Source organism: Arachis ipaensis, chromosome B6 (genome assembly GCF_059453495.1).
Source record: "Arachis ipaensis isolate K30076 ecotype BB chromosome B6, ASM5945349v1, whole genome shotgun sequence".
Taxonomy (NCBI): Eukaryota; Viridiplantae; Streptophyta; class Magnoliopsida; order Fabales; family Fabaceae; genus Arachis; species Arachis ipaensis.
The window spans coordinates 110,549,777-110,621,865 of NC_142441.1; the positions used below are offsets into that span (position 1 = coordinate 110,549,777).

Below are 72,089 nucleotides of genomic sequence, written 5' to 3' on the forward strand. Positions count from 1 at the left end.
GAGGAAATACTGTATTGCAATATGATTAAAGTTCGAGAGTTATTAAAACTATAGTTCTGAAAACCGAATCGGACCGATCGGTTCAACCAGATTAACTGAGAACCGATCACCTAGCCAGTTCGGGTGAAGTCAAAAACCGCTTGACACAAAACTGGTGAAAAACTGGTCAAACCGACAATTAATCGATAAACCAGGAGAACCGTCCGATTTTTTAGCGGTTTTTTTGTTTAAAAATAATAATGATAAACGGCGTCGTTTTGTCTCTTTTAAAAAAAAAACGAAAAGAAAGGCTAAACGCTAAGCAAAACGCAGCCCCCTCTCCCTTCTCCCTCACTATTCAGTATTCAAGCAAAATCCCAAATTGAACCCACTAGAAGCCCTAGCCACCACCTTCTCCACCATTGATCTCCTCTCCTTGGCCGCCGGCGGTACTGACCGTGGCTGTCGTCTTCAAGCGCTCTCTCTCTCTATCCCTCTCTTTGTCTTTGTCAAAGCTCAAGGTCCCTCTTCGAGCTCTCTCGCCGTCGCTGCTTCTCCGCTCCTCGCCATGGGTCCTCGTTGCTCCACTCCTCGCCATGGGTCCTCGTTGCTCCACTCCTCGCCGTGGGTTGTTGCTGCTCCCTCCTCGCCGTTTTGGTTGCCGCCCCTTCTCTTCTCCTCTGATTTTAGGTAACTCTATCTCGCACTCTTCGAGCTCATTCTGTCTTCGCCATTCATCTTTTTTCCAACTAATTTTGAAGATTCTGAGCTGAGTCTCTGTTCTGAGTTTGAAATTGGATTATTTATTTGATTTGTTGAATGTTAAACCAAACATGCTAGAATTTGTTGAATGTTGATGTGATTCTGAGTATGGATTCTGAATTCAATTTGCTGAATGTTGAATTGGTTCTGAATTTAATTTTAGGTAACTCTGTCTCACACTCTTCGAGCTCTCTGAGCTGATTCCATATTCTGAATTTGAAATTGGATTATTTAATTTGTTGAATGTTGATGTGATTCTGAGTATGGATTCTGAATTCAATTTGCTGAATGTTGAATTGGTTCTGAATTTAATTTCAGGTAACTCTGTTTCACACTCTTCGAGCTCATTCAATTACTTTTGTGGTTGATGTGTTTTTAGATTAGTTTGGATTCTAAAATGAGAACATGTTGATTAAACTAACTGATTAGAATTCCAAAAAAATATGATTATATACTTTGGCGGTCTTATATTCGGCGAATTTAGAAATTTGTAATTGAATTGAATTTTGTTGTGTTACGATTATATTTGAAATTTTGTCTTATATTTTTTAATTGAAATTATTTTGTAATTGAATTTTGTAATGGAATAGAATTGAATTTTGTCTTATATTTGAAATTTGTAATTGAATTAAAATTAGTTTAAAAATATTGAATTTAAATATTTAATAATTTTAATGTATATTTAATTTAATCGGTTCGACCCCGGTCCGATCCCGGTTAGATCATTGAACCATTAAACCAGTCACATGACCGGTTCGTTGACCGATTCGGTTCTCGCAACCTTAATTAAAACGAGGTAAGTGAATGCGAATCAGAAAATCAAGCTCTACTCAATATTCGGTAATCCATAACATCGATGCACTAAGTAAGATTAAGGAGAAAAAGGTCCAACCCTAAACTATTAGGATTTATGATATATTATAATAAAAAATTACCTTTTTTTAACTATTAGGGTATATAATTTAGCAAGGAGAATAATAAATTATTTAGGGAAAAAGACAAATAGGTCCCTGACTTTTTAAGTTTTTGACAAATACATTCCTGACAAAATTTAAATACAAAAAAGTCCTTGACTTTAACAAACGGAGGACAATTTAGTCCTTCCGTCTATTTGCCTCTCACACATCAAACGGAACTGGCTGACGTAGCTGAAATGATGTCCAGGTGTTCGTTACAGTGCCACGCTGGAAGGGGAAAAAAGTTTGAAGGACAAATAGGTTCTTACTGATGAAAATGGCGTCGTTTTCAGAAGGTAACCCTAATGAGATTTAAACTGGGTTTTCTGAAGTAACATACGCAGCAGTTGTTCAGATTTGTTCATGGTGATGTTGCTTAAATTGATGGCCAGTGATGGAAGCTCATCAATCAAGAGACAACGCGGAGGTGGTGGCAGACGACAGGAAGGTTCGATTGTAAATGCAGCTCCATGTTCAGTTCAAGCTGGGGATGAGAAAGATTGCATCGCTCCAAAATGCTTCTGCAGGATGTATGCGATATTTTACATGTCAAAGACAAATACCAACCCAGACAGACTATTTTTCGGATGCCCATTCTTCAAGGTAAGCTCACAATTTTTCATGTATATGGATGAATTTGAGAGTTTTTTTTACCAACATATTTTCATACTATCTGAATTGATTTAGGTGAAACAACCATATTGTAAATTTTTTGTGTGGGTTGATGACCATATTGGAAGAATTGGATGCATGGAGCCAACAAAAGAATTGAGTGACAATCAGAGCTTAAATGTTGAAGAACATTTTGGGAAGATAGAATTGGAGAACAGAATGGCTGATCTAGAGCAAAGGATAATTTACCTAGAGAACAAGAAAAGCAGTAACTTCTGGGTCATAGTTCTAGGCTTGATTGTTGTAGTTGTTGGTCTTTATTTATTTAGGGTATGAAAAATATGAAAAAAAATATGGATTGTAATGAATTATATCTGTTAACTATTTTAGTTAATATAAATGAAAGAAAGAAGATTTGAATTATCCATATCTTGTTGGCTTGAAATAGATATAGAATGCGTGTAAATTAATGTTTATTTTCAAGCCATACATAATTCATTCAATCAACAATAATTCATTCATTCAAACTAAACCATAACATAGGAATATTGTCATACCACAACATAATAACGTTTAGGATAAGTAACTGTAGCAGGTATATCAGCCCTCGGATTCCAAAATACTAATTCATAAGCAACTAAATTGGCTAAAAGAAAGTTTGCCAATATGTATTACAACCAACTATTGCAGCAAAAAACTAATTTTTGTTTCCAAAATAAGTCAGGAACAAGCACGTCACTTTTTCTGGTTCTTGAAGCCTAGATTTGGTATAAACTTGAATAGTCCTGTTGTGGCACAACTTGTTGCTGCCAGTGTCTCCTTTGATACTCCTCCACTTGATGTTGTTGTCACACTTGTTGAAGTTGGTGGAGCAACTTTAGTCTGAGTTGTAGTTGGTGCAGGTGGTCTTTTGATTGGTTGCTTTGGCCTAAATTTAGCTGGTGTTTTGGAATGAGTATGTTTTGTTGTCTTGATTGGTGCTTGGCTGAATGATGCTACATGTGTTGGAGTGTCCTATGCTTGTTCAGCTGGAGCTGCCTATTGTGTATTCTGGCTAGCCTACAACATTTATAATGAAGACACATAAATCCTTTAACTTTTATAATGAAGACACATAAATCCTTTAAATTTTGTATTGAAGACACATAAATCCTTCATCATTCCTAACGAGGACAACTAAATCCTCACGTGCTTTGTTACCTCAGGCTCTGGAGCAGATTGGGACAATGGAAGTTCCATTAGTTCTTGACTACTTGAGTTCTGGTGCTTTGGTTTCCTGGTTTTAGGCTTCCAGTTAGGATTAGATGGTGCTCCCTTGCACGTCTTGTAGTTGTGACCCTTCTCGCCGCACTTGCTACATGTTATGCGAAATGTTTTTCTTACCTTGTCCCCTTGGATCAAATCCTCTATTGGATCCTTCTTTCTTTTATGCGCCTTTGGCCTACCAATCGGCCTCTTGATGGGTGGAGGATTTGGCTTGATATAACGTGTTTTATGCCAATATTCTTCACTGGGAACTGGTTGGATTGAGTGTGCATAAGTCAGATGGATGGACTCCATGCAAAGTCATTTGTGCACATAATCTTCTGGCTTGTCATGCTTCTTCCTAATAGCAGTAATCGCATGAACACAAGGCATTCCTATAATTCCACAATCACATAAGCAATCTAGAATACATTACTCAGCAAAACAAGTTTTTAATCAAAGAGTAAATAAGTCAACCTGTTAGTTGCCACATATTGCATGAACAAGTATGCTTCATCAAATCAACATCAACTCTTGTTATCACCTGTCCATTCTGCATTCCATCTGTTGTTGGGCCTAATCAATCGGCCAAGTCTTTTTTGATGTACGGGAGCAAGCTTTCCAGGATATGCTGATAGTAGAGTGATATGCTTTGTCATTCTCCTCATGACATAACAGCGCAACTCTTCACACATTGTAAGAATGGGCTTCGCTCTGTACTTTCCTATTTTGGCATTCCAGGATTCACACATATTATTTGTCAAAGAATCAACCTTGGGGCCATGGTTAAGGTAAGCCTTAACCCACACCCGAGGATCAAATCTTGTAAGATACTCCCATGTCTCTTCATTAATCTTCTTAAGCTTTTCCATAGTCTCTACAAACTCAGAAGGGGTTGAACAACTTGCACACTTCCAAACCACATCTCTGACTTGCAGATCCTTAAATCGGTTGATGAAGTTTTTCCACATATGCATCACACAATTACAATGTGGTGCCTCGGGCATCACCTCTTTCATTGCTTCAAGAAGACCCTGAAAGTAGCAGAATATCATTTCAAAATGAACAAAAAAGCATTAAAAGTGTAGCATAATACACAGAATGTTGAAGAATAAACACCAAAAAAGAGAAAATACACCAACTTCAACGATAGTGTAAAAGGCATATCAGCAAGTGAAAATTTTTTTACAGCAGCCCCTGCCTTGGCTAATGAGAGTAAAAGCTTGTTCATTGATTTAAAAACCTTTTAACACATTAGCAAAAGCAATTCACATACGTACAGTTCAAATATAATCAAAATTCATCCAAAGGCTTATTTCATAGAACGAACATGGCACTATCATATGAAGAGAGCTCCTCAATCCAAATTAAAGATCAGCACCAACTATTTAATTAGTTGTAGCTAAAAATCTGGTGTAAGTTTCACTAACTCAAGTTTATAAATTTTTGAAAAATTAAATCAAATGCGTAAATAAACTAATGTTAGTACACAAATCAAGATTGGGTTCAATTACAGGGAAAGTTCCTTATAAATAATTCCCTATCAAAAGTGGTTGTTTATTTATAAAACATGCTCCCAGACATCTTCATCAACATCAACGCCACCATATTTTGTGTTTCAAAAGATTTCCAGTCAAACACATTAATTTACATTTGCATTATGGATGATTTTGTGTATATGTTTCAAGAACTTAAAGAGTGGCTAATGTTAATAAACTAGTGATTTTGCAGGATGCTCCTTTTGGGATTAAATCAAATGCGTAAATAAACTAATGTTATTACACAAATGCTAACTAAGATTGACTAATGCTGACTAACCTTGGCTAATGCTAACTAATGCTAACTAATGTTAACTAATGCTAACTAATGTTAACTAATGTGATAAAACTTAAAGATTGCAATTTAGTAAAAAAAAGTAAGAAACAGAACAACCCTCAATTTCTGCATAATTTTATAAACCAAAAGCCTCATAATAGAAGCATAATGAACTAGATTTTAGAACATAAGCATAAACAAATATATTACAAACCTTTTGTTGATCTGACATAAAATTCCATCCGTGCACACTTGCATTCCCAAGATCTTCTTGTAAGAGAGTTAAAAACCATTTCCATGACTCCTTTGTTTCTGATCCGACAACAGCATAAGCAATGGTATAGAAATGATTATTAGAATCTTGGGCAATCGCTAAAAGTAACTGTCCACCAAAGTACCCTTTAAGAAAGCATCCATCCAAATATATTAGAGGTCTACACCCACTATTGAAGCCTTTTTTGCATGCATCCAAACATATATATATATCTTATCAAACACTGGTGGGGATTGTGGAATTGGTATCACTTCTAAGAGTGCAGTAGATCCAGGGTTGCTGCGTAAGAGTTCGAATAGATAATCCCTCAGCTTTCCATATTGCTCACTCTCACTTCCGATAATTCTGTCTCTTGCCTCCTTTAGTTCCATGTAAACCATCTTATCATGAGGATGTATCCCAAACTCATCTTTCAGAAAATCACTAGCCTCCTTCCTAGTCATCTGAAGATGGATAGCTAGCCTTTTTTCAATTTTGTTGCTCAGCCAGTGTTGGTCAGCAGCATTACTCTCCATGTCCCTTGCACATGTATGCTCAGATTTAAAAGTTTTAACCTGGAAGCACCTAAGAGAATTATTGTAGGATACATGTACAACCCATGGACATTCTTTTCCTTTGCAGCCCACCCGAACCCTTTCTTTATCATTTTTAATCCATTGAAGGTGCCTACCCTCAGATATGAACAAGTCCTTCACCACTTCTTTAAAATCATCAAGAGTTGCAAACTTGGTGCCTACTTCAAAGTGGCCTTCTCCAAATCCATACTTATCATTGAACTCGGGCCAGTGTTGCTTCTCAGCTTCTTCATCAGAAGAAACAGGGTATGCAAATCCTCTGAATGGTATTCATAGTCATACTCTGAATCAGTACAGCTTGAGTGTTGGTCAGGCCCATTACTAGGCCCACCAGTTTTCAAAGAAGGCCCAGCTCATTGGTCTACACTGGGCCCAACACCTGGTTGTACATTGGGTCTTTTTTCACCAATATTCGATCTATTCTTCCTTGGTGCATCCTGCCTCTTTAGTGGATCCTTCTTCTTCTTCTCTTTCATTTTTCTCTTTGGTACAGCCACTTTTTTTCCCTTGTAAGTCATACTTCTCTTCTTTTTAGTACGTTTCTCTTTTCCACTGCTATTCTCATCATCACTGTCATCATTATACCCCGGAGGTGGATGCTTGTAAGATTCATCCTCCGTGCTCTCGTAGCCGTCATCAGAGGAGGATGTCATCAGATTATCACAGATGTCATCTACATTTATGCACTCAACATTCCCAGTTCCTGCATTCCCGTCTCCTGCTTCCTCTACATACTCAGGTTCATTGACAACATGATCAAAGTAAACATGGAACTCATCTTTTTCTTCATTCCTAATCAAATTGTCACACAATTCATGAATCTCATTATCCCCTGTTAAACGATGAAACCCAGATTCTATATCATTAGCTGTACTATCAAACCAGTATATTGTCTTGTAGCCAGGATATTCTAAACCCTCATACAACTTCACCAAATCACCAAAGTTGATAAAATCTATGTCCATCTCTGGAAATTTTTCTACTTTTTCATTCACATAAAAAGTCCCCCATCACCATTCCTTACAAACTTTCCTCCATGGTGAAAAACAGAAATTACATATCTATTAGTCATATGTAATTTTCAAACAAAAATAAAATCAACCCACAATGCATAGAACCCTCAGAAACTTTCAAATGAAGACACAATAACTTTTTTCAAATAGATTGAAACAGAAAGCAACCATAGCAGAATGCATTTGCATGCAACACACCATACACTAAATGGAACCCTAATGCGAATGTGATAATGAACGTTGTGGACTTGCTTACCTTGATTGATTATTAAACTTCTTCAGCATACGATTATTCCTTTTGCGTTTGTCACTACGCCCAGCACTCGCGAGTTTGAAGCTCGTCACAGCCATCCCTTCCCAGATCCTACTCGGAATACCACAGACAAGGTTTAGACTTTCCAGATCTCAAGAATAGCCATCCATGGGTTCTAAATTATACCACGAAGACACTAATAACTCGGACTCGGTCCCCTGTATTAGATATCCAAGAGATATCCATTCAATCTAAGGTAGAACAGAAGTAGTTGTCAGGCACGCGTTCATAAGTTGAGGATGATGATAACTGTCACGATCATCACATCCATTATATTGAAGTGCGAATAAATATCTTAGAAGCGGAATAAGTTGAATTGAATAGAAAAAACAGTAGTACTTTGCATTAATCTTTGAGGAACAGCAGAGCTCCACACCTTAATCTATGGTGTGTAGAAACTCTACCGTTGAAAATACATAAGTGATGAAGGTTCAGGCATGGCCGAATGGCCAGCCCTCACAAAAGTCTAAGATAGCATAAAACTAATCAAAGATTCCCTACAAAGATAGTAAAAATTCCTATTTATACTAAACTAATTACTAGGGTTTACAGAAATGAGTAAATGATGCAGAAATCCATTTCCGGGGCCTACTTGGTGTGTGCTTGGGCTGAGCATTGAGCTTTACACGTGTAGAGGTCTTTCTTGGAGTTGAACGCCAGTTTGTAACCTGTTTCTGGCGTTTAACTCCACTTTGCAACCTGTTTCTGGCGTTTGACTCCAGAATGCAGCATGGAACTGGCGTTCAACGCCAGTTTACGTCATCTATCCTTAATCAAAGTATGGACTATTATATATTGCTGGAAAGCCCTGGATGTCTACTTTCCAACTCAATTGAGAGCGCGCCATTGGGAGTTCTGTAGCTCCAGAAAATCCACTTTGAGTGCAGAGAGGTCAGAATCCAACAGCATCTGCAGTCCTTCTTCAACCTCTGAATCTGATTTTCACTCAAGTCCCTCAATTTCAGCCAGAAAATACCTGAAATCATAGAAAAATAGACAAATTCATAGTAAAGTCCAAAAATGTGAATTTTAATTAAAAACTAATAAAAATATACTAAAAACTAATTAAATTATACTGAAAACTATGTAAAAATAATGCCAAAAAGCGTATAAATTATCCGCTCATCACAACACCAAACTTAAATTGTTGCTTGTCCCCAAGAAACTGAAAATCAAATAGGATAAAAAAAAGAGAATATACTATAAATTCTAAAATATCAATGAAACTTAGCTCCAATCAAATGAGCGGGACTTGTAACTTTTTGCCTCTTGAATAGTTTTGGCATCACGCTTTATCCATTGAGGTTCAGAATGATTGGCATCTATAGGAACTCAGAGTTCAGATAGTGTTATTGATTCTCCTAGTTCAGTATGTTGATTCTTGAACACAGCTACTTTATGAGTCTTGGCCGTGGCCCTAAGCACTTTGTTTTCCAGAATTACCACCGGATACATAAATGCCACAGACACATAACTGGGTGAACCTTTTCAGATTGTGACTCAGCTTTGCTAAAGTCCCCAATTAGAGGTGTCCAGGGTTCTTAAGCACACTCTTTTTTTGCTTTGGACCTTGACTTTAACCATTCAGTCTCAAGTTTTCACTTGACACCTTCACGCCACAAGCACATGGTTAGGGACAGCTTGGTTTAGCCGCTTAGGCCAGGATTTTATTCCTTTAGGCCCTCCTATCCACTGATGCTGAAAGCCTTGGATCCTTTTTATTACCCTTGCCTTTTGGTCTTAAGGGCTATTGGCTTTTTGCTCTTGCCTTTTGGTTTAAAGAGCTTTTGGCTTTTTCTGCTTTCTTTTTCTTTTTCTCTTCTCTCTTTTTTTTTATGCAAGCTTTTGTATTCACTGCTTTTTCTTGCTTCAAGAATCATTTTTATGATTTTTCAGATTATCAAATAACATTTCTCCTTTTTCCTTATTCTTCAAGAGCCAACATATTTAACATTCATAAACATCAACTTCAAAAGACATATGCACTGTTCAAGCATTCATTCAAAAAACAAAAAGTATTGTCACCATATCAAAATAATTAAACTAGTTTCAAGGATGAATTTGAAACCCTGTACTTCTTGTTCTTTTGTAATTAAAACATTTTTCATTCAAGAGAGGTGATGGATTCATATTTATAACTTTAAGGCATAGACACTTAGACACTAATGATCATGTAATAAGACACAAACATAAATAAAATAAATAAATAAGGAGATTAAGGAATGAGTCCACCTTAGTGAGGGTGGCGTCTTCCTCTTCTTGAAGAACCAATGGTGCTTTTGAGCTCCTCTATGTCTCTTCCTTGTTTTTGTTGTTCCTCCCTCATAGCTCTTTGATCTTCTCTAATTTCATGGAGGATGATGGAATGCTCTTGGTGCTCCATCCTTAGTTGTCCCATGTTGGAACTTAATTCTCCTAGGAAAGGGTTGATTTGCTCCCAATAATTCTGTGGAGGAAAGTGCATCCTCTGAGGCATCTCAGGGATTTCATGGTGAGGAATCTCCTCATGCTCATGTTGAGGTCCATGATCTCTTGTTTGCTCCATCCTTTTCTTAGTGATGGGCTTATCCTCTTCAATGAGGATGTCTCCCTCTATGTCAATTCCAGCTGAATTGCAGAGGTGGCAAATAAGGTGAGGAAAGGCTAACCTTGCCAAATTAGAGGACTTGTCAGCCACCTTGTAGAGTTCTTAAGGTATGATCTCATGAACTTCCACTTCCTCCCCAATCATGATACTATGGATCATGATGGCCTGGTCTACAGTAACTTCAGACCGGTTGCTAGTAGGAATGATTGAGCGTTGCATGAACTCCAACCATCCTCTAGCTACTGGTTTGAGGTCAAGCCTTCTTAGTTGAACCGGCTTGCCTTTTGAGTCAATTTTCCATTGAGCTCCTTCCACACATATGTCCATGAGGACTTGGTCCAACCTTTGATCAAAGTTGACTCGTCTAGTGTAGGGGCGTGCATTTTCTTCCATCATTGGCAAGTTGAACGCCAACCTTACATTTTCCGGACTGAAATATAAGTAATTTCCCCGAACCATGGTGAGCCAATTCTTTGGATTCGGGTTCACACTTTGATCATGGTTCCTAGTGATCCATGTATTTGCATAGAACTCTTGAACCATTAAGATCCCGACTTGTTGAATGGGGTTGGTGAAAACTTCCCAACCTCTTCTTTGAATCTCAAGTCGGATTTCTGGATACTCATTCCTTTTGAGTTTGAAAGGAACCTCAGGGATCACTTTCTTCTTGGCCACAACTTCATAGAAGTGGTCTTGATGGACCTTAGGATAAATCTCTCCATCTCCCATGACTCAGAGGTGGAAGCAATTGCCTTCCCTTTCCTCTTTCTAGAGGTTTCTCTGGCCTTAGGTGCCATGAATGGTTATGGAAAAATAAAAAGCTTTGCTTTTACCACACCAAACTTAAAATGGTTACTCGTTCCCGAGCAAAAGAAGAAAGAAAGAAGTAGAAGAAGAAGAAAAATGGAGGAGAGGGAGAGAGAGATGGTTTCGGCCAAGGGGAAGAAGAAAGGGTTTTGTTGTGTGAAAATGAAGAGGGAATGAGGGGTTTATATAGGAGTGGGGAGGGGTTTAGGGTTCGGCCATTTAGGGTTGGGTTTGGGAGGGAAAATATTTTGAATTTTGAAGGTAGGTGGGGTTTATGGGGAAGAGAGGATGGATGTGAGTGGTGAAGAGGTGATAGGGAAGAGTGATTGAGTTGATTGGTGAAGGATATTTGGGGGAGAGAGTTATGGAAAGGTGTGAAGAGGAGAGAAGAAGTAGGTGGAGATCCTGTGGGGTCCACAGATCCTGAGGTGTTTGAGGATTTCTCATCCCTGCACCTTTTAGACGTGTAAAATGCCCTATATATGTAATCCTGGCGTTTAATGCCAGACTGCAGCATGTTTCTAGCGTTAAACGCCACTTCCTTGCTTGTTTTGGGCATTCAACGCCAGTCTATAGCATGTTTCTGGCGTTGAACGCCAGTATGGTGCATGTTTCTGGCGTTTAACGCCAGCTTTCCTCTGGGTGCAATCCTGGCGTTTAAATGCCAGACTGCTGCTTGTTTCTGGTATTTAACGCCAGATTCATGCTCTATTCTGGCGTTAAAGGCCAGCCAGATGCTCCTTACTGGCGTTTAAACGCCAGTAAGCCATTCTTCCAGGGTGTGCTGTTTTTAATGCTGTTTTTCATTCTATTTCTGATTTTTCAGTAGTTTTTGTGACTCCACATGATCATCAACCTAATAAAACATGAAATAACAAAGAGAAAATAAATAAATATAATTAGATACATTGGGTTGCCTCCCAACAAGCGCTTCTTTAATGTCAATAGCTTGACAGTGAGCTCTCATGGAGCCTCACAGATGTTCAGAGCATTGTTGGAACCTCCCAACACCAAACTTAGAGTTTGAATGTGGGGATTTAACACCAAACTTAGAGTTTGGTTGTGGCCTCCCAACACCAAACTTAGAGTTTGACTGTGGGGGCTTTGGTTGACTCTGCAGTGAGAGAAGCTTTTCATGCTTCCTCTCCATGGTTACAGAAGGAGATCCTTGAGTCTTAAACGCAAGGTTGTCCTTATTCAGTTGAAGAATCAATTCTCCTCTGTCCACATCAATCACAGCTCTTGCTGTGGTTAGGAAGGGTCTTCCAAGGATGATGGATTCATTCTCATCCTTCCCAGTGTCTAGGATTATGAAATCAGCAGGGATGTAAAGGCCTTCAACCTTTACTAACACGTCTTCTACTTGTCCATAAGCCTGTTTTCTGGAGTTGTCTGCCATCTCTAATGAGATTCTGGCAGCTTGCACCTCAAAGATTCACAGTTTTTCCATTACAGAGAGGGGCATGAGGTTTATCCCTGACCCAAGGTCACATATAGCCTTCTCAAAGGTCATGGTGCCTATGGTACAAGGTATTAAGAACTTTCCAGGATCCTGTTTCTTCTGAGGCAATCTCAGTTGATCCAGATCACTCAGTTCATTGGTGAGCAAGGGAGGTTCATCTTCCCAAGTCTCATTACCAAATAATTTGGCATTCAGCTTCATGATTGCACCAAGGTACTTGGCAAATTGCTCTTCAGTAACATCCTCATTCTCTTCAGAAGAAGAATATTCATCAGAGCTCATTAATGGAATAAGGAGGTTTAATGGAATCTCTATGGTCTCCAAATGAGCCTCAAATTCCTTTGGTTCCTCAGAGGGAAATTCCTTATTGATCTCTGGACGTCCCAGGAGGTCTTCCTTACTGGGGTTCACGTCCTCTTCCTCCCTTGTAGGTTCGGCCATGGTAATCAATTCAATGGCCTTGCACTCTCCTTTTGGATTCTCTTCTGTATTGCTTGAGAGAGTACTATGAGGGGTTTCAGTGATCCTTTTACTCAACTGGCCCACTTGTGCTTCCAAATTTCTAATGGAGGACCTTGTTTGATTCATGACTCTTAGAGTCGCCTTAGATAGATCAGAGACTGTTTGCCAAGCTAGATGGGGTCTGCTCAGAACTCTCTGTCTTTTGCTGAGTGGATGGTGGAAAAGGTTTGCTATTGCTAAACCTGTTTCTTCCACCATTATTAAAGCCTTGTTGAGGCTTTTGTTGATCCTTCCATGAGAGATTTGGGTGATTTCTCTATAAGGGATTATAGGTGTTTCCATAGGGTTCACCCAGGTAATTCACCTCTGCTATTGCAGGGTTCTCAGGATCATAAGCTTCTTCCTCAGAAGATGCCTCTTGAGTACTGTTGGATGCAGCTTGCATTCCATTCAGACTCTGAAAAATCATATTGACTTGCTGAGTCAATATTTTGTTCTGAGCCAATATTGGCATTCAGAGTATCAATTTCAAGAACTCCCTTCTTCTGAGGCGTCCCATTACTTACAGGATTCCTCTCAAAAGTGTACATGAACTAGTTATTAGCAACCATGTCAATGAGTTCTTGAGCTTCTGCAGGCGTTTTCTTTAGGTGAATGGATCCACCAACAGAATGGTCCAATGACATTTTAGATAATTCAGAAAGACCATCATAAAATATATCCAGGATGGTCCATTCTGAAAGCATGTCAGAAGGACACTTTTTGGTCAGTTCCTTGTATTTCTCCCAAGCTTCATAGAGGGATTCACCTTCCTTCTGTTTGAAGGTCTGAACATCCACTCTAAGCTTACTAAGCTTTTGAGGAGGAAAGATCTTGGCTAAGAAAGCCGTAACCAGCTTATCCCAAGAGTTCAGGCTATCTTTAGGTTGAGAGTCCAACCATATTCTAGCTCTGTCTCTTACAGCAAACGGGAAAAGCATAAGCCTGTAGACCTCGGGATCAACCCCATTGGTCTTAACAGTATCACAGATCTACAAGAATTCAGTTAAAAACTAAAAGGGATCTTCTAATGGAAGTCCATGAAACTTGCAGTTCTGTTGCATCAGAGAAACTAATTGAGGTTTAAGCTCAAAATTGTTTGCTCCAATGGCAGGGATTGAGATGCTTCTTCCATGTAAATTGGAATTAGGTGCAGTGAAGTCACCAAGCATCCTCCTTGCATTGTTATTATTTTCGGCCATATCTTCTTCTTTTTCGAAAATTTCTATCAGATTTTCTCCAGAGAGTTGTGCTTTAGCTTCCCTTAGCTTCCTCTTCAAAGTCCTTTCAGGTTCAGGATCAGCTTCAACAAGAATGTTCTTATCCTTGTTCCTGCTCATATGAAAAAGAAGAAGAAAGCAGAAAAGAAAATATCGAATCCTCTATGTCACAGTATAGAGATTCTTTTATGTGAGTAGAAGAAAGTAAGAATAGAAGAAGGAAAAGATGAGAATCCAAACACATGGGTGAAGATAGAAGTCTTAATGGATGAATAAATAAACAGAAGGAGATTAGAGATGAGAGAAGAATTCGAAAATTTAACAAAATAAAATAAAAATATTTTAAATTTAAATTTAAAATTTGAAAATTAAAATTGAAATTAAATTAAATTAAAATTAAAACAATTAGTTAATTAAAACGAAATTTTGAAAAAGAGGGAAGGAATTTTCGAAAATTAAAGGTAGAGAGTTAGTTGGGCAGTTTTGAAAAAGATATGATTGAAACAAAAAGATAAGATTGATTGAAAAAGATTTGAAAATCAATTTTAAAAAGATAAGAGGTTAGGGGAGAAGTTAGAAAGAATTTTGAAATTGATTTTGAAAAAGATATGATTGAAATTGAAAAAGATATGATAAGGAATTGAAAAGATTTAATTTTAAAAACTAAAGTTGATTACTTGACTAACAAGAAACAAAAAGATATGATTTTAAAATTTAAAGATTGAACCTTTTTTATTAGGTAAGTAACAAACTTAATATTTTTGAATCAATCACATTAATGGTTAGCATTGAATTTGAAAATATGGAATAAAAATAAGAAAAAGATTTTGAAATTTAATTTGAATATTTTCGAAAACATTAAAAAAATGAAAAAGATTTTGAAAATTTTTAAAAAGGAATTCGAAAATATGAAAAGAAAATTGAAAAAGATTTGATTTTGAAAAAGATTTTGAAAGAGATAAGATTTTTAAATTGAAAATTTGATTTGACTCATAAAAACAACTAGATTTAAAAAATTTTGAAAAAGTCAACTCAAATTTTCGAATTTGATGAGTGAAAAAGGGAAATATATTTTTTTATTTTTAAATTTTTTTTATGATGAGAGAGAGAAAAACATAAAATTGACACAATTCATGAAAATTATGAATCAAAACACCTAATGCATGCAAGAACACTTTGAATGTCAAGATGAACACCAAGAACACTTTGAAGATCAAGATGAACATCAAGACTTTATTTTTGAAGAATTTTTAAGAAAAGGAAACATGCAAGACACCAAACTTAAAGATTTTTAATTTTTAGACACTAAGAATTCAAGAATGCATATGAAAAACAAGAAAAGACATAAAGCAAGAAAATATGAAGATCAAACAAGAAGACTGGCCAAGAACGACTTGAAGATCATGAAGAATACAATGCATGAAATTTTCAAAAAAAAAAGTTTTTTTGAAAATTAAAAATATGCAATTGACACCAAACTTAAAACTTGACTCTAGACTCAAACAAGAAATAGAAAAATATTTTTGATTTTATGATTTTATAAAATTTTTTTTGTATTTTTCAAAAATTAATTTGGAAAAACGAAAAAGAATTTTTTTTTTATTTTTTTTCGAAAATAAGAATAATAGAAACAAAAGGTTAAAATTAAAATAAAGTTACCTAATCTGAGCAACAAGATGAACCGTCAGTTGTCCAAACTCGAACAATCCCCGGCAACGGCGCCAAAAACTTGGTGTGCGAAATCGTGATCATTCCTTCCTTGGTAACAGCGCTAAAAACTCAATACGCATGTTCATGATGTTAATTCTATTTCACAACTTCGTACAACTAACCAGCAAGTGCACTGGGTCGTTGATGAGCGGATAATTTATACGTTTTTTGGCATTGTTTTTACATAGTTTTCAGTATGATTTAGTTAGTTTTTAGTATATTTTTATTAGTTTTTAATTAAAATTCACATTTCTAGACTTTACTATGAGTTTGTGTGTTTTTCTGTGATTTCAGGTATTTTCTGGCTGAAATTGAGGGACTTGAGCAAAAATCAGATTTAGAGGTTGAAGAAAGACTGCAGATGTTGTTGGATTCTGACCTCCCTGCACTCAAAGTGGATTTTTTGGAGCTATAGAACTCCAAATGGCGCACTTTCAATTGCGTTGGAAAGTCGACATCCAGGGCTTTCTAGAAATATATAATAGTCCATACTTTGCCCGAGTTTAGATGACACAAACTGGCATTGAACGCCAGTTCCATGTTGCAGTCTGGCGTTCAGCGCCAGAAACAAGTTGCAAAGTGGAGTTCAACGCCAAAAACATGTTACAAACTGGCGTTCAACTCCAAGAATGACCTCTCCACGTGTAAACTTCAAGCTCAGCCCAAGCACACACTAAGTAGGTCCCGAAAGTGGATTTCTGCATCATTTACTTATTTCTGTAAACCCTAGTAACTAGTTTAGTATAAATAGGACTTTTTACTATTGTATTTACATCTTTAGTTTCATCTTTAGATCACGTTTGGGGGCTGGCCACTCGGCCATGCCTGAACCTCATCACTTATGTATTTTCAACGGTAGAGTTTCTACACACCATAGATTAAGGTGTGGAGCCCTGCTGTTCCTCACGAATTAATACAAAGTACTACTGTTTTTCTATTCAATTCAACTTATTCCGCTTCTAAGATATTCATTCGCACTTCAACATGAATGTGATGATCATGATACTCATCATCATTCCCTATGAACGTGTGCCTGACAACCACTTTCGTTCTACCTTCGATTGAATGAGTATCTCTTGGATTTCTTAATCAGAATCTTCGTGGTGTAAGTTAGAACCCATGAATGGCCATTCTTGAGATCCGAAAAGTCTAAACCTTGTCTGTGGTATTCCGAGTAGGATCCGGGAAGGGATGGCTGTGACGAGCTTCAAACTCGCGAGTGCTGGGCGTAGTGACAGACGCAAAAGGATGGTGAATCCTATTCCGGTATGATCGAGAACATCCAGATGATTAGCCATGCAGTGACAGCGCATCGGACCATTTTCACAGAGAGGACGGGATGTAGCCACTGACAACGGTGATGCCCAATATACAGCTTGCCATGGAAAGGAGTAGGATTGATTGGATGAATTCAACAGGAAAGCAGAGGTTCAGAGGAACGAAAGCATCTCTATACGCTTATCTGAAATTCTCACCAATGAATTACATAAGTACCACTATCCTATTTTATATTTTATTTATCTTTTACTTATCAGTTCATAAAATCAATTTAATCCGCCTGACTGAGATTTATAAGATGACCATAGCTTGCTTCATACCAACAATCTCCGTGGGATTCGACCCTTACTCACGTAAGGTATTACTTGGACGACCCAGTGCACTTGCTGGTTAGTTGCGCGAAGATTGTGAAGTTATGTTTGGACCATGGTATTGTGCACACGTTTTTGGAGCCATTGCCAGGGAATCAATTTCGAACAACAATTTCACATCTAGATCACAATTTCGCACACCAAGTTTTTGGCGCCGTTGCCGGGGATTGTTCGAGTTTGGACAACTGACGGTTCATCTTGTTGCTCAGATTAGGTAACTTTATTTTAATTTTAACCTTTTTGATTTTATTATTCTCATTTTCGAAAAAAAATCAAAAAAATATTTTCTTCTTTTTCGTTTTTCCCAATTAATTCTTGAAAAATACAAAAAAATTTACAAAATCATAAAATCAAAAATATTTTTTGTGTCTCTTGTTTGAGTCTTAAGTCAAGTTTTAAGTTTGGTGTCAATTGCATCTTTTTAATTTTCTAAAAATTATTTTCGAAAATTTCATGCATTGCATTCTTCATGAATCTTCAAGTTGTTCTTGGCCAGTCTTCTTGTTTGATCTTCATATTTTCTTGTTTTGTGTCTTTTCTTGTTTTCATATGCATTCTTGAATTCTTAGTGTCTAAAAATTAAAATTTTTTTTAAGTTTGGTGTTTGGCATGTTTTCTTTTCTTGAAAATTTTTCAAAAATAAGTTCTTGGTGTTCATCTTGACATTCAAAGTGTTCTTGGTGTTCATCTTGACATTCATAGTATTCTTGCATGCATCACATGTTTTGATCCAAAATTTTCATGCATTGAGTCAATTTTGTGTTTTTCTCTTTCATCATTAAAAATTCAAAAATAAAAAAATATCTTTCCCTTTTTCACTCATAAATTTTCGAAGATTTGAGTTGACTTTTTTAAAACTTTTTAAAATTTAGTTGTTTCTTATGAGTCAAATGAAATTTTCAATTTAAAAATCCTATCTTTTTCAAAATCTTCTTCAAAAATCAAATCTTTTTCATTTTTTCTTATGTATTTTTGAAAATATTACTAACAATTAATGTGATTGATTCAAAAATGTAAAGTTTGTTACTTTCCTAATAAGAAAGGTTCAATCTTTAAATTTTAAAATCAAATCTTTTTGTTTCTTGTTAGTCAAGTAATCAAATTTAATTTTCAAAATCAAATATTTTTAAATTTCTTTTTCAAACCTTTTTCAAGATAATTTTCAATCATATCTTTTTCAATTTCAATCATATCTTTTTCGAAATCAAATTTAAAATCTTTTCTAACTTCTTTTCTAACTTTCTATCTTTTCAAAATTTGACTTTCAAATCTTTTTCAATCAATCTTATCTTTTTATTTCAATCACATCTTTTTCAAATTTCAATCTTATCTTTCCAAAATTTGATTTTCAAAATCTCTTAACCACTTAACTTTTTGTTTGATTCTTATCTTTTTCAAAACTGCCCAACTAACTTTCTACCTTTAAATTTCGAAAATCCTCCCTCTTTTTTTTCAAAATTCCTTTTTAATTAACTAATTGTTTTAAATTTTAATTTTTAATTTAATTTCAAACTTTAATTTTTGAAATTTAACTTTAAATTTAATTTTTATTTTTATTAATTTTTGAACTTCTCTCACCTCTCATCTCCTTCTATTTATTTATTCATCTACTAACACTTCTCTTCTACCCAAAAATTCGAACCCCATCCTCCTCTCTGTGTTCGAGTTTTTCTTCTTCTCTTCCTTACATTACATTCTTCTTTTCTTCTACTCACACAAGGGAACCGCTATACTGTGGTAAAAAGGATCCCTATTATTATTTTCGGTTCCCTCTTTTTTCATATGAGCAGGAGCAAGGACAAGAACATTCTTGTTGAAGCAGACCCTGAACCTGAAAGGACTCTAAAAAGGAAACTAAGAGAAGCTAAAATACAACTATCCAGAGACAACCTTACAGAAATTTTTGAACAGGAAGAAGAGATGGCAGCCGAAAATAATAATAATGCAAGGAGGATGCTTGGTGATTATACTACACCTACTTCCAAGTTTGATGGAAGAAGCATCTCAATCCCCACCATTGGAGCAAACAATTTTGAGCTGAAACCTCAATTAGTTTCTCTAATGCAACAGAACTGCAAATTCCATGGACTTCCATCAGAAGATCCCTACCAATTTTTAACTGAGTTCCTGCAAATCTGTAAGACTGTTAAGACTAATGGAGTAGATCCTGAAGTCTACAGGCTCATGCTTTTTCCTTTTGCTATAAGAGACAGAGCTAGAACATGGTTGGACTCACAACCTAAAGATAGCCTGAACTCTTGGGATAAGCTGGTCACGGCCTTCTTGGCTAAGTTCTTTCCTCCTCAAAAGCTGAGCAAGCTTAGAGTGGATGTTCAGACCTTCAAGCAAGAAGATGGTGAATCCCTCTATGAAGCTTGGGAAAGATACAAGCAGATGACCAAAAGGTGTCCTCCTGACATGCTTTCAGAATGGACCATTCTGGATATATTCTATTATGGTCTGTCTGAGTTCTCCAAGATGTCACTGGACCATTCTGCAGGTGGATCCATTCTCCTAAAGAAAACGCCTGTAGAAGCTCAAGAACTTATTGACATGGTTGCAAATAATCAATTCATGTATACTTCTGAGAGAAATTCCGTGAATAATGGGATGCCTCAAAAGAAGGGAGTTCTTGAAATTGATACTCTGAATGCCATATTGGCTCAGAATAAAATATTGACTCAGCAAGTCAATATGATCTCTCAGAGTCTGAATGGATTGAAGGAATCATCCAACAGTACTCAAGAGGCATCTTCTGAGGAAGAAGCTTATGATCTTGAGAACCCTGCAATAGCAGAGGTGAATTACATGGGTGAACCTTATGGAAATACCTATAATCCCTCATGGAGAAATCATCCAAATCTCTCATAGAAGGATCAACAAAAGCCTCAACAAGGCTTTAATAATGGTGGAAGAAACAGGTTTAGCAATAGCAAGCCTTTTCCATCATCTTCTCAGCAACAGACAGAGAACTCTGAACAAAATACCTCTAATTTAGCAAACTTAGTCTCTGATCTGTCCAAGGCTACTCTAAGTTTCATGAGTGAAACAAGGTCCTCCATAAGAAATTTGGAGGCACAAGTGGGCCAGCTGAGTAAGAAAATCACTGAAACACCTCCTAGTACTCTCCCAAGCAATATAGAAGAGAATCCAAAGAGAGAGTGCAAGGCCATTGATATATCAATCATGGCCAAACCCACAAAAGAGGAAGAGGACGTGAATCCAAGTGAGGAAGACCTCCTGGGACGTCCAGTGATCAACAAGGAGTTTCCCTCTGAGGAACCAAAGGAACCTGAGGCTCATCTAGAGACCATAGAGATTCCAATGAACCTCCTTATGCCCTTCATGAGCTCTGATGAGTATTCTTCTTTTGAAGAGAATGAGGATGTTACTGAAGAGCAAGTTGCCAAGTACCTTGGTGCAATCATGAAGCTGAATGCCAAATTATTTGGCAATGAGACTTGGGAAGATAAACCTCCCTTGCTCATCAATGAATTGAATGATCTGGATCAACTGACATTACCTCAGAAGAAACAGGATCCTGAAAAGTTCCTAATACCTTGTACCATAGGCACCATGACCTTTGAGAAGGCTCTATGTGACGTTGGGTCAGGGATAAATCTCATGCCACTCTCTGTAATGGAAAAACTGGGAATCCTTGAGGTACAGGCTGCCAATTTCTCATTAGAGATGGCAGACAAATCTATGAAAATGGCTTATGGACTAGTAGAGGACGTGCTAGTAAAGGTTGAAGGCCTTTACATCCCTGCTGATTTCATAATCCTAGATACTGGGAAGGATGAGGATGAATACATAATCCTTGGAAGACCCTTCCTAGCCACAGTAGGAGCTGTGATAGATGTTAACAGGGGAGAATCAGTCCTTCAATTGAATGGGGACAACCCTGTGTTTAAAACTCAAGGATCTCCTTCTGTAATAATGGAGAGGAAGCATGAAAAGCTTCTCTCAATACAGAGTCAACCAAAGCCCCCACAATCAAACTCTAAGTTTGGTGTTGGGAGGCCTCAGCCAAACTCTAAGTTTGGTGTTGAACTCCCATATCCAAACTCTAAGTTTGGTGTTGGGAATCTATAAAATTGACCTGATCACCTGTGTGGCTCCATGATAGCCCATTGTCAAGCTATTGAGATTAAAGAAGCGCTTGTTGGGAAGCAATCCAATTTTTTTTTATCTAATTTTATTTTTATTTTTATTGTTCTTTCATGTTTTATTAGGTTCATGATCATGTATGTGGAGTCACAAAATAAATACAAAAATTAAAAACAGAATAAAAAACAACAGAAGAAAAAGCACACCCTGGAGGAAGGACTTACTGGCGTTCAAACGCCAGTAAGGAGCATCTAGCTGGCGTTCAACGCCAGAACAGAGCATGGAGCTGGCGCTGAACACCAGAAACAAGTATGAAGCTGGCGTTCAACGCTAGAAACATGCTGCACATGGGCGTTGAACGCCCAGAACAAGCATCACTTCGGCGTTTAAACGCCAGAAATGCATGCAAGGGAATTTTGCATGCTTAATTAGTGCATGGATGTAAATCCTTGACACCTCAGGATATGTGGATCCCACAGGATCCCCACATACCTCCACTCACCTTCCCTCCTCATAATCCTATATCACCTCAATCTCTCTTCCCCATCACCTCTTCACCACTCACATCCATATCTTCTTCTTCTTCTTCTATTCTTTCTTCTTTTGCTCGAGGGCGAGCAACATTCTAAGTTTGGTGTAGTAAAAGCATAGCTTTTTTTTTTGTTTTTCCATAACCATTGATGGCACCTAAGGCCAAAGAAACCTCTAGAAAGAGGAAAGGGAAGACAAAAGCTTCCACCTCCGAGTCATAGGAGATGAAGAGATTCATCTCAAGGGTCTATAGCTCAGTGGTAGAACATTTGACTGTAAATCAAGAGATCTCTGAGATACCTCAGGGGATACATTTTCCTCCACACAATTATTGGGAGCAACTAAGGGTGGAACACCAAGAGCACTCCATCATCCTTCATGAAATTAGAGAAGATCAAAGAGCAATGAGGAAGGAGCAACAAAGACAAGGAAGAGACATAGAAGAGCTCAAGGACATCATTGGTTCCTCAAGAAGAAAACACCACCATCACTAAGGTGGACTCATTTCTTGTTCTTAAAATTTTCTGTTTTTCGTTTTCTATGTTAAATGTTTATCTATGTTTGTGTCTTATTACATGATCATTAGTATTTAAGTGTCTATGCCTTAAAGTTATGAATATGAATTCATCACCTCTCTTGAATGAAAAATGTTTTAATTACAAAAGAACAAGAAGTACATGGTTTCGAATTCATCCTTGAAACTAGTTTAATTATTTTGATGTGGTGACAATACTTTTTGTTTTTTGAATAAATGCCTGAACATTGCATATGTCTTTTGAAATTGATGTTTAAGAATGTTAAATATGTTAGCTCTTGAAAGAATGATGACAAGGAGACATGTTATTTGATAATCTGAAAAATTATAAAAATGATTCTTGAAGCAAGAAAAAGCAGTGAATACAAAAGCTTGCAGAAAAAAAAAAAGAAAAAGAAAAAGCAAGCAGAAAAAGTCAAAAGCTCTTAAAACCAAAAGGCAAGAGCAAAAAGCCAATAACCCTTAAAACTAAAAGGCAAGGGTAAATAAAAAGGATCCAAGGCTTTGAGCATCAGTGGATAGGAGGGCCTAAAGAAATAAAATCCTGGCTTAAGCGGCTAAACCAAGCTGTCCCTAACCATGTACTTGTGGCGTGAAGGTGTCAAGTGAAAACTTGAGACTGAGCGGTTAAAGTCAAGGTCCAAAGCAAAAAAAAAAAAAGAGTGTGCTTAAGAACCCTGGACACCTCTAATTGGGGACTTTAGCAAAGCTGAGTCACAATCTGAAAAGGTTCACCCAGTTATGTGTTTGTGGCATTTATGTATCCGATGGTAATACTGGAAAACAAAGTGCTTAGGGCCACGGCCAAGATTCATAAAGTAGCTGTGTTCAAGAATCAATATACTGAACTAGGAGAATCAATAACACTATCTGAACTCTGAGTTCCTATAGATGCCAATCATTCTGAACTTCAATGGATAAAGTGAGGTGCCAAAACTATTCAAGAGGCAAAAAGCTATAAGTCCCGCTCATCTGATTGGAACTAAGTTTCATTGATATTCTGGAATCTATAGTATATTCTCTTCTTTTTATCCTATTTGATTTTCAGTTGCTTGGGGACAAGCAACAATTTATGTTTGGTGTTGTGATGAGCGGATAATTTATACGCTTTTTGGCATTGTTTTTACATAGTTTTCAGTATGATTTAGTTAGTTTTTAGTATATTTTTATTAGTTTTTAATTAAAATTCACATTTCTGGACTTTACTATGAGTTTGTATGTTTTTCTATGATTTCAGGTATTTTCTGGCTGAAATTGAGGGACTTGAGCAAAAATCAGATTCAGAGGTTGAAGAAGGACTGCAGATGCTGTTGGATTCTGACCTCCCTGCACTCAAAGTGGATTTTCTGGAGCTACAAAACTCCAAATGGCGCGCTTCTAATTGCGTTGGAAAGTAGACATCCAGAGCTTTCCAGAAATATGTAATAGTTCATACTTTACCCGAGTTTAGATGATGCAAACTGGCGTTGAACGCCAGTTCCATGTTGCAGTCTGGCGTTCAGCGCCAGAAATAAGTTGCAAAGTGGAGTTCAAGCTTAGCCCAAGCACACACCAAGTGGGCCCCGGAAGTGGATTTCTGCATCATTTACTTATTTCTGTAAACCCTAGTAACTAGTTTAGTATAAATAGGACTTTTTACTATTGTATTTACATCTTTAGTTTCATCTTTAGATCACGTTTGGGGGCTGGCCATTCGGCCATTTCGGAACCTCATCACTTATGTATTTTCAATGGTAGAGTTTCTACACACCATAGATTAAGGTGTGGAGCCCTGCTGTTCCTCACGAATTAATACAAAGTACTTCTGTTTTTCTATTCAATTCAACTTATTCCGCTTCTAAGATATTCATTCGCACCTCAACATGAATGTGATGATCGTGACACTCATCATCATTCCCTATGAACGTGTGCCTGACAACCACTTTCGTTCTACCTTCGATTGAATGGGTATCTCTTGGATTTCTTAATCAGAATCTTCGTGGTATAAGTTAGAACCCATGGATGGCCATTCTTGAGATCCGGAAAGTCTAAACCTTGTCTATGGTATTTCGAGTAGGATCCGGGAAGGGATGGCTATGATGAGCTTCAAACTCGCGAGTGCTGGGCGTAGTGACAGACGCGAAAGGATGGTGAATCCTATTCCAGTATGATCGAGAACCTCCAGATGATTAGCCATTGGTGCACGAAATTGTGATCTCCAGGCTCGAACAAATCCTGGTAATGGCTCCAAAGCTTGGTGCTCTGATCTTAATTCATAATTGTCACAACTTCGATACAACTAACCAGCAAGTGCACTGGGTCGTCCAAGTAATACCTTACGTGAGTAAGGGTCGAATCCCACGGAGATTGTTGGTATGAAGCAAGCTATGGTCACCTTGTAAATCTCAGTCAGGCAGATATAAATTGATAATGGTGTTTTCGAATAGTATATAATAAAATAGGGATAGAGATACTTATGTAAATCATTGGTAGGAAATTCAGATAAGCGAATGGAGATGCTTTTCGTTCCTCTGAACCTCTGCTTTCCTGCTATCTTCATCCAATCAGTCTTACTCCTTTCCATGGCTGGCTTTATGCAAGGGCATCACCGTTGTCAGTGGCTACATCCCCTCCTCTCAGTGAATAATATGCTCACGCACCCTGTCACGGCACGGCTATTCATCTGTCGGTTCTCGATCATGCTGGAATAGGATTCACCCTCCTTTTGCGTCTGTCACTAACGCCCAGCATTCGCGAGTTTGAAGCTCGTCACAGTCATTCAATCATTGAATCCTACTCAGAATACCACAGACATGGTTTAGACCTTCCGGATTCTCTTGAATGCCGCCATCATTTTAGCTTACGCCACGAAGATTCCGGTTAAGAGATCTAAGAGATACTCATTCTAGCTTATTTCATGTAGAACGGAAGTGTTTGTCAGGCACGCGTTCATAAGGGAGAAGGATGATGAGCGTCACACATAATCATCACCTTCATCACGTTTTTAGGTGCGAATGGATATCTTAGAAGTGAAATAAGAAGAATTAAATAGAAAACAGTAGTACTTTGCATTAATCTTTGAGGAACAGCAGAGCTCCACACCTTAATCTATGGAGTGTAGAAACTCTACCGTTAAAAATACATAAGTGAAGGTCCAGGCATGGCCGAGATGGCCAGCCCCCTAAAACGTGATCAAAGGATCATAAGGTAATCCAAAGATCCAAAGATGGTCCAAAAGACTAGTAAAAGGTCCTATTTATAATAAACTAGCTACTAGGGTTTACATGAGTAAGTAATTGATGCATAAATCCACTTCCTGGGCCCACTTGGTGTGTGTTTGGGCTGAGCCTGAGTGTTGCACGTGCAGAGGCCATTTGTGGAGTTGAACGCCAGTTTCTGTGCCAGTTTGGGCGTTCAACTCTGGTTTTGGATCCTTTTCTGGCGCTGGACGCCAGATTTGGGCAGAAGGCTGGCATTGAACGCCAGTTTACGTCATCAATTCTTGGCCAAAGTATGAACTATTATATATTGCTGGAAAGCCCTGGATGTCTACTTCCCAACGCAATTGGAAGCGCGCCATTTTGAGTTCTGTAGCTCCAGAAAATCCACTTTGAGTGCAGGGAGGTCAGAATCCAACAGCATCAGCAGTCCTTTTTCAACCTCTGAATCTGATTTTTGCTCAAGTCCCTCAATTTCAGCCAGAAAATACCTGAAATCACAGAAAAACACACAAACTCATAGTAAAGTCCAGAAATGTGAATTTAACATAAAAACTAATGAAAACATCCCTAAAAGTAACTAGATCCTACTAAAAACATACTAAAAACAGTGTCAAAAAGCGTATAAATTATCCGCTCATCACAACACCAAACTTAAATTGTTGCTTGTCCCCAAGCAGCTGAAAAGCAAATAGGATAAAAAGAAGAGAATATACTATAAATTCCAAACTATCAATGAAACATAGTTTCAATCATATGAGCGGGACTTATAGCTTTTTGCCTCTTAAATAGTTTTGGCATCTCACTTTATCCATTGAAGTTTAGAATGATTGGCATCTATAGGAACTTCAGATTTCGAATAGTGTTATTGACTCTCCTAGTTCAGTATGATGATTCTTGAACACAGCTTCTTTATGAGTCTTGGCCGTGGCCCTAAGCATTTTGTTTTCCAGTATTACCACCGGATACATAAATGCCACAGACACATAATTGGGTGAACCTTTTCAGATTGTGACTCAGCTTTGCTAGAGTCCCCAATTAGAGGTGTCCAGGGTTCTTAAGAACACTCTTTTTTTGCTTTGGACCTTGACTTTAACCGCTCAGTCTCAAGTTTTCACTTGACACCTACACGCCACAAGCACATGGTTAGGGACAGCTTGGTTTAGCCGCTTAGACCGGGATTTTATTCCTTTAGGCCCTCCTATCCACTGATGCTCAAAGCCTTGGGATCCTTTTTATTTTGCCCTTGCCTTTTGGTTTTAAGGGTTATTGGCTTTTTCTGCTTGCTTTTTCTTTTTCTTTCTATTTTTTTTTTCGCCCCCTTTTTTTTTTTTCTGCAAGCTTTGTTCTTTGCTGCTTTTTCTTGCTTCAAGAATCATTTTTATGAGTTTTCAGATTATCAAATAACATGTCTCCTAGTCATCATTCTTTCAAGAGCCAACATATTTAACATTCTTAAACAACAACTTCAAAAGACATATGCACTGTTCAAGCATACATTCAGAAAACAAGAAGCATTATCACCACATCAATATAATTAAGCTAAGTTCAAGGATAAATTCGAAACTCATGTACTTCTTGTTCTTTTGAATTAAAACATTTTTCATTTAAGAGAGGTGATGGATTCATAGGACATTCATATCTTTAAGACAAAGTTACTAACTACTAATGATCATGTAATGAAGGCACAAACATAGATAAGCACATATCATAGGAAACGAAAAACAGAGAAAATAAGAACAAGGAATGAATCCACCTTAGTGATGTCCTTGAGCTCTTCTATGTCTCTTCCTTGTCTTTGTTGCTCCTCCCTCATTGCTTTTTGATCTTCTCTTATTTCATGAAGGATGATGGAGTGCTCTTGATGTTCCACCCTTAGTTGCTTCCAATAATTGTGTGGAAGAAAATGTATCCCTTGAGGTATCTCAGGGATCTCTTGATTTGCAGTCAAATGTTCTACCACTGAGCTATAGACCCTTGATGGAAGCTTTTGTCTTCCCTTTCCTCTTTCTAGAGGTTTCTCTGGCCTTAGGTGCCATCAATGGTTATGGAAAAAACAAAAAAGCTATGCTTTTACCACACCAAACTTAGAATGTTGCTCGCCCCCGAGCAAAAGAAGAAAGAATAGAAGAATAAAAAGAAGATATGGAGGAGATGGATGGGAGGGTGTATTCGGCCATATGGGTGGGATTGGGTGGGAGAGAGAGAGAGATGTTGAATTTTGAAGGTAGTGGGTGTATGGATGTGAGTGGTAAATGGAAAGTAGAAGGGATGATCATGAATGGGAAGAGAGATGATGAGGTAGGTGGGGATACTGTGGGGTCCACAGATCCTGAGGTGTCAAGGCATTTACATCCCTGCACCAATTTAGGCATGCAAAATGCCCTTGCACACAACTCTGGCGTTCAGCGCCAGGTTGGTGCCCATTTTGGGCGTTCAACGCCCATTTGCTGCCATTTCTGGCGTTGAATGCCAGAACCATGCTTGTTCTGGGCGTTCAGCGCCAGGATGCTCCCATTCTGGGCGTTCAGCGCCAGAACTATGCTCTGTTCTGGCGTTTGAACGCCAGACAGATGCTCCTCCAGGGTGTGATTTTTCTTCTGCTGTTTTTGATTCCGTTTTTGATTTTTTTGTTTATTTTGTGACTCCACAAGATCATTGATGAGCGGATAATTTATACGCTTTTTGACATTGTTTTTAGTATGTTTTTAGTAGGATCTAGTTACTTTTAGGGATGTTTTTAATAGATTTTGTGTTAAATTCACATTTCTGGACTTTACTATGAGTTTGTGTATTTTTTTGTAATTTCAGGTATTTTCTGGCGGAAATTGAGGGACTTGAGCAGAAATCAGATTCAGAGGTTGAAAAAGGACTGCTGATGCTGTTGGATTCTGACCTCCCTGCACTCAAAGTGGATTTTCTGGAGCTACAGAACTCGAAATGGCGCGCTTCCAATTGAGTTGGAAAGTAGACATCCAGGGCTTTCCAGCAATATATAATAGTCCATACTTTGGCCAAGAATTGACAACGTAAACTGGCGTTCAACGCCAGCTTTCTACCCAAATCTGGCGTCCAGCGCTAGAAAAGGATCCAAAACCAGAGTTGAACGCCCAAACTGGCACAAAAACTGGCGTTCAACTCCACAAATGGCCTCTGCACGTGCAACACGTAAGCTCAGCCCAAACACACACCAAGTGGGCCCCGGAAGTGGATTTATACATCAAATACTTACTCATGTAAACCCTAGTAGCTAGTTTATTATAAATAGGACCTCTTACTATTGTATTAGGCATCTTTGGACGTCTGGTTCTTAGATCAGAAGGGCTGGCCATCTCGGCCATGCCTGGACCTTCACTTATATATTTTTAATGGTAGAGTTTCTACACTCCATAGATTAAGGTGTGGAGCTCTGCTGTTCCTCAAAGATTAATGCAAGTACTACTGTTTTCTATTCAATTCTTCTTATTTCTCTTCTAAGATATCCATTCGCACCCAAGAACGTGATGAAGGTGATGATTATGTGTGACGCTCATCATCCTTCTCCCTTATGAACGCGTGCCTGACAAACACTTCTGTTCTACATGAATTAAGCTAGAATGAGTATCTCTTAGATCTCCTAACCGGAATCTTCGTGGCGTAAGCTAGAATGATGGCGGCATTCAAGAGAATCCGGAAGGTCTAAACCTTGTCTGTGGTATTCTGAGTAGGATTCAATGATTGAATGACTGTGACGAGCTTCAAACTCGCGAGTGCTGGGCGTTAGTGACAGACGCAAAAGGAGGGTGAATCCTATTCCAGCATGATCGGGAACCGACAGATGAATAGCCGTGCCGTGACAGGGTGCGTGAGCATATTATTCACTGAGAGGAGGGGATGTAGCCACTGACAACGGTGATGTCCTTGCATACAGCCAGCCATGGAAAGGAGTAAGACAGATTGGATGAAGATAGTAGGAAAGCAGAGGTTCAGAGGAACAAAAAGCATCTCCATTCGCTTATCTAAAATTCCTACCAATGAATTACATAAGTATCTCTATCCCTATTTTACTATATAATATTCGAAAACACCATTATCACTTTATATCTACCTGACTGAGATTTACAAGGTGACCATAGCTTGCTTCATACCAACAATCTCCGTGGGATTCGACCCTTACTCACGTAAGGTATTACTTGGACGACCCAGTGCACTTGCTGGTTAGTTGTATCGAAGTTGTGACAATTATGAATTAAGATCAGAGCACCAAGCTTTGGAGCCATTACCAGGATTTGTTCGAGCCTGGAGATCACAATTTCGTGCACCAAGTTTTTGGCGCTGTTGCCGGGGATTGTTTGAGTTTGGACAACTGACGGCTCATCTTGTTGCTCAGATTAGGTAATTTTCTTTTTGTTTTCTATTCACAAATTTTTCAAAAATATTTCAAAATTTTCTCCTTTGTTTTCGAAAAAATTTTTATTCAAAATTTTTAAGAATGAATTCTAGTGTTTCATGAAGCATGCTAAAGCCTGGCTGGCTGTAAAGCCATGTCTAAATTCTTTTGGACTGAGGTTTTGGATTAAAATTGAATGAATTACATTCATATGTTTGCTGAAGCTTGGCTGGCCATTGGCCATGTCTAGTGTTTTGGACTGAAGCTTTCATTGAAAGCTTGGCTGGCTAGTGAGCCATATCTAATTCCTGGACTGAAGCTTTAGACTAACATGGTAAGATTCTTGGAATTCATATTAAAAATTTTGGAATCCTTATTTTTCCTTTTTCTAAATAATTTTTCAAAAAATATAAAATAAAAATAAAAAAAAAATTAGAAAATCATAAAAATCAAAAAAATATTTTTGTGTTTCTTGTTTGAGTCTTGAGTCATGTTATAAGTTTGGTGTCAATTGCATATGTATCTTGCATTTTTCGAAAATTTCATGCATTCATAGTGTTCTTCATGATCTTCAAGTTGTTCTTGGTAAGTCCTCTTGTTTGATCTTGATGATTTTTTGTTTTGTGTTGTATGTTGTTTTTCATATGCATTCTTGAATTCTTAGTGCGTAAGCATTAAAGAATTCTAAGTTTGGTGTCTTGCATGTTTTCTTTGCATTAAAAATTTTTCAAAAATATGTTTTTGATGTTCATCATGATCTTCATAGTGTTCTTGGTGTTCATCTTGACATTCATAGCATTCTTGCATGCATTCATTGTTTTGATCTAAAAAATTTCATGCATTGCATAATTTTCATGTTTTCATAAAAATTTCAAAAATCAAAAAAATATCTTTCCCCTTTTCTCTCATCAAATTCGAAAATCGAGTTGACTTTTTCAAAAATTTTTAAAAATCAAATTGTTTCTCATGAGTCAAATCAAATTTTCAATTTGAAAATCTTATCTTTTTCAAAATCTTTTTCAAAAATCAAATCTTTTTCAAAATTCTTAGTTATTTTCGAAAATTGCAAAAATATTTTTCAAAAATCTTTTTTTTATTTTTATATAAAATTTTCGAAAATAACTAATCAACTAATGTTTTGATTCAAAAATTTGAAGTTTGTTACTTGCTTGTTAAGAAAGATTCAAATTTTAAGTTCTAGAATCATATCTTGTGATTTCTTATGAATCAAGTCATTAATTGTGATTTTAAAAATCAAATCTTTTTCAAAAACTAATTTCTATCATATCTTTTCAAAAATATCTTCTTATCTTATCTTTTTCAAAAATATCTTTTCAAAATATCTTTTCTAACTTCCTAACTTCTTATCTTTTCAAAATTTGTTTCAACTAACTAACTAACTTTTTGTTTGTTTCTTAACTTTTTCAAAACTACCTAACTAACTCTCTCTCTCTCTCTAATTTTCGAAAATATCTCCCCTCTTTTTCAAAAATTTCTTTTTTATTAACTAATTATTTTTATTTTTAAATTTTAAAAATTTTTCGAAAATTTCTAACATTTTTTCAAAAACCATTTTTCAAAAATCACTAACTCCTTTTCAAAATAATTTTCAAAAATTATACCTCCCCCATCCTATTCTATTTATTCGTTCATATCCTAACATCTCATCTCACATCTCTTCCATTCTCACAGTTGTGTTTCTTCCTTTATATTACATTCTTTGTCTCCCCCTTTTCTTCCACTCACAAAGGGATCCCTATACTGTGGTATAAAGGATCTCTATTATTATTATTATTATTTTTCTGTGCCTTCTTCTTTGTCATATGAGCAGGAGCAAGGATAAGAACATTCTTGTGGAAGCAGATCCAGAACCTGAAAGGACTCTGAAGAGAAAATTAAGAGAAGCTAAAATACAACAATCCAGAGATAACCTTTCAGAAATTTTCGAACAGGCAGAGGAGATGGCAGCCGAAAATAATGATAATGTAAGGAAGATGCTTGGTGACTTTACTGCACCTAATTCCAATTTACATGGAAGAAGCATCTCCATTCCTGCCATTGGAGCAAACAACTTTGAGCTGAAACCTCAATTAGTTTCTCTAATGCAGCAGAACTACAAGTTTCATGGACTTCCATCCGAAGATCCTTTTCAGTTCTTAACTGAATTCTTGCAGATATGTGATACTGTTAAGACTAATGGAGTAGATCCTGAAGTCTACAGGCTCATGCTTTTCCCTTTTGCTGTAAGAGACAGAGCTAGATTATGGTTGGATTCTCAACCCAAAGACAGCCTGAACTCTTGGGATAAGCTGGTCACGGCTTTCTTAGCCAAGTACTTTCCTCCTCAAAAGCTGAGCAAGCTTAGAGCTGATGTTCAAACCTTCAGACAGAAAGAAGGTGAATCTCTCTATGAAGCTTGGGAAAGATACAAACAGTTGACCAAAAAGTGTCCTTCTGACATGCTTTCAGAATGGACCATCCTGGATATATTCTATAATGGTTTATCTGAGCTATCAAAGATGTCACTGGACACTTCTGCAGGTGGATCCATTCACCTAAAGAAAACGCCTGCAGAAGCTCAAGAACTCATTGACATGGTTGCTAATAACCAGTTCATGTACACTTCTGAAAGGAATCCTGTGAATAATGGGACGCCTATGAAGAAGGGAGTTCTTGAGGTTGATACTCTGAATGCCATATTGGCTCAGAACAAAATATTGACTCAGCAAGTCAATATGATCTCTCAGAGTCTGCATGGAATGCAAGCTGCATCCAACAGTACTCAAGAGGCATCTTCTGAAGAAGAAGCCTATGATCCTGAGAACCCTGCAACAGCAGAGGTACATTACTTAGGTGAACCTTATGGAAACACCTATAACTCAACATGGAGAAATCATCCAAATTTCTCATGGAAGGATCAAAAGCCTCAACAAGGCTTTAATAATGGTGGAAGAAACAAGTTTAGCAATAGCAAGCCTTTTCCATCAGCAACTCAGCAACAGACAGAGAACTCTGAACAAAATGCTTCTAATTTAGCAAATCTAGTCTCTGATCTGTCTAAGGCCACTGTAAGTTTCATGAATGAAACAAGGTCTTCCATTAGAAATCTGGAAGCACAAGTGGGCCAGCTGAGTAAAAGGATCACTGAAATCCCTCCTAGTACTCTCCCAAGCAATACAAAAGAGAACCCAAAAGGAGAGTGCAAGGCCATTGACATAAGCGCCATGGCCGAACCTCTGAGGAGAGGAGAGGACGTGAATCCCAAGGAGGAATACCTCCAAGGACGTCCAGTGATCAATAAGGAGCTTCCCTCTGAGGAACCAAAGGACTCTGAGGCTCATCTAGAGACCATAGAGATTCCATTGAACCTCCTTATGCCCTTCATGAGCTCTGATGAGTATTCCTCTTCTGAAGAGAATGAGGATGTCACTGAAGAGCAAACTGCCAAGTTTCTTGGTGCAATCATGAAGCTGAATGCCAAATTGTTTGGCATTGATACTTGGGAAGTTGAACCTCCCTTGTTCATCAATGAACTGAGTGATCTGGATCAACTGACATTACCTCAGAAGAGACAGGATCCTGGAAAGTTCATAATACCATGTACCATAGGCACCATGATCTTTAAGGCTCTGTGTGACCTTGGTTCAGGTATAAACCTCATGCCCCTCTCTGTAATAGAGAAACTGGGAATCTATGGGGTGCAAGCTGCTAAAATCTCACTAGAGATGGCAGACAGCTCAAGAAGACAGGCTTATGGACAAGTAGAAGATGTATTGGTAAAGGTTGAGAGCCTTTACATACCTACTGATTTCATAGTCCTGGATACTGGAAAGGAAGAGGATGAATCCATCATCCTAGGAAGACCTTTCCTGGCCACAGCAAGAGCTGTGATTGATGTTGACAGAGGTGAAATAGTCCTTCAATGGAATGAGAACTCCCTTGTATTCAAAACTCAAGGATCTCCCTCTGCAACCATGGAGAGGAAGCAGAAAAAGCTTCTCTCAAAGTAGAGTCAACCAGAGCCCCCACAGTCAAACTCTAAGTTTGGTGTTGGGAGGCCACAACCAAACTCTAAGTTTGGTGTTGAACTCCCATATCCAAACTCTAAGTTTGGTGTTGGAGAGTCTCAACAAAGCTCTGCACATCTGTGAGGCTCCATGAGAGCCCACTGTCAAGCTATTGACATTAAAGAAGCGCTTGTTGGGAGGCAACCCAATTTTTATTTATCTAACTATATTTTCCTTAGTTATATGTCTTTGTAGGTTCATGATCATGTGAAGTCACAAAATAAATATAAAAATTGAAAACGAAATCAAAAACAGCAGAAGAAAAATCACACCCTGGAGGAGCATCTGTCTGGCATTCAAACGCCAGAACAGAGCATAGTTCTGGCGCTGAACGCCCAGAATGGGAGCATCCTGGCGCTGAACGCCCAGAACAAGCATGGTTCTGGCGTTCAATGCCAGAAATGGCAGCAAAGGGGCGTTGAACGCCCAAAATGGGCACCAACCTGGCGCTGAACGCCCAGAGTTGTGTGCAAGGGCATTTTACATGCCTAAATTGGTGCAGGGATGTAAATGCCTTGACACCTCAGGATCTGTGGACCCCACAGGATCCCCACCTACCTCATCATCTCTCTTTCCATTCATGATCATCCCTTCTTTTTTTTTCCATTTACCACTCACCTCCATACACCCAATACCTTCAAAAATTCAACATCTCTCTCCCACCCAATCCCACTCATATGGCCGAATACACACTCCCATCCATCTCCTCCATATCTTCTTCTTATTCTTCTATTCTTTCTTCTTTTGCTCGAGGGCGAGCAACATTCTAAGTTTGGTGTGGTAAAAGCACAGCTTTTTTGTTTTTTCCATAACCATTGATGGCACCTAAGGCCAGAGAAAACCTCTAGAAAGAGGAAAGGGAAGACAAAAGCTTCCATCAAGGGTCTATAGCTCAGTGGTAGAACATTTGACTGCAAATCAAGAGATCCCTGAGATACCTCAAGGGATACATTTTCTTCCACACAATTATTGGAAGCAACTAAGGGTGGAACATCAAGAGCACTCCATCATCCTTCATGAAATCAGAGAAGATCTAAAAGCAATGAAGGAGGAGCAGCCAAGGCAAGGAAGAGACATAGAAGAGCTCAAGGACATCACTAAGGTGGACTCATTCCTTGTTCTTACTTTCTCTGTTTTTCATTTTCTATGTTATGTGCTTATCTATGTTTGTGTCTTCATTACATGATCATTAGTAGTTAGTAATTCTGTCTTAAAGTTATGAATGTCCTATGAATCCATCACCTCTCTTAAAATAAAAACTGTTTTAATTCAAAAGAACAAGAAGTACATGAGTTTTGAATTTATCCTTGAACTTAGTTTAATTATATTGATGTGGTGATAATGCTTCTTGTTTTCTGAATGTATGCTTGAACAGTGCATATGTCTTTTGAAGTTGTTGTTTAAGAATGTTAAATATGTTGGCTCTTGAAAGAATGATGACTAGGAGACATGTTATTTGATAATCTGAAAAATCATAAAAATGATTCTTGAAGCAAGAAAAAGCAGCAAAGAGCAAAGCTTGCAAAAAAAAAAAAAAGGCGAAAAAAAAAATAGAAAGAAAAAGCAAGCAGAAAAAGTCAAAAGCTCTTAAAACCAAAAGGCAAGAGCAAAAAGCCAATAACCCTTAAAACCAAAAGGCAAGGGCAAATAAAAAGGATCCCAAGGCTTTGAGCATCAGTGGATAGGAGGGCCTAAAGGAATAAAATCCTGGTCTAAGCGGCTAAACCAAGCTGTCCCTAACCATGTGCTTGTGGCGTGTATGTGTCAAGTGAAAACTTGAGACTGAGCGGTTAAAGTCAAGGTCCAAAGCAAAAAAAGAGTGTGCTTAAGAACCCTGGACACCTCTAATTGGGGACTTTAGCAAAGCTGAGTCACAATCTGAAAGGGTTCACCCAATTATGTGTCTGTGGCATTTATGTATCCGGTGGTAATACTGGAAAACAAAGTGCTTAGGGCCACGGCCAAGACTCATAAAGAAGCTGTGTTCAAGAATCATCATACTGAACTAAGAGAGTTAATAATACTATTCGAAATCTGAAGTTCCTATAGATGCCAATCATTCTGAACCTCAATGGATAAAGTGAGATGCCAAAACTATTCAAGAGGCAAAAAGCTATAAGTCCCGCTCATATGATTGAAGCTCTGTTTCCTTGATAGTTTGGAATTTATAGTATATTATATTCTTTTTATCCTATTTTGATTTTCAGTTGCTTGGGGACAAGCAACAATTTAAGTTTGGTGTTGTGATGAGCGGATAATTTATACGCTTTTTGACATTATTTTTAGTATGTTTTTAGTAGGATCTAGTTACTTTTAGGGATGTTTTTAATAGATTTTGTGTTAAATTCACATTTCTGGACTTTACTATGAGTTTGTGTATTTTTCTGTAATTTCAGGTATTTTCTGGCTGAAATTGAGGGACTTGAGCAGAAATCAGATTCAAAGGTTGAAAAAGGACTGCTGATGCTGTTGGATTCTGACCTCCCTACACTCAAAGTGGATTTTCTGGAGCTACAGAACTCGAAATGGTGCGCTTCCAATTGCGTTGGAAAGTAGACATCCAGGGCTTTCCAGCAATATATAATAGTCCATACTTTGGCCAAGAATTGACGACGTAAACTGGCGTTCAACGCCAGCTTTCTACCCAAATCTGGCGTCCAGCGCCAGAAAAGGATCCAAAACCAGAGTTGAACGCCCAAACTGGCACAAAAACTGGCGTTCAACTCCACAAATGGCCTCTGCACGTGCAACACTTAAGCTCAGCCCTAACACACACCAAGTGGGCCCCGGAAGTGGATTTATACATCAAATACTTACTCATGTAAACCCTAGTAGCTAGTTTATTATAAAGAGGACCTCTTACTATTGTATTAGACATCTTTGGACGTCTGGTTCTTAGATCAGAGGGGCTGGCCATCTCGGCCATGCCTGGACCTTCACTTATGTATTTTTAACGGTAGAGTTTCTACACTCCATAGATTAAGGTGTGGAGCTCTGCTGTTCCTCAAAGATTAATGCAAGTACTACTGTTTTCTATTCAATTCTTCTTATTTCTCTTCTAAGATATCCATTCGCACCCAAGAACGTGATGAAGGTGATGATTATGTGTGACGCTCATCATCCTTCTCCCTTATGAACGCGTGCCTGACAAACACTTCTGTTCTACATGAATTAAGCTAGAATGAGTATCTCTTAGATCTCCTAACCGGAATCTTCGTGGCGTAAGCTAGAATGATGGCGGCATTCAAGAGAATCCAGAAGGTCTAAACCTTGTTTGTGGTATTCTGAGTAGGATTCAATGATTGAATGACTGTGACGAGCTTCAAACTCGCGAGTGCTGGGCGTTAGTGACAGACGCAAAAGGAGGGTGAATCCTATTCCAGCATGATCGGGAACCGACAGATGAATAGCCGTGCCGTGACAGGGTGCGTGAGCATATTATTCACTGAGAGGAGGGGATGTAGCCACTGACAACGGTGATGCCCTTGCATACAGCCAGCCATGGAAAGGAGTAAGACAGATTGGATGAAGATAGCAGGAAAGCAGAGGTTCAGAGGAACAAAAAGCATCTCCATTCGCTTATCTAAAATTCCTACCAATGAATTACATAAGTATCTCTATCCCTATTTTACTATATAATATTCGAAAACACCATTATCACTTTATATCTACCTGACTGAGATTTACAAGGTGACCATAGCTTGCTTCATACCAACAATCTCCGTGGGATTCGACCCTTACTCACGTAAGGTATTACTTGGACGACCCAGTGCACTTGCTGGTTAGTTGTATCGAAGTTGTGACAATTATGAATTAAGATCAGAGCACCAAGCTTTGGAGCCATTACCAGGATTTGTTCGAGCCTGGAGATCACAATTTCGTGCACCAATCATGAACCTAAGAAAACATGAAAAGCAATAAAAATAAGAATTAGATAAACATTGGGTTGCCTCCCAACAAGCGCTTCTTTAATGTCAATAGCTTGACAGTGGGCTCTCATGGAGCCTCACAGATGTGCAGAGCTTTGTTGAGACTCTCCAACACCAAACTTAGAGTTTGGATATGGGAGTTCAACACCAAACTTAGAGTTTGGTTGTGGCCTCCCAACACCAAACTTAGAGTTTGACTGTGGGGGCTCTGGTTGACTCTGCTTGGAGAGAAGCTTTTTCTGCTTCCTCTCCATGGTTGCAGAGGGAGATCCTTGAGTTTTGAATACAAGGGAGTTCTCATTCCATTGAAGGACTATTTCACCTCTGTCAACATCAATCACAGCTCTTGCTGTGGCCAGGAAAGGTCTTCCTAGGATGATGGATTCATCCTCTTCCTTTCCAGTATCCAGGACTATGAAATTAGTAGGTATGTAAAGGCCCTCAACCTTTACTAATACATCTTCTACTTGTCCATAAGCCTGTTTTCTTGAGCTGTCTGCCATCTCTAGTGAGATTTTAGCAGCTTGCACCCCATAGATTCCCAGTTTCTCTATTACAGAGAGGGGCATGAGGTTTATCCCTGAACCAAGGTCACACAGAGCCTTAAAGATCATGGTGCCTATGGTACAAGGGATTATGAACTTTCCAGGATCCTGTCTCTTCTGAGGCAATATCAGTTGATCCAGATCACTTAGTTCATTGATGAACAAGGGAGGTTCAACTTCCCAAGTATCAATGCCAAATAATTTGGCATTTAGCTTCATGATTGCACCAAGAAACTTGGCAGTTTGCTCTTCAGTAACATCCTCATTCTCTTCAGAAGAGGAATACTCATCAGAGCTCATGAAGGGCATAAGGAGGTTCAATGGGATCTCTATGGTCTCTAGATGGGCCTCAGAGTCCTTTGATTCCCCAGAGGGAAGCTCCTTATTGATCACTGGACGTCCCAGGAGGTCTTCCTCCTTGGGATTCACGTCCTCTCCTCTCCTCACAGGTTCGGCCATGGCGCTTATGTCAATGGCCTTGCACTCTCCTTTTGGGTTCTCTTCTGTATTGCTTGGGAGAGTACTAGGAGGGATTTCAGTGATCCTTTTACTCAGCTGGCCCACTTGTGCTTCCAAATTTCTAATGGAAGATCTTGTTTCATTCATGAAACTTACAGTGGCCTTAGATAGATCAGAGACTAGATTTGCTAAATTAGAAGCATTTTGTTCAGAGTTCTCTGTCTGTTGCTGAGTTGATGATGGAAAAGGTTTGCTATTGCTAAACCTGTTTCTTCCACCATTATTAAAGCCTTGTTAGGGCTTTTGATCCTTCCATGAGAAATTTGGATGATTTCTCCATGTTGAGTTATAGGTGTTTCCATAAGGTTCACCTAAGTAATTTACCTCTGCTATTGCAGGGTTCTCAGGATCATAGGCTTCTTCTTCAGAAGATGCCTCTTGAGTACTGTTGGATGCAGCTTGCATTCCATGCAGACTCTGAGAGATCATATTGACTTGCTGAGTCAATATTTTATTCTGAGCCAATATGGCATTCAGAGTATCAACTTCAAGAACTCCCTTCTTCATAGGCGTCCCATTACTCACAGGATTCCTTTCAGAAGTGTACATGAACTGGTTATTAGCAACCATGTCAATGAGTTCTTGAGCTTCTGCAGGCGTTTTCTTTAGGTGAATGGATCCACCTGCAGAGGTATCCAATGACATCTTTGATAGCTCAGATAAACCATCATAGAATATATCCAGGATGGTCCATTCTGAAAGCATGTCAGAAGGATACTTTTTGGTCATCTGTTTGTATCTTTCCCAAGCTTCATAGAGGGATTCACCTTCTTTCTGTCTGAAGGTTTGAACATCAGCTCTAAGCTTGCTCAGCTTTTGAGGAGGAAAGTACTTGGCTAAGAAAGCCGTGACCAGCTTATCCCAAGAGTTCAGGCTGTCTTTAGGTTGAGAATCCAACCATAATCTAGCTCTGTCTCTTACAGCAAAAGGGAAAAGCATGAGCCTGTAGACTTCAGGATCTACTCCATTAGTCTTAACAGTATCACATATCTGCAAGAATTCAGTTAAGAACTGAAAAAGATCTTCAGATGGAAGTCCATGAAACTTGCAGTTCTGCTGCATCAGAGAAACTAATTGAGGTTTCAGCTCAAAGTTGTTTGCTCCAATGGCAGGAATGGAGATGCTTCTTCCATGTAAATTGGAATTAGGTGCAGTGAAGTCACCAAGCATCTTCCTTACATTATTATTATTTTCGGCTGCCATCTCCTCTGTCTGTTCGAAAATTTCTGAAAGGTTATCTCTGGATTGTTGTATTTTAGCTTCTCTTAATTTTCTCTTCAGAGTCCTTTCAGGTTCTGGATCTGCTTCCACAAGAATGTTCTTATCCTTGCTCCTGCTCATATGACAAAGAAGAAGGCACAGAAAAATAATAATAATAATGGAGATCCTTTATACCACAGTATAGGGATCCCTGTGTGAGTGGAAGAAGAGGGGGAGACAAAGAATGTAATCTAATGGAAGAAACACAACTGTGAGGATGGAAGAGAGATGAAATGAGATGTTAGGATATGAATGAATAAATAGAATAGGATGGGGGAGGTATAATTTTCGAAAATTATTTTGAAAAGGAGTTAGTGATTTTTGAAAATTGGTTTTTGAAAATTTGTTAGTATTTTTCGAAAATTTTTTTTTTGAAATAAAAATAAAAATAATTAGTTAATTAAAAAGAAATTTTTGAAAAAGGGGGAGATATTTTCGAAAATTAGAAAGAGAGAATTGGTTAGGTGGTTTTGAAAAAGTTAAGAAACAAACAAAAAGTTAGTTAGTTAGTTGAAACAAATTTTGAAAAGATAAGAAGTTAGGAAGTTAGAAAAGATATTTTGAAAAGATATTTTTGAAAAAGATAAGATAAGAAGATATTTTTGAAAAGATATGATAGAAATTAGTTTTGAAAAAGATTTGATTTTTAAAATCTCAATTAATGACTTGATTCATAAGAAATCACAAGATATGATTCTAGAACTTAAAGTTTGAATCTTTCTTAACAAGCAAGTAACAAACTTCAAATTTTTGAATCAAAACATTAATTGATTATGTTATTTTCGAAAATTTGGTATAAAAATAAGAAAAAGATTTTTGAAAAATATTTTTGGAATTTTCGAAAATAACTAAGAATTTTGAAAAAGATTTGATTTTTGAAAAAGATTTTGAAAAAGATAAGATTTTCAAATTGAAAATTTGATTTGACTCATGAGAAACAATTTGATTTTAAAAATTTTTGAAAAAGTCAATCCAAATTTTCGAATTTGATGAGAGAAAAAGGGAAAGATATTTTTTTGATTTTTGAATTTTTATGATGAGAGAGAAAAACACAAAAAAAATGCAATGCATGAAATTTTTAGATCAAAACATGTGATGCATGCAATAATGCTATGAATGTCAAGATGAACACCAAGAACACTTTGAATGTCATGATGAACATCAAGAACATATTTTTGAAAAATTTTTAATGCAAAGAAAACATGCAAGACACCAAACTTAGAATTCTTTAATGCTTACACACTAAGAATTCAAGAATGCATATGAGAAACATGAAAAGACACAAAACAAAAAATCATCAAGATCAAACAAGAAGACTTACCAAGAACAACTTGAAGATCATGAAGAACACCATGAATGCATGATAATTTCGAAAAATGCAGGATGCACATGCAATTGACACCAAACATATAACATGACTCAAGACTCAAACAAGAAACAGAAAAATATTTTTGATTTTTATGATTTTCTAAATTTTTTTGGATTTTTTCGAAAAATTAATTAAGAAAAGAAAAATAAGGATTCCAAAATTTTTAATATGAATTCCAGGAATCTTGCCATGTTAGTCTAAAGCTTCAGTCCAGGAATTAGACATGGCTCACTAGCCAGCCAAGCTTTCAATGAAAGCTCCAGTCCAAAACACTAGACATGGCCAATGGCCAGCCAAGCTTTAGTCTTTAACACGAGAGTATATTGCTCTTTATAACAAATTGCAAGCCTCAGTCCAAATAAATTTAGACATGGCTTTACAGCCAGCCAGGCTTTACATGCTTCATGAAACACTAGAATTCATTCTTAAAAATCTTGAATAAAATTTTTGAAAACATTTTTATTTATTTAATTTTTTTTTTTCGAAAACAGATGAGAAAATTTTAGAAATATTTTTGAAAATATTTTTGAAAAGAAAACGAAAAGAAAATTACCTAATCTGAGCAACAAGATGAACCGTCAGTTGTCCATACACGAACAATCCCCGGCAACGGCGCCAAAAACTTGGTGTTGTTGCCGGGATTGGGATCTCAGACGATTCTTGGCGCCAAACAGGAACAATTAAGTCCCCGGCAACGGCGCCAAAAATTTGGTGCACGAAATTGTGATCTCCAGGCTCGAACAAATCCTGGTAATGGCTCCAAAGCTTGGTGCTCTGATCTTAATTCATAATTGTCACAACTTCGATACAACTAACCAGCAAGTGCACTGGGTCGTCCAAGTAATACCTTACGTGAGTAAGGGTCGAATCCCACGGAGATTGTTGGTATGAAGCAAGCTATGGTCACCTTGTAAATCTCAGTCAGGCAGATATAAATTGATAATGGTGTTTTCGAATAGTATATAATAAAATAGGGATAGAGATACTTATGTAAATTATTGGTAGGAAATTCAGATAAGCGAATGGAGATGCTTTTCGTTCCTCTGAACCTCTGCTTTCCTGCTATCTTCATCCAATCAGTCTTACTCCTTTCCATGGCTGGCTTTATGCAAGGGCATCACCGTTGTCAGTGGCTACATCCCCTCCTCTCAGTGAATAATATGCTCACGCACCCTGTCACGGCACGGCTATTCATCTGTCGGTTCTCGATCATGCTGGAATAGGATTCACCCTCCTTTTGCGTCTGTCACTAACGCCCAGCACTCGCGAGTTTGAAGCTCGTCACAGTCATTCAATCATTGAATCCTACTCAGAATACCACAGACAAGGTTTAGACCTTCCGGATTCTCTTGAATGCCGCCATCATTCTAGCTTACGCCACGAAGATTCCGGTTAAGAGATCTAAGAGATACTCATTCTAGCTTATTTCATGTAGAACGGAAGTGTTTGTCAGGCACGCGTTCATAAGGGAGAAGGATGATGAGCGTCACACATAATCATCACCTTCATCACGTTCTTGGGTGCGAATGGATATCTTAGAAGCGAAATAAGAAGAATTGAATAGAAAACAATAGTACTTTGCATTAATCTTTGAGGAACAGCAGAGCTCCACACCTTAATCTATGGAGTGTAGAAACTCTACCGTTAAAAATACATAAGTGAAGGTCCAGGCATGGCCGAGATGGCCAGCCCCCTAAAACATGATCAAAGGATCATAAGGTAATCCAAAGATCCAAAGATGGTCCAAAAGACTAGTAAAAGGTCCTATTTATAATAAACTAGCTACTAGGGTTTACATGAGTAAGTAATTGTTGCATAAATCCACTTCCTGGGCCCACTTGGTGTGTGTTTGGGCTGAGCCTGAGTGTTGCACGTGCAGAGGCCATTTGTGGAGTTGAACGCCAGTTTCTGTGCCAGTTTGGGCGTTCAACTCTGGTTTTGGATCCTTTTCTAGCGCTGGACGCCAGATTTGGGCAGAAGGCTGGCGTTGAACACCAGTTTACGTCATCAATTCTTGGCGAAAGTATGGACTATTATATATTGCTGGAAAGCCCTGGATGTCTACTTTCCAACGCAATTGGAAGCGCGCCATTTTGAATTCTGTAGCTCCAGAAAATCCACTTTGAGTGCTGGGAGGTCAGAATCTAACAGCATGAGCAGTCCTTTTTCAACCTCTGAATCTGATTTTTGCTCAAGTCCCTCAATTTCAGCCAGAAAATACCTGAAATCACAGAAAAACACACAAACTCATAGTAAAGTCCAGAAATGTGAATTTAACATAAAAACTAATGAAAACATCCCTAAAAGTAACTAGATCCTACTAAAAACATACTAAAAACAGTGTCAAAAAGCGTATAAATTATCCGCTCATCAGCCATGCAGTGACAGCGCATCGGACCATTTTCACAGAGAGGACGGGATGTAGCCACTAACAACGGTGATGCCCAATATACAGCTTGCCATGGAAAGGAGTAGAATTGATTGGATGAAGACAGCAGCAAAGCAGAGGTTCAGAGGAACGAAAGCATCTCTATACGCTTATCTGAAATTCTCACCAATGAATTACAGAAGTACCACTATCCTATTTTATATTTTATTTATCTTTTACTTATCAATTCATAAAATCAATTTAATCCGCCTGACTGAGATTTATGAGATGACCATAGCTTGCTTCATACCAACAATCTCTGTAGGATTCGACCCTTACTCACGTAAGGTATTACTTGGACGACCCAGTGCACTTGCTAGTTAGTTGCGCGAAGATTGTGAAGTTATGTTTGGACCATGGTATTGTGCACACGTTTTTGGAGCCATTGCCAGGGAATCAATTTCGAACAACAATTTCACATCTAGATCACAATTTCGCACACCAGTCGTCCAAGTAATAAACCTTACGTGAGTAAGGGTCGATCCCACAGAGATTGTCGGCTTGAAGCAAGCTATGGTCACCTTGTAAATCTCAGTCAGGCGGATTCAAATGTATTAAGAGATTATAGTGTACTAAAAGATAATTAAAATAGGATAGAGATACTTATGTAATTCATTGGTGAGAATTTCAGATAAGCGTATAGAGATGCTTTCGTCCCTCTGAATGTCTGCTTTCCTGCTGTCTTCATCCAATCCTTCCTACTCCTTTCCATGGCAAGCTGTATGTTGGGCATCACCGTTGTCAATGGCTACTTCCCGTCCTCGCAGTAAAAATGGTCCAAGATGCTCTGTCACGGCACGGCTATTCATCTGTCGGTTCTCGATCATACTGGAATAGGATCCATTGATCCTTTTGCGTCTGTCACTACGCCCAGCACTCGCGAGTTTGAAGCTCGTCACAACCATCCCTTCCCAGATCCTACTCGGAATACCACAGACAAGGTTTAGACTTTTCGGATCTCAAGAATGGCCATCCATGGGTTCTAACTTATACCACGAAGACACTAATAACTCGGACTCGGTCCCCTGTATTAGATATCCAAGAGATATCTATTCAATCTAAGGTAAAACGGAAGTGGTTGTCAGGCACGCGTTCATAAGTTGAGGATGATGATGACTGTCACGATCATCACATCCATTATATTGAAGTGCGAATGAATATCTTAGAAGCGGAATAAGTTGAATTGAATAGAAAAAACAGTAGTACTTTGCATTAATCTTTGAGGAACAGCAGAGCTCCACACCTTAATCTATGGTGTGTAGAAACTCTACCGTTGAAAATACATAAGTGATGAAGGTTCAGGCATGGCCAAATGGCCAGCCCTCACAAAAGTCTAAGATAGCATAAAACGAATCAAAGATCCCCTACAAAGATAGTAAAAAGTCCTATTTATACTAAACTAATTACTAGGGTTTACAGAAATGAGTAAATGATGCAGAAATTCACTTTCGGGGCCCACTTGGTGTGTTCTTGGGCTGAGCATTGAGCTTTACACGTGTAGAGGTCTTTCTTGGAGTTGAACGCCAGTTTGTAACATGTTTCTGGCGTTTAACTCCACTTTGCAACCTGTTTCTGGCGTTTGACTCCAGAATGCAGCATGGAACTGGCGTTCAACGCCAGTTTACGTCATCTATCCTTAATCAAAGTATGGACTATTATATATTGCTGGAAAGCCTTGGATGTCTACTTTCCAACGCAATTTAGAGCGCACCATTTGGAGTTCTATAGCTCTAGAAAATTTACTTTGAGTGCAGAGAGGTCAGAATCCAACAGCATCTGCAGTCCTTCTTCAACCTCTGAATCTGATTTTTGCTCAAGTCCCTCAATTTCAGCCAGAAAATACCTGAAATCATAGAAAAAACACACAAACTCATAGTAAAATCCAGAAATATGAATTTTAATTAAAAACTAATAAAAATATACTAAAAACTAATTAAATTATACTGAAAACTATGTAAAAACAATGCCAAAAAGCGTATAAATTATCCGCTCATCACTTGGTTTTTGAGTTTTTCACTTACTTTCGTCCATCATGTCCTAAATCCTAATGGAGTGTACAAGTTTGGTTGTTGTTGCAGCCAGCTCAAGTGTAATTACTAGTAGATTTAGTGTTAATGGTGGTCAAGCCCAACTCAACTTTGCTCTCAATTTGTTGGAGTACACAACTCAACACAACACACCACACTACATTCCAATTCCTGTGAAAGAATTCATGTGTTGTTCTTGTTAATGATATGGGTTTTGGCACAGCTTGATAGATGGTGAGTGGTGTGGTGAGTAGTCAATGCTATCCTCTCTCTCAATCTCTCTATCTCTTTCACTTTCACAGCTAGCTCCTTTGCTGGTCTTAAGTTGTTCATCATAGATTGGGGGTGGAGGAGAAACGATAACGTTTTGGTTCTTGGGGACTAATACGTCCTCTTTTCAAAAGTCCATCCCACATGGCAGCCCGTAACGGCCAGGTCAGCGCCACGGGAGCCACGTCACCGTTTTCCGTCAGGGCAAACGGAGCGACTCTAACGGAGGGTAAATATGTCCATTTTTTTGGGGGTCAGGAACATTAAAGTATTTTCCAATCTTCGGAGACGAAAATGTCCGCGAAAAAAAGATCAGGACGAATTTGTCCTTTACTCAGAAATTAATTTGTTGGCTTCTTGTTAGTCTCTGACCTACATCTTTGTTGGTGTTTATGTTTTTTCAGTGACCTGCACTTATGACTTATGCACTTCCACTGCCTATTATTTGACTGGCATTTTATTCACTAGATTTATGATTTATCTAGGCTTAATATATTTTTTCTTATAATTAATTATTAATTTTGATTTTATCCTTAGTAAAAATATTTTAGAAACATTTATTTTTGGTTGCATAAAATTTATCTTGTATATAGGTCCAATTTTTTTTTTAAAAAAATTCTGTAATTCTTAAGAGTAGTTATGATAATTTAGTTTTAAAAGATCATTCAAATTATTGTTTCAAAACGAATTAAGTTAAATCATTACAATTTTATTAGAGACTTAGACCAAATATGTTAACGTAATATATTCTTGGAAACAATATGTTTAATTTTCATATATATTTATATCTATACCATTCAGTAAAAATCCATCATAGGTAGTGAGTATAGTTTAACTAAAACCTTTAATTTTTATTCTAAAGTATATATAAAAAAAAGTTAAACTCTTGTAAAATTAAGAAAATGAATTCAGCATTTGAGCTGAGAGTAATTTGTCCCCGCAAATTAATTTTATTATCACATTTTAATTTTTAACAATAGAAGAAATAAAAAAAAAACAGCAATAAAAAAATATCTGTGAACCGACAGGTTCAAAAGGAGGGAAACCAACAACGGCTTATCCTTTGCTTTGAAACACACAACACAATCTCTTCTCTCTGTCTCATTTCAATGGCAGTGTCTCCTCCTCTTCCAAGCCAGTCTTTGGAAGCTGAATTTGAAGCTCAGAACTCTGAATCCCCACTCTTGCAAATTGGAAATGATGGCCTCACTAAACGTGTTATAAGGAAAGGTCTCACTTGGCAAACTCCATTCTTTGGAGACGAAGTTGAAGGTTACCCACTGTTTTATACCACTTCATATGCTTCACTTATCTTTCTCCTTTTCTTGTTTTGTAGTCTAGTTCATACTTAATTTTTCAGCTTTATCACCTTTTTGATATTGAGTTCTAATACTAAAGCTCATAGTTACATGATTCACCAATTAGAAAGCATAACGCATACCAATTCGCATGTACTGGGTACCAATTTATCTGCATAGCAAAATGCCATATGTATATTTTTCACGTAAAATATTCTACATATGGCATATGGCGTATCTGTTTTCGTACCGGAACATATTGCGTATGTAACTATGCTAAAGCTAACATTGTCTTTTCTTCCTTCAGTTAATTTCAGAGGACAAGTTGAAAATGGAGCATCTCTTGAATCCAGTTATGATAAAGGGTCCTCGTTTCGTTTCAAATTAGGCCAATGTAATATGCACTTCCATACTTCATAATATCTTCATAATGTTCTCAGTTTACAAAGTTACATATAAATTTACTTGCTAGTGTATAAATTCAGTGATAACTATTAAAAATGGAACTTCACAATGTGGATAATGAAATGGAAATTGAATTCCATGCTATTATTTCTATAATCAGGTGAAGTTATCAAGGGTTGGGATGAAGGAGTTGGGAGCATGAAGAAAGGGGAGAGAGCAATCTTCAAAATGCCACCTAACTTGGCGTATGGGGAAGTAGGGTCTCCACCACTGGTTCCTCCCAACGCGACTCTCATTTTCGAAATCGAATTGCTATCTTGGAATACCATTAGAGACTTGAATGGTGATGGAGGAATCATCAAAAAGATTCTAAAAGAGGGAGATGGATGGGCTACCCCTAAAGACGCTGATGAAGTTCTAGGTACACTCTGCTTTTTTCTTATGTTTCCTTTTTAATTTATATAAAGATAAAGTATAGAAAATTAATTTTTAGTTAGTCAACATTAGTCAACTTTTTCTTAGAATTTATAATTTAGGGTCTAAAGTTAAGAGTTTGTGATTTAGAGTCTAAAATTTAAGATAAACAAAATAATTTTAAAAAAGATGAGCTGATATTGGCCGAAAAAGAATTGATTCCTTATCATTACTCAAATATAATTCGAGTAAACCTCAACCCTCTCGTCCCTAACCAAAAACACAGGGACAAAGTAGTCTTTCAAGATTTGAAAGTGGCGAATTGGTGATTGTTTACAGTGAAATATGAAGCAATGCTAGAGAGTGGCATGCTTGTCTCTAACTCTGACCAAGGTGTGGAATTTAATGTAAGTGAAGGTAAGGTTTAGTGCTGTATGTACTTGGTTTCAGAATTTATTTTATTTTCTTAGTTGTTCAAATAAAATTGATTCAAAACCTCAACATTATTGTGTACTGGATCAGGCTATCTATGTCCTGCCATGAGTGTAGCAGTTAAGACCATGAGAAAGGGTGAGGTGGCAGAGCTAGCTTTGAAATTCTCTTGTAAGTTAATCAAAATTCAAAATTTATTTCAGATGAAATATGAATAATGTATTTCCAAGTTATTACTTTCCTATTTTCTTTGTGTTGTGTTATACTCTCTGCTTCAAAATAATTGTAATCTTGATTAATTTGTTCTATTAAAAAATTAATATATTAGTATGTTTAGCCATAGACTGATATTAACTTAACTTTGTAGATGGAATCATTCAAAATCCAGATAGAATCAAGGAGCCTGATGGTTTTCTCCAACCGGATTTCAAGATAATAACCATCAAACTAGAGTTAGTATCATGGAAAATTGTGACCGATGTCACAGGCGATAAGAAAATATTGAAGAAAATTAAGAAATCTGGTGAGGGGTTCGATCGTCCCAACGAAGGATCTCATGTGAAAGGTAACTTGTATCTCAAGAAAATGAGCTTCTGTACATCTAATACATGAGGCTCCTATTATCTTGGTATTGCAGAAGAAGTTGAAGGATGAACTGTTAGACTCTTGCTATCTTAATTCTCAAGTTCTAAATTAATGTTTTCAATTGGTTGCAGTTATATATTCATGTAAACAAAAAGATGGAACAATTATTCAGAAGAAAGGATCAGAGGAAGAACCTTTTGAGTTCACAATTCAAGAAGGTATGCTTTTTCTGTCATACTTGAAATTTATGTTTGATAAAAAAAAAATTGCTACATACTATTAAAAATTTTATAATGAAAAAATTTAGGGTTCAATTCTTGTTAGCCAGATTATTCTTTTAAATAAAAAGTTTAGAATTTAGTACAAGATAAGATAGATCTGTGTATAGCCCACACTTCAAAACCAAAATAAATAAATAAAAAATCATGTGCAAGTAAATATGTTAAATATAAAATTATTCATTAATACTATCAGTTTAATTTTGGCTTGTTTTATTTTATTTTTCCAGGACAGGTGCCTGAGGGTCTAGAAAGAGCAATAATGACAATGAAAAAAGCAGAACAAGCTCTTGTGACTATCAGTGCTGATTATTTTAGTGACAACAATTCACAGGGAGAAGGAGAAGACACACCTAACAATAACAATAATAGTAATAATAAAGTCCTTTACTATGAAGTTGAATTGGTTGATTTCGTTAAGGTTAGTTGATTGAGACGAATTATTTATAATAATTACTTTTACTTCTCACTTATGATATGCTCAAATCAAATTTCTTTAATGTTTAAAGGAGAAACCATTTTGGAAGATGGACAACCAAGAGAAATTAGAAGCTTGTGAGAAGAAGAAGCATGATGGGAATTTGATGTTTAAGGCTGAAAATTTCAGGCGTGCATCCATGGAATATGAAAAGGTTAGTTGATTAATTAGTTAGTTATATACATATACTATATACTGTGGAATTATTAATGAGTTAATGATATATTTTTATTGATTTGATACTGTATAGGCTGTAAAATGCATAGAGTTTGATCATTCATTCAGTGAAGATGAGAAGAGTCATGCAGATACGTTACGGTTATCATGTAACTTGAATAATGCTGCTTGTAAACTCAAATTGGGGGACTACACTGAAGCTTCCAGATTATGCACAAAGGTATCCTCTCATCCTCTTAATAATATGAGCTAATTTATATAAATTTTAATTTGAAAATAAAGCTTAAAAAAAGTTGATTTTTTTTAATATCTTTTTTTCCTCAAAAGAAAAACAAAAAACATTGAATAGAGAGTGGATTCACTTTCATGTGTCCTATATTATATATCTCATCCTAATACAAAATCAAAGCATTTGATTATAGATGTTGTTAAAATATAATTATTCATGTGTCTTTTTTTATCGGTTTAAATCTTTTAAAAAATTTGTTTCATGACATATAATATCAGAACTTTTATAACTTAAAACTCTGAAATTCGATTCTTATTGACTTAAAAAAAGTTATTTTAAGATAAGACAAATAAAAAAAAGAAAAAAAAGCTAAGCAAAAAATTACGCAAACCAAAAAGAAATCTATTAAATCAAAGAATAGTGAAAGAATTGGAATGAATTCGATGGATTCATTGCACTATATATATATATATATATATATACAAGAGGTGTGGTTGTTGGTGTAGACAACACTACAATACAGAAGATGTGGTTGTTGGTGTAGGCAACACTACAATACAAAAGATTTTATTCACTGTGAACTATAACTAACTACCTATAACTTGAACTAACTTAACTAATTAATAAATAACAACCTAACACTAACATCCCCCTCAAGTTAGAGCATACAAATTGTATGTTCCTAACTTGGACATAAGAAAGTAAAATTGAGGTGGAGGGAGAGCTTTAGTTAGAATATCAGCTAGTTGATGTTTAGTAGGTACATGAATCAATCTAATGGTGTCAGCTTCAATCTTCTCACGGATGAAATGGCAGTCAATTCAACATTTTTGGATCTCTCATTAAAGGTGGGATTTGATGCCAATTGAAGAGCAGAGATGTTGTTGCAAAATAACATGGCCGAATCGACTTGGACTCTAAAGAACTAAAGTAAACCAATTAACCAAATAACCTCACAGCTAGGATGAGCCATGGACCTATATTCGACTTCGGTGGAGCTCCTAGAGACTATTATCGCTTCTTGCTCTTCCAAGCAATGAGAGAGTCACCTAAGAAGGCACAGTAGCCTGTAGTTGATCTCCTTGTGTCGAGACAACTACCCCAATCAACATCAGAGTATATGGACAGGGTGAGTTGGGAAGCAGCTGAAAATAGAATCCCTTGGCCTGGTGCATTCTTAAGGTACCTTAATACTTGGTGAGCAGCTTGTAAATGAGGCATCCGCGGGTTAGACATGAATTGTGCCAGTTTAGTGACAGCAAAGGTAATGTCTGACCGGGAGATAGTGAGGTACATGAGGCGACCAATGAGTCTCCTATATGCAGAAGCATTAGAGATCGGATCACCTTCTTTAGCTCATAATTTGAGATTGGCATCCAAAGGAACTGTTGCTGGCTTGCAATCCAAGAGGTTGGTGTCTTCTAGCAAAGAGAGTGTATACTTGAGCTGTTGGCGAGTTCCAAGCCTAAAAAGAATTTTAAGTCCCCCAATATTTTGAGTTTAAAAATGGATTGCAGCTTTAATTGGACTTTGGTCACCATATCAAGGCTAACTCCTGCAATTATGATGTCGTCTACGTATTCCAATAGGAAGGTTACAAAATCACTAGAACCTGTTGAGAATAAGGAGTAGTCACTCTTGCATTGAGTGAAACTATTTTGCTTAAGAGTTGAGCAAAATTTGTGAAATCACTGTCTCGAAGGTTGTCTAAGCCCATAAAGTGACTTTGTAAGCCTACATACCAGGCCTTTCTTGCATTCGAGATGCCCTATTAGAAATTCCATATATACCTCTTCATCCAAATCCCTATTGAGAAGTGCATTATTGATGTCCAATTGGATTAAATGCCACTTACGCACTGCTGTAATGCCTAGTAGAACTTGTACAGTGGTGACTTTAGCTACAAGGCTAAAGGTATCTTTAAAATCGATTCCTGCTTGTTGTGTGTATCCCTTGACTACTAATCTTGCTTTGTACCTTTCTAAACTCCCATAAGCTTTTAGTTTGGCTTTGTAAACCCATCTGCACCCTATGGCAACTTTGGTGGGTGGTAAAGGAACCAATTTCCAAGTGCTGTTAGACTCCAAAGCCTCAAGTTCTTCTTTCATTGCAGTCCTCCATTCCTCATGTTTAACTGCTTGATGGTAAAATTGTGGTTCAGGAATAAGATTGGCTTGGTAAATAGAATGATAAGTGTGGTTCAATCTATGGTTGTTGAAGAAGTTTGAAATCAGGTAAGGAGATTTATTATGACAAATATAGGCATGAAGGTAAGAGGGAGTATGTTTAGTTATGTGGGATCTTCTAGGTTGGATGGAAGTAGAAGGTGAGGTTTGGTTTTCTATAAGAGGGAGTATTTGGGATTGATTATTGGTTGTAGTTAGTGATTGAGGTATCTCAGGTACGGTTGGGATTGTTTGAGCATTAGGCAACGGTTCAGAATCTAATATTGGATTGGGGAGGACAAAGTCAAAGAAGATGTTAGGATGGATCTTGAGGCAATTGAGACTCTCCTCCAATGAAATTGTGTGCTACTTGCCTCAGACCATGCATGGATGGACTTCTTCCTCTATTATAATTTAGTGGAAAACCATGAAGCTTGAAACACTTATCAATTGTATGATAAAAAATTCCACAATAAGAACAAAGAGGCCTGTCCTTTTTCACATTCCCTCTTCCTTTGCCTGATTGTGGAGGCACATGCTAATTTCTTGCAAAGAAAGTAAGTTGAGTTGGGGTTGAGGGTGCTCCAATCACCTTGTACTTCTCTTCTTGGACTACTAGGGACAGGACCTTGTTGATTGATGGTAGAAGCTCCATCAATAGAATTTGTTCTCAAATCTGAGCATAGGAATCATCTAACCCCATTAGAAAATAATGTACGTACTCGTCTTGTAGAAAAGCTTGCATTGGCCATGAATCAGCACAATTGCAAGGAATTGGATGATATGAGTTGAGTTCTTCCCAAAGAACTTTATCTTTGTGAAGTATTGTGAAACCGTCATCGAACCTTGACTCAAGTTCACTAACTTTCGCTTGAGTTCAAAAATTCTTGGACCATTGCCATGTTGAAACCTTTCTTTGAGATCATTCCACAGCTCTTCAGCTGAAACAGTATAAACCAGAGATGTTGCAATTTCTTTGGACACCATGAGAATTCAGGTGCTAACTATATCATTCACACATTGCCATATATCGAATTTCTCGGCATTAAGCTCAGGATCTGGACGCAATACTGGTGCACGAATCCCCATACCTTTGTACAGCTGTACCAGCAAGTGCACTAGGTCGTCCAAATAATACCTGAGCAAGTCAGAGTCGATCCCACGAGGATTATGGTTTGAAGCAAGCTATGGTTATCTTCCAGGTCTTAGTCAGGCAAAATCAAAAGGTTGTTGGTTGGATTGATTTAAGGGCAATCAGTAATAGGAATATAGTTGAGGATTGAAGTTGCTTTGTCTTTCTGAATTAACTCTGGTAGTACTATTTCCTTTGCTTGTGAATAATTTATTCAATGGCAGGCTGTATGTGATTGACGCTAGTTTGAGCAGCTGCCAATACTCCTCCAGATCTGAACCCCAGGATTAGTGCGGATCCATTCTGATTGAGGGTGAAGCTTCTGCAGTTCATTCTCCTTGATGATCCTACTCAAAACGCCACAGATAAGGTCAAATCTTCCAAATCGGAGGATGTTGTGCCTTTGGTTCTAGCCTCTATCACAGAGACTCTAATCTTCCCGTAAATTGGCTGAACTGATGTCTCGAGAAGTCCCCAACAAAGTCATGGATTAGCCGTCTGAGAGATGTATAGACAAGCTGGTGGTTCATCATTGTCCGATGAAAGATGCACTCTGAACCCATGTAGAATGTGATAACCTTATGTCATTTCAACGCATTCATATTGATGAAGAATGAATATACATATTAGAATTAATCAAACACGGATCAAAGAGAAACAATAATACTTTTATTAATTCATAGGACTCAGCAGGGCTCCTCCCCTCAACCTAGGAGGTTTAGAAACTCATACTGAAAGGAGATACAATGTGGTAAACAAAAATATGATGTAAAGTGGCTTAAGATCCTTAACAAAGAGTGATCTTCTACTTTAAATACTAAACTAATGACTAATAAGGGTAAAACAGTCTTCTTAGTGCTAAAATTCACTTATGGGGCCCACTTGGTGAGTGTTTGGGCTAAGCTTTAATGAGATCCACGTGCTATGAGGTCTCTAGGGCATTGAACGCTGGCTAGGGGGTCTTGTCTAGGCGTTTGGATGCTGGTCTCTGCTCTTTGGGCGCTGGACGCCTGGAAAGGTACAGGAGGCTGGCATTGGACGCCAGTTTTGGGCTTTCTAATCTGAAGCAAAGTATGAACTATTATACATTGCTAGAAAGTTCTGGAAGCCACCTTTCCATAGCCATTGAGAACGCTCCATTTGGACTTCTATAGCTCTAGAAAAGCTCTTCCGAGTGCAACGAAGTTAGATCCAGACAGCATCTACAGTGCTTTCTTTGTCTCTGAATCAGACTTTTGCTCCAGCTCCTCAATTTCAGCCAGAAAATACCTGAAATTGCATAAAAACACAAAAACTCAAAGTAGAATCCAAAAATGTGAATTTAACACTAAAACCTATGAAAACTTAATAAATACTAAACAAAACCTACTAAAAACTATATAAAAATGATGTCAAAAAGCGTATAAAATATCCGCTCATCAGATACTGAACCATTGATGAATCCAAATTTGCACTTAGCGTTGAGGGCTTTTTTCATGGCTATACTCCATGAGTTATAATTCTCTTTGGTGAGTTGTTAAGTAACTAGAGTGAGTCCTGATTGGTCTGTAGAGGACAAGAAAAATGGATTTGCTATGGATAAATTTGTTCTTGAGTAAAGAACGGTCTTTCACACTCGATCTCATGATCGGAACCCTAACTTCTTCAAATAATGAAATTTAATCTGAAGAAATGACGCAGCTCTCATAAACTCTATTGGAAGAGTTCGAGTGTGAGGAAGAAAAGAAATGGAGAAAGAAGAGAAAGAATAAGAGAAAATGAAGGAAAATGAAGGAAAATTGAAGAAGGAAGAATGTGGAAGATGAGAAAAAAATGATAGCGTCTTATACCATATTGAATCAAAGAATAGTGAAAGAATTGGAATGAATTCGATGGATTCATTGCACTATATATGTGGTATATATATATACAAAAGGTGTGGTTGCTGGTGTAACACTACAATACAAAAGATTTTATTCAATGTGAACTATAACTAACTACCTATAACTTGAACTAACTTAACTAATTGATAAATAACAACCTAACACTAACAAAGTCTTGTATGATGAGACATGTTAAAGATATAATTATTTATGTGTCTCCTTTAATCAGCTTAAACTTTGAAAAAAAAAAGTTTCATAACGGTTCTAATACAACTAATAATAATGCCCTTGATTGTGTAGGATGCACAGAACGAATGAATAAATTAGTTAATTAAATGGAAATGAAGTTTCTATTGAATGTATCATGAGAAATTCTAAAAATATATATCGTTTGCATAATAATACAGAGTTAACTAAATTGTATTCAATAAATTAATGAAATTTTTGTGTATATTTTGAATGAATTTCAGGTACTAGAGAAAGACCCTTTAAATGTGAAGGCTCTATACAGAAGATGCCAAGCATACCTGAAAACATCAGATTTGGAGAAAGCTGAGGTTGATATTAAAAGAGCACTCATTATTGATCCAAATAACAGGTAAATTCTCTATATTAATTAGTTTTTGCAATTTCAAACTCTGCATTTTTCAATTAATATTTATAATAACTATTCCTTTGAGAATTCTATCATACTCCCAAAAACCTAGTGCATCATGCACCAAGCTAAGATATATAATTCAATTGACCTGAATCTATACCATTGAATTATGGTACATGATGCACCAAATTGAGGTTGGTACATCCAATACATTATTTTCCCTTTTTTCCCTTTTTTTTTGTAGTTCTATTTGAATAATAATTAATAATTATCTGTTACATTACTTGGATTGGCTTATTATCAGAGACATTAAAGTTGAGTACAAAGAGTTGAAGCTCAAGCAGAAGGAATACAATAAATATGAATCCAACATCTTCGGCACAATGTTTTCAAGGATGAGCTAGCTAGTTAATTCCAACAAAGTGATGATTTTGTCTTCCTCGATACATGTTTTCGTCTATTGGTTTTGATTTAACAATATTTATACACTCAAAAATGAATGTCTATATGCGATGTTAGCCTTAAACGAGACCACAAAAATGCTAAGTAAAAAACAACTAACTTTAAGAATTATACGGGATAACACACAAAAACAATAAAAATATGTATTATGGGTCTCACAAAACAAATTGAAAATGAGTCTCATGTAGTATTATAGTACAATACTACATGAAAATTATTATTCAAGTATATATGTAAGGATGTAACTCGTATATTATTCAAGTGAAACTAACAAGCTCACCAATGATTATTAACTCAACATCATTATTGTTTAAACATGAACGATGACAAACAGTTATATTATTATTTCGAGTAATGCAATCCCCTCGTTTGCAAATTGTTAGAGAAATTGACTGCAAACCTCTTGGTCGTAATTTGGACAAACATCGCAATTTGGACAAACATAATCTCTGCAACAATCTGGATTTGAATATTTGTCAATGCATGTATCATCTCCTTCAATACATTTGTTACTCATTTGATTTGATTGCATTAATTATTTCACAACTACAACAAAAAAAAAAATTTAAATACATTTAATTAATGAAAAGACATGACTTGTAGGGTAATTATAGTATTTACATTGCTTTAGATCTAAAAAATTACTATATAAACGACAAGTATCAAAGATTTTTTTATTTAAATAAATTAAATATATTATTTATCGAAATTTATAATACACAGAATACCTATATATATATATATCGGGTACTGTGATCCAGATCACATTAAACATTTATTTCGGATATTTAGTCACCAATTACCTTGATTTAATGAAAATTGAAATGCATTTCGGGTGCAACCAGGGTATGGCACAATGCGTTTAATGCCAGTGTATCTAGAACACATATATTATTTAACGATTTAACTACAGTATTACGTATTCGTGTTATTCTACTCGTATGATTAGTTAAATATTCGATTCAAAAATATAATTTGTAAGTATAAAAATATAATTTTTTAAAATAATAAAAATTAATAATATTATTTGGGTCGATTTAAAAAATAAAAACTGATATATTTTGTTACTATTTTTAATACGTATGAAATTTTAAATCACTAGTTTTAAATTAGTGGAGGGACGCAATTTCACATAAATTTTAAATTAGACCACATTTAAAAGTAATTTTAAGTTGATATTTTTGAATAAAATTAATTAAATTGATAAAAAAATTAAATGAATAGTATTTAAATTGTAATAAATTATACTAGTTTTAAAAATATTTAGATAGTTAAAATTTGAACTGGTTTAGTGTTAATCCAATTTTACTCTAAACCATTGACATCTAGAATTAAGGTGAAATTAATAACAACTTTTAATTCCAATCATCCACTACTCTCAACGTGTACACTTTTAATTCACACACTTCTAATTCACATTGGAAACCTTAGTCAGTCAAACAAAATAAAAGGTTCTTGGATTGAAATAATTCATAAGTAGTAATTCGATCTAAATAATAATAAATTTATACCGATTTTTACTTTGTAAAGCAATCTAAATCATCTATAAATATTTTTTTTATTTTGGGATTACGGGTTTTGGTAAATAATATATTTAATTTATTTAAATAAAAAAATTCCAAGAACCCAATATCAAATAAGTTATCATGTACTTGTGTATAAATATATGTGTTATTTAATTTATTTTTAACATGTATTGTATTTTAATATGTATTTTATACAAGTATATCATGAATAATTTTTCTTAAAAATTTAAACTAATAAAAAAAGACACATAAATAATTATATTTATTATAACACGTTTCTTCTAGCAAGAGTCTTTCTTATGTTTTTTTGAATTTTTTTTTGTATAGATTTTTTTCTTTGTTTTTTATTGGTCTTATATTATTATTTTTTTTTTGGATTTCTCAAGAATCGAACTCTAAACTTTCAAGTCATAAAAATTTTCATACTATATCATAAAAATACCTTCCTTAAGAGTTTAAGCTTATAAGAGGAGGCACAAATGGTTATATTTCTAATTTAATAAGATAACTATTAGACCATTTGGCTAGTACTCCCAAGAGTACTCTACAGACAAACAGACCCAAGTAAAATGATCAACAACTCTACATTTTTTTCATTATATCACATATTTATTTTTGCCTTCTTTTATTCTTTTAGAATGTGTGAGTCAGCTTGTATTCTTTATTTTGTTAGCATCCTATTAGAATATGCCACAAATTAAAAAGATGTGCTAGATATAATTGTATGTATGATGAGCTGGTAGAAGTTGTATATATTATTCTCCCCTTAGCAAAAATCAATCAGCAGCCCACACAAAATAATTCCATTCTTATTCCACATCAAAATAATCCATGCCTAAACAACATTAATAATTCAGAAACACCCTCCATTCCTATTAGACCCATTCCTTTACCTAATGACCCATCCAATACTTCAAACCCACTTCACAATATTCATTTATCTAATAATCCATCCCATACTTCAAACTCACTTCACAACAATAATTTCCACCCCCTCTCCTAGAAGCACCGAACCCTCTCTCTCTCCTAATTTTCCTTTGTCTTCATCCTCCCAATCCCCTTTACCTTGTTCCCCCAACTCTTCTTCCAATGTGACTTCTCCCCCATCCTCTCATCAATCTCATATAGTCCCTCACTCCATTGAGCTAATCGAACCCGGACCAATCACTGTCCCTCCTTCTACTCGACATAGCTACTGTCAAATCCGGCCTCCCGCTCGTCTTTCTGATTACGTCTGTAATACTTCTTTTAATTTCCAGATTTATTCATCCCCACACTTAAGATATCCTCTGTCTTCAGTTTTCTCTTTTACTTCTTTTTTTTACCTCACGTACCAAGTTTCTCTCATCCTTATACTCTGACTGTGAACCAAAGACTTTTCAGGATGATGTTAAGGTTTCTCACTGACAGCATGTCATGATAGAGAAAATTAATACACTTGAGCTGAACAAACCTGGGTTCTGGTTGAGTGTCCTTTGACCGAAAAATTCATTGAGTGTAAGTGGGTTTACAAGATTAAACACCAGCCTGATGGCAGTATTGACTGCTATAAAGCTCGCTTGGTGGCCAAGGGTTTCACACAGATAGAAGGGATAGATTTTCTTGAAACATTCTCACTGGTAATGAAATCTGGAACTATCAAAAACGTTCTTGTTCTGCCTTTAATTAAGGGTTGGCCAATCCAGCAACTTGATGTTAACAACGCTTTCCTTCATGGTGATTTGATAGAACTGTTTATATGGCTTTATCCCCTGGCCTCAAAAATCTTCTCAGCCAAATGAATGTTGCAGATTGCTCAAATCATTATATGGATTGAGATAATCCAATAGAATGTGGTACGAGAAACCCTCCCTTCTTCTTGTTTCTTATGAATATCAGCAGACAGTTTATGATTATAGTTTGTTTTTCAAAATTCTGGACATTGACATTTGCATAATACTGGTCTACATTGATGATATTATGATTACTGAAAGTTCTTCTTTTGAGATAATAGCAATAAAGGGACTTTTGGACTCTAATTTAAAATTAAAGACCTTGGTACATTGAAGTAATTTTTAGGCATTGAGGTAGCTCATTCTGCTCGAGGGATCTTTCTATCATAAAATAAATACTGCTTGGACCTTTTGAATGTTTCTGGGCTTCTGGGTGAAAAACCCGCACCTATTTCTATGGATAGTACCACTAGACTTCATCAACATGATAGTCCTCTTTTGTCTGATCCATTTATTTATCGGCATCTTGTGGGTTCATTGATTTACCTAACCACAACTCGTCCGGATATCAGCTATGCCACCCAACAGCTTAGCCAATTCATGGGCACCCCTACTTAGGTTCACTCTGCAGCAGCTCTTCGAGTACTTCGATATCTGAAAAATAATCCAGGCAGGGGTCTTTTCTTTCCCAGATCTTCTAGTCTTCAGATATATGGCTTCAGTGATTCTGATTGGGCAGGTTTCCCAGATACTCGTCATTCATTAACTGATTATTGCTTCTTTTTGGGAGATTTTTTAATCTCTTGGAGGACTAAGAAGAAAACTACTATTGCTAGATCTTCAACGGAGGCTGAGTACCGAGCATTGGCTAATACTACATGCGAGCTTTTTATGGATCTTGAATTTGTTATAGTTTCTTTGTGTGTCTTGTGATCGTCCACCTGTTCTGTTTTGTGATAATCAAAGAACCTTATACATTGCTGCCAATCTTGTGTTCCATGAGAGGACTAAGCACTTGGAGGTGGATTATCATCTGTTTGCCAAAGGCTCAAGCTGGCGTAATGAAGTTACTTTCCGTCCCATCTTCGCGATAATTGACGGATATATTTACCAAGCCTCTCTTAACACATTCCTTTCATGCCAATTTATCCAAGCTGAAGATTATTGACGTATACCATCCTCCAGCTTGCAGGGTCATATTAGACCATTTGAAAGTCTAAATAAAATGATCAACAACTCTACATTTTTTATTATATCACATATTTATTTCTGCCTTCTTTTATTTCTCTAGAATGTGTGAGTCAGCTTGTATTCTTTATTCTATTAGCATCCTATTAGAATATGCCACAAATTAAAAAGATTTACTAGATATGATTGTACGTATGATGAGCTGATAGAAGTTGTATATATTATAATAGCATGCAACAGAATAAAATAAGAGAAAAGTATTATACAAATTTTATCATTCTCTTTTTTTTACTGTCCAGAATTTAGTAATAATTAATAATTTAATAGATGATTTTTAGTATACATCTAATGTGGTTATTCTATTTATATATTCTTTGTAATTAAGCATGATATAGCTAAGATGTATTCGAAGTGATACAAACAAATTAAAAAATAAAATAACCATGAGTTCGTAATTGTGTAAATTAAACAAGAGCACAAGAGACTTAATAATAAAGCAAAAATAGACAAAAACATGAGTTAAACCTACTTGCAAAGATGATCAGAACACTACAACAATAACGGAGAATAGCGGCGGTTAAAATGCCGATTTGCGGTAGTTTTAGACTGCCGCTAAACATAACACTAGCGACAATACAAACGCAATACATAAGGGGGGTGGGGATGAGATTTTGCGGCGGTTTCCAGCAACCGTTGGCATAACCGCAGCAAATCAGCTATTTTGCGTCGGTTAGTTTAGTAGCGGTTATGTTTATAACCGCCGCTATATGACCAAGAGAGATTCAGCCTGCTTATTTGTGATGTATTTTAATTGCCACTATTTTCTTCCTGTGTTTTATATGGTATTTATTTGCGGCGGTTTCAAATCGCTGCTAATTGTTTAGGTGCACTTTTTTTTTTATAAATTCTAAAATCTTATTTTGATTTATTTAATTAATCTGGGAGTATTTCTTAATCATATGGAGTATTTTTTTTATTTTAAAAATCTTTTCGTTCCCCTCTAAAGTTATATATTACAGGTAAAAAACTTAAGAATTCAATAGTCACCCAAAAAAGTAAAGTATTTGGCTAATAATTAATGTTGCATAGTAACATAAACAAAACATATACTGAAAAATAAAATATCACATATATCCTAATTTCTATTTCCCGCCATGTCTATCCAAAGAATACCTCTGTGCAGCGATGTCTGGTGGCAGCTCCCCACCTTGCTGTTGGACTATGTAACTCAACACACTCTCTAATGCTTGTCTCTTTATTTTCTCTGCTGTATTTCATCCTCAATTACCTTCCTTTTCAATTTTTCTGCTGCTACTTCATCCTCCACTGCCTTCCTTCTCAATTTCTCGGCCGTCACCTCCTCCTGTAGTTCAAATAGCATCCTTTGGGCCTCTTCTGTTTGAGCTTTATCCACTGGCGGCTGCGCACTCGGACGAAAGAGTTGACTTGGTGTCGGTCCGAAACCTATGCCATGCACTCTACCCGAATGCTCTTTACTGAGAGCTTGGGCAAGCGAATCATTTTCAGACAATATTCTCGTAGTTTCATCTAGTTGCTCAATCTCAGATATTTTTTCCTACAGTCGTAAATAAGCATACACAATCACACTAGGAATATAGCATACTCAAGACATTTTAAAAATTAAACCTAACATGTACCATAATAATTGATTAAGTGTACTTACACTGATCCTCTACGCTTTTTCGTGCATGTAGGTTCCATCACATCGTTTGTGCTTTAGGATCCATACTTCTCCTCTACCAACTCTCCTCCCTTGTTTTTGTGACTGTGACAATACACTTTATACCATAACTTTCACCTATTTAATTTTCTCCAATAATTTTTTTCTTCTTCCCTATAAATAAATTAAAACTACATACCAACCAATTTATTTTATCTCAATCGGTTAACAGTCTAATGATTGCTCCATTTATTTTACAAGGATTCAATAATTGATTATACCTAAATAGTAAATTCATTTTAATAGCTCTAGCATTTATTTTTTGGAAATCAGCATCAGTTATCAATTCCTTATAAATCAAAACTAAAGAATGATTTGCTTAAAAATATAGAGAATTGTTCGAGACAATGATAGCCACCTATACTTGATTAAAAATCTATATTACCTTTTCTTCCCTTACCCTATCCAAGCTTTTAGAACCGCCAGTGTGCGTGTAAAGCTGCTTCTTTCGATTCAGCGCATTTTGCTTGCACTTCGCCTATTATGTCATCAACAGTAAAATTGGTTAGACACAGAATGAATACATACGAATGTACCATAAATAGTTAAATGTTCTTATATTTCTCTTTTACTTTGGTGTATCACTTATATATACGTTCTTTTTCTCTTTCTTTGAAAATTAATGTATATAACTCCAAAAAAGCTTGAATGCAATAAAGTAATCTCTAAGACTAAAAATTAGTTGGTATTATATGCGTTTATATGGATCCTAGGTGGATTGAAGACAATGGCTACTTAAAAAATGGGGTACCTTTGTGGTAGGATTATTACGATAATCAATGAACCACCTCCAATGCTCTCTAGGAATTCCCTCTGGGCGGTTGTTAAGATTCTACTCAAGTGTCAAAGTTGGTTTGTAATGCGAGTCATACAGCCTCCCCCTTGTATCCTTCCAAGACCTCCCCATTTGTTGCAAAAGTATTTTCTTGATTCTACCACCGCTATCTTCCTGAAAGTGGAACATCTCCTGCGATGACAATGTCCAAATGTAAGTAATTGTAAGTTGAAAGGTTTGATATGATTAAACAATGCCGAAAGTCATTACCTTTATGTAATCATCATAAACCATATCTTTGCCCTGCACCTTTCCCCAACTCTTCTCACAGATAGGAAAGTTGATGTAATCAGAATCCAGCGCTCCTAGGATGCCACTCAACAGGCCAGCTCCATCTCCGACTGCTTGCAGTTTCTTGTTGAACCTCAGTATGATCTTGCTACCATTAAGAGACTGCTCTATAGCCTCCCTCACACTCATTTTAGCGTGCTTGACTATTCCATCAGAATCTATAAAAAGAAATCTTATTTGTGTGACCAATGTGCCCAACATGTGAGAAACATAACAATATCATTGGCTAATCAATTAAAAAGTCGTATGGTTCAACACTTGTTACCAATGAGATCAACATCCCAAAACACAGTAGTCTTTCGTCCTTTGTGCTTTTCAGCATCAGAAGCAGCAAATATCCTGTCAATGTGTTCGTCAAATGAATCCACCTCTTTCACCTCCAGGTCCATGTCTTCATTGCACGGTTCCATCACTTGTACACCGTTAGCGGTCTGTGGCTCAGGTCTTGGTTCGCTCCGGGGTGGACAAAAGGGTTGGAGAGGCAGAGACCCCACCATTACTGGGGGGAGGGGCGGGAGGATGAGCCAGTCATCGTCAACAGATGGTGAAAATGCAGGAGGTGCAGCTGGAGGCTGCTAACGTGGTGGCTCCACTCTTGTGCCTTTCGTGTAGCGAGCTTTCCTTGGCATCTTAAAATCCTTGTATAAACACATGTAGCATACCAAAAAATATTAATTAATCTTAGACTAATATAATAATTAACAAGTGATATAATTAACGTAATTGGATAAAACAGTAAAGGTTGGTTTACATTATTTGTTGAATTCGTATCATTTACTAGTATATAATTTTTGTAATCTTGATTTCTCTCTTGTACAGGTGTGGTTACTATAGAAAGTGGACAGTTAGAAGTAACATACACGCATAAAGTCAAACAAATATAGAATTGGATAATAGAAGTAACATACATTCACAAAGATGGGGCCTGGTGGCATATTTTTCCCTGGTGATGGATCAGGTTAAGTGAGAGTATCGAATTGGATAATAGACCCAACCATTTCCAGTCCAATAATAATAATCCATTTTAGGTTTTAATATTATATGTCCAGTTTTGTTACATTTTGTTAAATCATACCCCAAAATAAGTTGAAAAGAAAAATTACAAAATAAAAAACCTAATACATACTAAAATAATAATAATCCATTTTAGGTTTTAATGTCATTAGCTTTGGCCAAATGTTGTAACATATATCGAAGCTTACACAGGGAACATTTAATAATTACAGTTGCTGATCTTTACAATTCAACCAGACATATGATTTAGCGTGTGTTTGGATTACCGTTTGCAAATGGAGGTTTCTATAAAATTAATTTTGTAAATAATTATTTTAGATAAAAAATTACAAAAAGGACATAAATTTAAATAATTATTTTATATTATCTCATAATTTTATTTTAAATATTTAAATAAATTTTAACATTCTTTTTTTAGTACTCTCAGTATTGTTTAGTACTCTAATAGAATTAATAAAATAATAATACAAAGTAAAAAAATATCCCATACAAAAAAAGAAATAACAATAACTGTAAAAGAACTCATATAAACAAAAAAATAGAAGTTTCATAAAAAATAATAATATGCACAAGAGAGTATTAGAAAAAAATATTATAAAAAAAAGTAAATATATAAATACTAAAGGACATAATTGGTGCATAGAACATAAATTTCAATTCAACACGAGAAGGTGAACAGAAAAGCTAGAATTTGTAGCTTTTGGTAAACGTGGGTTGAAGATAAAAATCACTTCTGCGTTTAGAGGATTAAAATGTTGCCAAACATGAAGATGAAGCGTTCAAAGAACTCAAACACGCTTTTCTCTTCTCCAACGCAAATCCAAACACACTCTTAATAGAATTTGTCCCAACTATATAAATTGAACACCACAAAAATACATTTGGCTTTGGAGGAACCATTTACTCACAGCATCAAAAGTTGAATATTTAGCATTAATCTTCCAGAGCACTAAATTTAATTGTCACTCATTAATAACCTAAGGTGATTAATTAGTTCTTCCAACTTGCATTTGTGAAGTAGGTAAATATTATTCCCCTTTAAATTGACTGAGTTTAACTAATAGACAAGTACCAGTAGTAATTGACGCATCATGCCAGCTATCTATAGAAAATAACATTAGATATATGTACGTATATTAATTACATAAATGGACCCTTTTTAATTCAGAAAATAATTCAATGGATCAGAGGCCATATTTTTTTAATTTCTTGTTCCTAGTTATAATGAAGATATGAACATACAACCCCCCAAATCCATCAAATCTTAGCTATGATTATTCATACCCCATATAATTTTTTAACGGGATAAGGTGAATAAATTAAAAATGCAGGAAGGAATGCATGTGATTATGGTCAGCAATTCAAAAACGCAAGAAACTGAAGCAATATGAGGAAGATAAGGATTAGCATGAAGATGGGAACTTGTTACCTCAACGAGCACGACGAAGATGTGGAAGAGAACTTGATGGACGACGGTGTGGAAGAGAACTTGATTGACGATGGTGAGGGAGCTAAGGCCGCACAATTCCGACTACGATGATCAGCAGCGACAAGGAGTAGATGAATTTTCCCGGCAAGACAATGTGTGTAGCGAAAATAAGGATTCAACTGGGGAAGAGTAGGGGTATACGTGCGAATTGAGAGAAGTTAGGAAGTATAATTACTTAATTAGTTACTAGTGGTGTGGGCCTTGACTAATTTAAAAAATATCATAACCTGAAGTGGATTACACTGATAATAATACTAATAATTCAGCGTTTTTGTAATTACAAATAATAAAAATTATTAAAGACTAAAATATGTTTACTAATGCGATCCTAATTAAATTTAAACTTACAATATTAAATATATTCTACCAAAAAATTAAAAATTACGCGCACCCAAGCAAATGAGTTAAGGTGTGCTTGTTTTAATATTAAGGGTTAAATAGTACGTGTAAATTTGTTGAAGTTTCAATTTTTGATTTGATTTTTTTTAAAATAACATAAAAATAATTTTATATTTAAACTCACGTTTATAAGAAATAATAATTTCCAACTTTGGCATTTTATTAACTAGTTTCTGTTTTTTTTTAAATTCTCTTTTACCAATTCTATCTTTTATACATATTATTATTTTATTTATAAAATTTTTATTTTTTTATGAGTTCTCTTTTTTTATTATTTTTATTTTTTGTTAATTTTTTTATTTGATATTGTATACTTTTATATTTGTGATTTGGGTGTATTATATTTGTTATTTTTTTTATAATATAATTTTTTATCCTATTAAGTAGAGTAAATTAAAAAAAAATTAACCATAACTAATAATAATAGTAAAAAATTATAGCATACTAGAAAAGAGTTTTAAAAGTACTAAAAAAATATGAATAATGCTACACATCTAAAATATTTTTGTTAATCAAGTCTAACTAAATTAGTTTAATATCAACAAATTGGTGATTTAGATGACATCTCATGTGTTGGCCTTGAGTATATATATCACTGTGGCTCAAGAAATCATTATTAATTCATACGAGCAAAATAAACAATTCAAAACAAATTCTTCTTTATCCAAACTCAATTGATTCTGGTTTTAACTAAAAGGCATCGATCAACGATGCTACAAGATTTTTGGAAGTGAATGGAGGTTGTGCATCTCCTCAAAGAAAAATACTTTCATGTACATTGATTGAGAAAATGAAGCTCAACACCTTGTTCGATAATAAATAACCAATTAGTCTCTATTAATAAGATCTAATTTCAGCCCAAACAATTAGTCTCTAAATGCCATCTCAGAAATCAAACTAGACATGAATCAAAATCTCTCATTCTCTTCTGGTGTTTTATTGAGGTCATAATTTATCATGGAAGCCTTGGGTCCGGTCGAAACAACCTCATCGAAACTGTTGTTGGGCACGACTTCTTCTTCCACTGAGTCTTGAACTACCTACCCTATCTCTTCTGTTTCCTCTTGGATCTTCTCTTGAGATAGTCCTGAAAGTTACAAAGTAGCAAAATAAATTAAAAACTATTACACATTTTATAAAGAACATGGTCAGACTTCTACATTCTAGAAGGCTTGTTGGACTTACGTTCCCATAGCTTAGTAAGCCCTCTTTCTATGAAAATGAATTCCTCCCGAGATGCAATATCCAGTTCAACCATAAGATTATTCTTGCATCGGGCCTAAAATAAAAAAGAATGATCATCAGAACAATTGGACAATTCAAGAGCTAGATAGACAATATATAGGAAAATGTGAAAATGTTCAGATACAAAAAGCGTGGCCTGAATTGATAAGTGCAATTTTGGATATTGGTTTTAGGGGCATGAGAATATTGCAACTATTTGTAGATATGTCATTCTAGGAAACCATAGGGATGCATGGGCATTTGGAGCTGTTGATCCAAATAGTGGCACTGCAGCATTCTTGAGGTAAATATGGCTTTGTTTTTGCACTCATGCTTTTGTAATTTTGGCGATCATTGAGGAACTATTGGAACATGTCTTTTGAAAAATCAGATTACTAAAAGATTTGGGAAGCTTCAAAAACAAGGGTAGAAGCCTAGAAAAACAATGATATTATGTAATTGGGATGCTGAGGAATATGGCCTTGTAATTTTCTCTCTTATGTTTTATGCTCTCTTTTTATTATCATTATACATGTTTTTAGAATTTGATGTGATCATAATTTCCTACAAATAGGAGTAACAGAATGGGTAGAAGAGAACAGAGAACTTCTTGTTTTTTCTTATTGTGTTGTTGGTAGAGCAGGGTTCAATGCCATGGCTACTCCACAGCTTGATGAATTGATAAAAAAAACAACTCAGCAGGAATGACCAAAAAGTTCACCACAAATTATTTAAGGATCAGGGTAATCAAACTCAACACTTTAACTAGACTCGTGGCGATTAGGTTAACTTGGATCATAAATCTGAACTCATAAACTTGTTAGTTTGGGAATCGTGGAAATGTACCATGCTTTTAGTTTGGGAATTCACCAAATCTCACATACCTCAGGACCTTTGGCTGCCAATATTTTGTATCCACCCTAGTCTATAATAGAAACAAAATTTAATCCAAGAGCTAGAAAGACAGTATATAGGATACAAAATTGGAACCAAAAACTTTGTGGTATATGACTTGAATAGTAGAAGTATAGCAGTGTCTAAGAGTGTTAAATTTTCATAATAAAATATTTTATTTTAAACCTAAATCCATTTATGTTGTACGCCTTAAAGCGCCTTGCCTGAATATTGAGGCCACATGCGAGCCACTGTAGTTCTCTCGAGTGCACAGTACTTCCCAGTGGTATCTGACAAGGAACAATTTTATGTTTTCACAATTGAGAAACAGATAGCAAGATACTATCCAAACTTAAAATGGAAGAGGCATAAAAAAGATTCACCTCATGCTTGAACCACTCGGTGAATTCTCTGTGGACAACTTTGTCAATATGAGCTTCGTTTCTTTTTCCAATGCTTCGCAACTTTCTTTGTGTTGGCCCTAGAATCTCTGGGCATACCAAGGGGATACGAAATCAAAGGTTTTCACAAATATTGCCTTTGGCTACATACTGAACCAACCTGAAATAAATGCACTTACTCTAAGAAATTCTCTACAGCTGTGCAATTGACCAATACGTGACGATGTGCTTGAAGTCTCTCGGTTTGTGAAAGATTAAAAAAAGCTGCAGCCCCTATCGCCTTGCCAATTAGTGGGAACATGCTTGTCACGTTATTAGTCACATCTTCACTCGATCGATCATCAACATGCACTGGTCGATTGATCCTGCTCTCAACATTATCCAAGTATCTTGAACAAAAAGTGAGAATCTCATCGGATAAGTAGCCCTCGGTAATTGATCTTTCTGGTGCTGCCCTATTACGCACATACTGCTTGAGACAACATAGGTACCTTTACGAGCAAGATATGTGTGTTAGGTTGTTAGCTATCGGAATAATAGCAATGTAAAAATCCCATAGTTACCTTTCAATTGGATACAACCACCTATAATACACCGGGCCCCCTAGGCTACCTCTTCGACCAGATGCACGGTTAGGTGTACCATGACTGTGAAGAAAGATGGTGGGAAAATTATCTCCATGCGATAAAGAGTCAGGACCACATGTTCCTGGAGGCGAGGAAGTTTTTGAGGGTCTATAGATTTACTGCATAATCGTCAAAAAAAGTTGAGAAATCAGCCAGGACAACTAACACTGGGGTAGGCAATACATTCCTTGATGCAATTGGCAGAAGATGTTCCATTAGAGTGTGATTGCCGTGACTTTTCAACCCGGATAGCTTTTGATGATGTAAGTCAACACAGCAAGAAATGTTGCTCGAGTGCCCATCTGGAAAGATCATATTCTTTAAAGTCCTAAGAAGGACGTCCTTCTGTGAATTCGACATGGAGAAGATTGCAGTGGGATACTTTTCATCTTTCCGTGGCCAGAGATCATGCCTGATTCCCATCAGCTGGAGGTCCTTTCAAGCTTTGAGGTGGTCCTTGGATTTACCACTATCGTTCAGTATCGTGTAGATTATGTTGTCGCACATATTCTTCTCTATGTGCATCACGTCCAGGTTATGACGTAATAAATTATACTCCCAATATGGGAGTTCAAAGAATATACTCCTCTTTTTCCAAGGAGACTCGTCTTGCAATGCAACCTGTTGTCCGCGTGCTCTTTTACCAGCAACCGTTTGCACCTTGCCAAGTGGTGCGGGCCGGATCGTCGGTTAGGAATTTTCTTTCTTCGAAAAGGGAGGAAAGATAGAATTTTAACATTGCAAGTATAGTCCCAACCGATGAAACAACTCACAACCAAAGTTTAGATTAGATATGTCACAATTTAAAACCAATTAAATCCGGGAGTAGAATCCCGGGTTGTTTCCCAAGGAATTAGTGATCAATAGTGCACAGTTTCGGTTGTGACAATCAAGGGATTTTCAATAGAGATGAACAATTAAAGGAATAAAAGAACATTCAAAATTGAAATTAATGAACTAATAAAGGAATTAAAGAACTGACTATGTAATATGGACAAGTAAGGTGTGAAAGTGATTGATGTGTGTGTGTGTGATTCAAAGCATAAATGGCTTCTTGGCTTGGAATGAGCTAGGGGATCCTTTCCTTGTTGTAACCACAGCTATGACAATTATGATGGATTAATCTCACTTAGTTAACCCTTAACATCAAAGGATATGTCAAGTGAGCATAATTGTTCTTAATCCACAAATCCTAACTCACTTGCTGATTGCCTTAGCAACAAGTTAGCGTTAGTAGAAACAAGAACAATTAACAATCCAAGAATTATCACTAAATGTTGGACATTCCAAATCTAGGAACCCATATGCTCATTTTTCCCAAGCCAAGAGGTGAAAACTTACCTCATAATCAAAATTGACATTTCCACAAACACTTGGTGGGCATAAACACAAATCATGACAAAATTGAGAAAATGCTTGAAACTATGAGCAACAAATGATCAAAAGCAACAATACTAACTCAACCAAATATATAATAATCATCAATCATCAAATTCATCAACAAAAAAATCAAAATTGCAAAAAGTATATATTTTAACAATATGTCTTTAACTACAAGAAAGGGTATCAAAATTGTAGCAATAAAAGAGAACAATTAA

The 72,089-nt window shown here is 36.5% G+C and overlaps 1 protein-coding gene and 3 non-coding genes across 4 annotated transcripts; 2 read left to right on the top strand and 2 right to left on the bottom strand.

Moving 5' to 3' along the window:
* The first annotated feature begins 13,602 nt into the window (after positions 1-13,602).
* Positions 13,603-13,710, top strand: LOC148562294 (small nucleolar RNA R71). Its single transcript, XR_015886795.1, has one exon. It is a non-coding gene; the product is annotated as a small nucleolar RNA R71 (small nucleolar RNA).
* Positions 13,711-19,796: 6,086 nt separating this feature from the next.
* LOC148562295 (small nucleolar RNA R71) lies at positions 19,797-19,904 on the bottom strand. Its single transcript, XR_015887172.1, has one exon. It is a non-coding gene; the product is annotated as a small nucleolar RNA R71 (small nucleolar RNA).
* A 12,675-nt stretch (positions 19,905-32,579) lies between these two features.
* On the bottom strand, positions 32,580-32,687 carry LOC148562296 (small nucleolar RNA R71). Its single transcript, XR_015888204.1, has one exon. It is a non-coding gene; the product is annotated as a small nucleolar RNA R71 (small nucleolar RNA).
* A 14,996-nt stretch (positions 32,688-47,683) lies between these two features.
* LOC107604695 (70 kDa peptidyl-prolyl isomerase) lies at positions 47,684-57,215 on the top strand. The gene is made up of 12 exons (XM_016306342.3): positions 47,684-47,908; positions 48,242-48,328; positions 48,500-48,760; positions 49,093-49,170; positions 49,276-49,356; positions 49,553-49,750; positions 49,902-49,988; positions 50,279-50,469; positions 50,558-50,680; positions 50,777-50,923; positions 56,562-56,689; positions 56,994-57,215. Exons 1-12 carry the CDS (start codon positions 47,746-47,748, stop codon positions 57,091-57,093), a joined length of 1,644 nt encoding a protein of 547 aa, XP_016161828.1. The 5' UTR covers positions 47,684-47,745; the 3' UTR covers positions 57,094-57,215.
* Positions 57,216-72,089: the final 14,874 nt, after the last annotated feature.

Bases quoted from the DNA above. Each gene is read 5' to 3' on its own strand.
- LOC107604695 (XM_016306342.3), top strand. From the start codon at position 47,746: ATGGCAGTGTCTCCTCCTCTTCCAAGCCAGTCTTTGGAAGCTGAATTT. The intron at 49,171-49,275 runs GTAAGGTTTAGT...GTACTGGATCAG, and splicing joins GGAATTTAATGTAAGTGAAG to GCTATCTATGTCCTGCCATG. The intron at 49,357-49,552 runs GTAAGTTAATCA...TTAACTTTGTAG, and splicing joins GCTAGCTTTGAAATTCTCTT to ATGGAATCATTCAAAATCCA.